The 67,776-nt window shown below is 41.8% G+C and overlaps 1 protein-coding gene across 1 annotated transcript; it reads right to left on the bottom strand.

The window, feature by feature from the left end:
* Positions 1 to 39,375: 39,375 nt before the first annotated feature.
* Positions 39,376 to 55,004, bottom strand: LOC126483848 (lysozyme c-1-like). Its single transcript, XM_050107063.1, has 4 exons — positions 54,799 to 55,004; positions 40,736 to 40,824; positions 39,898 to 39,958; positions 39,376 to 39,682 (listed from the first exon to the last, which is right to left on the bottom strand). The coding sequence occupies exons 1-4, from the start codon at positions 54,938 to 54,940 to the stop codon at positions 39,549 to 39,551; spliced, it is 426 nt and encodes a 141-aa protein (XP_049963020.1). The 5' UTR covers positions 54,941 to 55,004; the 3' UTR covers positions 39,376 to 39,548.
* Positions 55,005 to 67,776: the final 12,772 nt, after the last annotated feature.

Below are 67,776 nucleotides of genomic sequence, written 5' to 3'. Positions count from 1 at the left end.
TATAAAACGAAAACCATGGGAGCATACAATACGAGGGGCGTTTGAAAAGTCCGTGCAAAAATAAAAACTACTTAAATGTTTAGGGTAAACTTTTTTTATTTTTCAACATAGTCTCCTTTTAGATTTATACACTTCGTCCAACGCTGTTCTAATTTGTTGATCCCTTCCGAATAATAGGAATTGTCCAAGTCTGCAAAATAGCTATTCGTTGCTGCAATCACCTCCTCGTTTGAATAAAATCTTTGTCCCGCCAGCCATTTCTTCAAATTGGGGAACAAATAGTAGACAGAGGGAGCCAAATCTGGAGTATAGAGGGGATGTGAAACGAGTTGTAATCCTGTTTCCAATAATTTTGCGACCACAACTGCTGAGGTGTGTGCTGGTGCATTGTCGTGATGGAGAAGGACTTTTTAGTGGTCAAATCGCCGGCGTTTTTCTTGCAGCTCGGTTTTCAATCGGTCCAGAAAGGATGAATAATATGCACCTGCAATAGTTTTACCCATTTCCAGATAGTCGATGAATATTATCCATTGCGAATTCCAAAAGACAGTCGCCTTAATCTTTCCAGCCGAAGGAATGGTCTTCGCCTTTTTTGGTGCAGATTCTCCCTTGGTAACCCATTGTTTAGATTGTTGTTTGGTCTCAGGAGTATAGTAATGTCTCCATGTTTCATCCACAGTGACGAAACGACGTTTAAAGTCTTACGGATTCTTCCGGAACAGCTTCAAACCATCCTTGCAACACCTCACACGATTCCGTTTTTGGTCAAGTGCGAGCAATCGCGGAACCCATCTTGCGGATAGCTTTCTCATGTCCAAATGTTTGTGCAAAATGTCATGTACCCGTTCATTCGAGATGCCCACAGCACTAGCAATCTCAGGCACCTTAACTCTTCTATCATCCGTCACCATATCATGGATTTTATCAATGATTTCTGGAGTCGTAACCTACATAGGGCGTCAAGAACGTTCAGCATCACTTGTGCCCGTATGGCCACTCCGAAAATTTTGAAACCACTTTTAAACTGTTCTAATCTAAGGTGCAGAGTCACCGTAATGTTTATCAAGCTTCTCTTTAGTCTCCTGAGGCTTTTTTCCTTTCATAAAGTAATGTTTAATCACCACACGAAATTATTTTTCGTCCATTTTTTGACAGTCACTCGACTTCCTTGATTCACACGAATGCAAAACACAAAGAAATAGACCAATATGACAAACTTGGTGTGCGTTGTTTCCAAAGATGCTACTAACTAAACATGACCTCGATACCCGCCGATGGTGCCATCTCTCGGATTTTGCACGGACTTTTCATAAGCCCCTCGTAGATATTTGATCCATGAATAGTTCACGTAAGTTAGTAACAATTTCATTTCTCTGCAAATGATATCAAATGTTGTGTGATTTTTCTCGCCGACAATTACTCTCTACACTCTTTACTGTCATTTTCTGTTGCCCCCACGTTTTTCATTTTAAATTTTACGAGTATTGTCATAGTTATCAAAACTTAACATGCATCAATTTTCAGGACTATCTGTATGAGGTTAGGAACGTATACGGGGCTGGGAGAAATCGTTTTGTATTTTTAGTCCGTTTTAAGAACTTATTATATTAAAAAGGTTTTGTAGTTAAATTATTACTTTCTGCTTTTTGATCTTGTGCGTGTGAAATTTTTAAATCGATTTCAAACATATTGATGAGATTACAGCAGACATATTGTAAATTTCAGGTTTATTTCAGTTTCTGTTCACCTGAGTCAACAAATATATTCATTCCTCCTACGTCTATGTCCCGACGAGACGGTCAAGATAAAAATTAGAGACAACATACCTCACACAGAGGTTTGCCAGCAACTGTTCTTTCCACGAAGCTTTCGCGACTGGAACAGGTAGAGGGGAAAAAAAGCAGCGGTATACGGAAAACCCTCCGCCACACACCAGCCAAGAAAGCTGCTCAATATCGCAATGTCGTCCAGTTCTGAGCTCTGTTAAAAGTCTCAAGCCTTTAGCTTGTGGGAAAGTTAGCGTAAAATCAGTTGCAAAATTTGTATCGAATAGACAAGAAAGCGACCTAATAAAAACGTTTTAAAATACTCGTCACCGGAAAGACACATAAGTCTACTTTAGTTTGAAATGTTTACGTTGTGTCTGGAAGTCTAAGGCACTACATTAGGCTGCGGTGCGCATAGACCGTTACGTGAAAGCAACTGTGAGGTGTTTCCCCGGAGGCCGTGTCGCTCTACACGTCGTCTGCAGCGCAGCGGTGACGTCACCGCGGCTGGTTCTTCCCCGCGCGAACAGGTTCAGGTTGTGCACCAAAGATCGGTATTTCACCTCTGTGTCGACGGAGGCCGCTGTCTGCCGAGTCACTGTACCAACCGGTGTTTCACCTCAGTGTCGATTGTGGCCGCTGCCTGCTGCGCCAACAGGCCACTTCGTCGCGACTATGCGGTCCTTGAACTTGGGATAGAAGCGGCGTTTGTATGGGGTTCCCAAATCCGGTTTCAGGTAACAGCGACTTCCCAGTGTGACTAAACCGTTTGTCTGCTTTTGACTTACTGAATCTTCCTAAGACTGTCTACTAAAACTTCTCAAAAATGATTACATCAAACAAAAAGCTATTGCTGAAAACCCAAGGAAATTCTGGTCTTACGTAAAATCGGTAAGCGGGTCGAAGGCTTCCATCCAGTTACTCACTGATCAGTCTGGCCTGGCAACGGAAGACAGCAGAACGAAAGCTGAAATTTTAAAGATAGCATTTGAGAAATCTTTCACGCAGGTAGATCGTACAAACATACCGCCCATTTGAGTCTCGTACAGATTCCCGTATGGAGGAAATAGTGATAGACATCCCTGGGGTTGTGAATAAGCAGAATGGGTTGAAAATAAATAAATCGCCAGGTCCTGATGGGATTCCAATTCGGCTTTACAGAGAGCACTCTACTGCATTGGCTCCTTACTTACTCTTGCCCAACGTGAAGTCCCGAGCGACTGGAAAAAAGCGCAGGTGACGCCTGTATATAAGAAGGGTAGAAGGACGGATCCTCAAAATTACAGACCAATATCCTTAACATCGGTTTGTTGCAGGATTCTCGAACATATTCTCAGTTCGAATATAATGAATTTCCTTGAGACAGAAAAGTTGCTGTCCATGCATCAGCACCACGGCTTTAGAAAGCATCGCTCCTGCGAAACGCAACTCGCCCTTTTTTCGCATGATATCTTGCGAACCATGGATGAAGGGTATCAGGCGGATGCCATATCCCTTGACTTCCGGAAAGCGCTTGACTCGGTGCCCCACTGCAGACTCATAAGGTACGAGCATATGGGATTGGTTCCTAAGTATGTGAGTGGCTCGAAGACTTCTTAAGTAATAGAACCCAGTACGTTGTCCTCGATGGTGAGTGTTCATCGGAGGTGAGGGTATCATCTGGAGTGCCCCAGGAAAGTGTGGTAGGTCCGCTGTTGTTTTCTATATACATAAATGATCTTTTGTATAGGGTGGATAGCAATGTGCGGCTGTTTTCTGATGATGCTGTGGTGTACGGGAAGGTGTCGTCGTTGAGTGACTGTAGGAGGATACAAGATGACTTGGACAGGATTTGTGATTGGTGTAAAAAATGGCAGCTAACTCTAAATATAGGTAAATGTAAATTAATGCAGATAAATAGGAAAAAGAATCCCGTAATGTTTGAATACTCCATTAGTAGTGTAGCGCTTGACACAGTCACGTCGATTAAATATTTGGGCGTAACATTGCAGAGCGATATGAAGTGGGACAAGCATGTAATGGCAGTTGTGGGGAAGGCGGATAGTCGTCTTCGGTTCATTGGTAGAATTTTGGGAAGATGTGGTTCATCTGTAAAGGAGACCGCTTATAAAATGCTAGTACGACCTGTTCTTGAGTACTGCTCGAGCGTTTGGGATCCCCATCAGGTCGGATTGAGGGAGGACATAGAAGCAATTCAGAGGCGGGCTGCTAGATTTGTTACTGGTAGGTTTGATCATCACGCGAGTGTTACGGAAATACTTCAGGAACTCGGGTGGGAATCTGTGGAGAAAGGAGGCGTTTTTTCGTGAATCGCTACTGAGGAAATTCAGAGAACCAGCATTTGAGGTAGACTGCAGTACAATTTTACTGCCGCCAACTTATATTTCGCGGAAAGACCACAAAGATAAGATAAGAGAGATTAGGGCTTGTACAGAGGCATATAGGCAGCCATTTTTCCCTCGTTCTGTTTGGGAGTGGAACAGGGAGAGAAGATGCTAGTTGTGGTACGAGGTACCCTCCGCCACGCACAGTATGGTGTATTGCGGAGTATGTAAAAAAAAATAAAGAAAATAAAAAAATAATTCCTAAGGTAAACTCGTGTGCTGTGCAAAACTGTGAATATATTGAATTATACAAAGACTTACTATGATTTGCTCAACAATAACCACAAATTGAAGCTGTTTCCATGAAGATGTAATGCTATCTTGAACGTAACTTCTAAAATAAATGCGCAGATGAACATACAAAGAAATTCCTGGTCCTAAATTGCATTCTCATTTACCTCGTGTCTTGACAAACATTTCAGCAGATTTCTCTATAGCAGCGTACAGCATATAGCAGCAAAACAACATTAAAACCTACGACTAAAAATTCCGTACCACTAAGTGCAGCGTACATAATAAACTGTATGAGGGTGGGAATTTTAACTGGTAAGAAAGGACTTCTGACGAAATTCCAGTTCAACTTTTAATCAATAGGTCCAACCAAAACATTAGTTGCTAGCTAATGCTGTCAAAGGGTTGACAATGTGTCTTCACTCATTAGGAAAACATGAAAGCGAAAATCGATTTCGGATGTTAAATTTTCGTCTTCCACAAGTTATGTTGTATGTAAACGTATGGATGGTGAAATTTCACGTGTATTTTGTCCTCAGAACGAAAGGCTGTCGCAAAGAAAGCCATGTGCACTTTCGTTTCAGCATACACTCTCTTGCAGAAAAGAAGTTAAATTTCTATTCTGAACAGAAATCAAGTTTATTACGCTTCAATATCGTAGTTACACTTGTAGCAGGCGCCAAATTCTAGGACAGCTCGAACTTTACCAGAGCGTAAACCAAAACTGTGATATGCGAGCTTGTGTACCGTGTCAGTCAGTATTTCTAGTTTTTTATGAACACCATATTTGAACCGCTCCAGCGCGTTTACCAAGTCTGTGATATGCGAGCTTGTATGCACTAGTGAATTGAAATGTTTTTATTGTATTAGTCAAGGGTTGTAATCTGACATCGGCATTCTTAATACGAGAGCTTTGTGTGTGTGTGTGTGTGTGTGTGTGTGTGTGTGTGTGTAAGAGAGAGAGAGAATGTTTGTGTATATTACAGTTTGACGTGTTACATACCATTGATGCTCAGTGCATTTAGAGTAGGTGTTGCTGCGGTAATTGGGTCATCTTTATCTCTATCTCGTGTGAATATCTTCGGTAAATGCATTGACTATGATTGTGAAAAAATTGAAATTATCTACTCAAAATCAAGAATAACCTTCACTCCTACAACATTGGTTCACTGGTATCACGCCCTTTCATACCTGCGCATATAAATATTTGTATTTTCGTGTATATGCGCTTGGAACAGAATCGAAAAATAACAGTAAGATTATGAATGGAAGGAAAAAAATCTGACGTTTTAACATTAAATGAAACATTCCTCCGTATCCCAAAAATAAAAATGTCTGGAGGATTTGTTAAGTGAAAAAAATCGCCCAGTAGTTTAATGAACATCGTGAACAATTTCATTGATTCATTAAAATAATGATGTAATATAAGACTTCTTTCTCCATTTTTTGCCCTCAGAGGAAAAGTTAATAGGATTCCTTTAACAAGCACTAATTCGTACGATTTTTCGATATTCACTTCTCTTTTGGCCAGTACTAAAAAAAAAAAAAAAGTGAGTTTCCAGTTAGCATTTTCGAATCTTACTGGATGAAGACCGAAACTTGTAAACCGAGTGACAAAATTTTGTAATACCAGGAAATAAGAAATTAATGTGCTGTCATTAGAAGTGCACTATATAAATAATTTATTACTGATAAATATCGTTGCCGTTATAACATTATCCTGCTATTTATTTTTTTTATTTATTTATTTATTGTTCCGTGGGACCACATTAAGGAGAAGTCTCCATGGTCATGGAACGAGTCAATACATGAAATTATAACACGATTGTAGAAACAGATAAAATGAAATATAAGAAACATATTCAGTTGTAGATTGTAGAAACAGATAAAATGAAATATAAGGAACATATTCAGGCGACACGTCGTTAGTTTAAATAAAGAAAATCAAGAATGTAACACTGGAATTTGCTTAATTTTTTAGCTCTTCCAGGAGCTCCTCGACAGAATAGAAGGAGTGAGCCATGAGGAAACTCTTCAGTTTAGACTTAAAAGCGTTTGGGCTACTGCTAAGATTTTTGAGTTCTTGTGGTAGCTTATTGAAAATGGATGCAGCAGAATACTGCACTCCTTTCTGCACAAGAGTCAAGGAAGTGCATTCCACATGCAGATTTGATTTCTGCCTAGTATTAACTGAGTGAAAGCTGCTAACTCTTGGGAAAAGCTAATATTGCTAACAACAAACGACATTAAAGAAAATATATACTGTGAGGGCAATGTCAAAATTCCCAGACTATTGAATAGGGGTCGACAAGAGGTTTTCGAACTTACACCACACGTAGCTCGAACAGCCCGTTTTTGAGCCAAAAATACCCTTTTTGAATCAGAAGAATTACCCCAAAAAATAATACCATATGACATAAGCGTGTGAAAATACGCGAAGTAGACTACTTTCCGTGTTGAAATGTCACTTATTTCAGATACTGTTCTAATGGTAAATAAAGTGGCATTTAGTTTCTGAACAAGATCCTGAACATGGGCTTTCCACAACAGCTTACTATCTATCCGTACGCCTAGGAACTTGAATTGTTTCGTCTCGCTTATAACATGTCCATTCTGTCTGATTAAAATATCAGTTCTTGTTGAATTGTGAGTTAGAAACTGTAAAAACTGAGTCTTACTGTGATTTAGCATCAAATTATTTTCCACAAGCCACGAACTTATTTCATGAACTAAATTATTTGATACTGTTTCAATATTACACACAAGATCCTTCACTACCAAGCTGGTGTCGTCAGCAAACAAAAATATTTTTGAATCACCTGTAATACTAGAAGGCATATCATTTATATAAATAAGAAACAGCAGTGGCCCCAGCACCGATCCTTGGGGAACGCTCCATTTAACAGTGCCCCATTGGGACTGAACATCATTACCACTCTCAATATTGCGGAGAATTACCTTCTGCTTTCTGTTCTTAAAGTAAGAGGCGAACCAATTGTAAGCTACTCCCCTTACTCCATAATGTTCCAACTTCTGCAGTAATATTTTGTGGTCAACACAATCAAAAGCCTTCGTTAAATCAAAGAAAACACCTAACGTTCGCAACCTTTTGTTTAATCCGTCCAAAACCTCACAGAGAAAAGAGACTATAGCATTTTCAGTTGTTAAGCCATTTCTAAAACCAAACTGTACATTTGACAGCAAATTATGTGAATTTAAATGCTGCAGTAACCTTGTATATACAACCCTCTCGATAACTTTAGCAAACACCGATGGCATAGAAATAGGTCTATAATTATCAACATTATCCCTGTCTCTCTTTTTATAAAGTGGCTTCACTACCGAGTACTTTAATCGGTCAGGAAACAGACCACTCCTAAAGTAAAAGTTACAGATATGGCTAAGTACTGGGCTAACATACATGGAACAATACTTCAGTATTCTGCTAGATACCCCGTCATATCCATGAGAGTTCTTGGTCTTTAGTGATTTAATTATTAACTCAATCTCCCTCTTGTCAGTATCATGGAGGAGCATTTCAGGTAACAGTCTCGGAACACTTTTTTCTACGAGCGCTATATGATTTCCTGTTGAGACTAGCTTTCTATTTAGTTTACCTGCTATTCTTTCTCTTATTTATTTTGTAGCTGCACAACTGTCATATTAAATATCTATCTTTATGCTAGAGATGCAACCTGCGATTACATTTTGTTACCGAGCGAGGTGACGTAGTGGTTAGACACTGGACTCGCATTCGGGAGGACGACGGTTAAATCCCGCGTCCGGCCATCCTGATTTAGGTTTTCCGTGATTTCCCTAAATCACTCCAGGCAAATGCCGGGATGGTTCCTCTGAAAGGGCACGGCCGACTTCCTTCTCCATCCTTCCCTAATTCGATGAGACCGATGACCACGCTGTCTGGTCTCCTTCCCCAAAACAACCAACCAACCAACCAACCTACATTTTGTTATTTTTAATTAAAGACTCTGTTTATTGAATTTTAAATGTAGCCTTATCTTTTGTTCTGAATTATCTACACACTGAGAAGAATTTTTGTTGTGTTCTGAATTTATTTTTTATTTCGAAGTTCGTAGTGTTCGCTTAAAATGTTAATTGCGTGTTTTGTCAAATGTGTGGAGATATCTATTTCAATGATGCCACTGTATTGAAAACAATGTCTTTGTCAGTTGACTAGTGGCAGCATCCATTTGCTACCAACTAGTGGTAAAATCTTGTGCAATATCTGGTTGCATCGAAATATATGTGAAAAGAAGTAAGTTTTCGTTCCACAAGTAAAGTTGTTTTAAAAATACTAAACAGAAGTGGTAACGTTACCAACCAAATACGACTGTTCTTTTATTTGAGAGTATTTATTTATTTCTAAATATTACGGGTTGAATGATAAAGGACACTATACATCCTTCTCTTGAAAATACAGTCATTCTTTGATCCGAAACTCAGTGAATTACGAAGACTTTGATACGACTGAATGTTAATATCTGACTGATTAAAAGAGTATTCTCTGTACTCAATATGTTTGAATATGTTATGCTTCTTATCTTGACACTGTTTCCGTATCTGTAATGGATTAAGCAAAAACCAGTAATTCTTGTAAAAGTATAATAAAACTTTACAGTCGTATTGTTGAGGATTTGTCTTAAAGCTAAATGCTTCCTGGCAAACTGATTTACTCCTGTGTAAGCGGTGAACTAAAAGACACACTGTGGTACGAAAACAGGAATTAAATGAAGGACGGTAATTCTGTCGCTCGTTTAAAGAAAGAATCGCCATTGTAGTGCTCCAAACTGTTCGTTACTCTTTCATCTGGTCAAATGAAAAAACGATAACCTTCTCATTAATGTTGGGCATTTCGTTGAAATTAAGGTAACTATACTGGTATGTGTGTGATACTAATAAACAAGTCGTGCAGTTGTTAAAATCAGTGCTTTATTTCAGTTACAAATGAGAAGAATTGTAAATGTAGGGTAGGCTCCACTCCGCGTAGAGTGTTATTACAGGAAATCAGCTATTTACCCTCCGTCACTCGCTTAGGCGTTTGTTTCAAATTTCTACACAGCTCACACAGAGGCGTCCGCAGTCTCTTTACATCTGTGGTCTAACAATAATATGACAGATGTTTGTGTGTGTGTGTGTGTGTGTGTGTGTGTGTGTGTGGGTGTGTGTGTGTTTAACTCATAGTTGCTTGATTTTATGCAGAAACCGCTTGAAAATGTGCCATGGTCGAAAGAAATACCGGGAAAATGAAATAACATAAAAAGAATTAACTGCAACTGTGATGGCGCACTATTATAAAAATGGATTTCATACTATTTACTTAAAATGCGGAACATTATATACAAAAACTTTTCAGGAAAATGAAACAGAGTCGGTGGAGACAAGTAGCTATGACACTGGATTGCAGATGGAGCAAAGAACATTTTTGTTGGTTTCCAAAAGATAGAAAAAGACGAAGACAACGAACTAATAGAACATGGGTAGTTGCTATTTCAAAAATTTACCATCGAATGCTATTAATCGTAAAAAGGGTGACTCATACATAAAATATAAAGAGATACGTCCTTCTTCGTAAATCACTTGTGGAAGCGTGTCTCTGTGTATATCACGAGGAATTTACGTGGAACCCCCACCTTCGAAGCACTTATTGGTTGCGATGTTTATATGTGGACCAATAATTGTTTGAAATATTGGCTGGGCTCTGAGCACTATGGGACTTAACATCAGTGGTCATCAGTCCCCTAGAAATTAGAACTACTTAAACCTAACTAACCTAAGGACATCACACACATCCATGCCCGAGGCAGGATTCGAACCTGCGACCGTAGCGGTCACGCGGTTCCAGACTGAAGCGCCTAGAACCGCACGGCCACACATGGCCGGCGTTTGAAATATTGTAAAAAGTCAGTATGAATTTCAGTTTTAAGTCGTATTACTGAGAAACAAGTTTGTTCAGTCTCCGTTTCTAATAAACGCAAAAATTGTTAAAAACAAAATTTTCATTGATTTCTGTCTGTGGGGCTATGTATAGTAAGTTCTACAATTTTGTCCAGAATAAAACAAAAACAAAATGAGGAAACCAGTGCGTCTCAGAATTGACATTCATCTCTTCCAAAACAAAACAAATAAATATGATATGGGATATTATACTGAAATCTGCGGATTAATTCGCGGATTCAGTGTAAGAGCTAACCGCAAGAGATATTTTATTTCGGTACGAGTAGCGCATGGTGACAGGTTTACGTATCGAGTTGAAACACGTACTGTGCTATACGGTTTCGCTCAGGATAGAGACTAACAGAGATGCTGGAAACGTGATCTTACGCAACTATTTCCTAACTTGTAACGATTTTATTTACTTATTATCAATATAAGCAACAAATTACTGATTGTATTGCCTCATACAGGTCATGTTTTTGCTGAAATAAACTATAACGTTGCTTTTATTTCTGTATGCAGAAATACCATGGACAGCATATCGAACTAATGAATCTATCCTGAGGCAATTCGGCATCAGAACAAGACTGTCGACTTTTGTCAACGAAAATAAGTTACAATAGTTTTGTCTTGCAAGAAGGCAAGAGGTTATGGAAAGAACAGTGATAGAGGGAAAGGTGGACGGCCGAAGAAGTGAAGGACGCGCACTATTACGGTGGATAGACCAGATTAAGAGCTTGACCGGGATGGGCAAACAAGTCACCATGCGCCAGTCAGAGCTTCGTAGGGACATGTTGCCAACGGGCTTACCACATATGTTGGCGCTACACCCTTGCGTTTGGTTAGACCAAAGAGAAGAGATTGGAATTGAAATAAAAATACATAAAAGTAAGTAGAGCTTATCAGCGAAATTCGAACCAGTAACTTGACCGCTACTCTCAGTTCCTGGCGAGAACGGTGCTCGTCCGGAGTTTGTTTGCACATAACACTACTCGGAAATTTTCCAGTCGTCAGAGTCGATTTAGGATTATTACGCTACAGGTGTATCATTAACGTGTCATAACAGCCAAACAAGTAATGTCAAATTCCCTGTGTATGTGATTCGTAAAAACGATGAACAGCAGGGAAACTAACTGTACAATTTCAAATCCCATTTAGTACAGTTTGTCAGAACAATGAATCAATATATGGCAGAACTCCGTAATACTCTACTCCTTGGGTCAAGCGCGAAAGTGAAAGATACGAGCGACAATGAGCGGGAGAAAAACCTGTCGCAGACATAGCGTATTTCATTTGTGTGAAATATGTGCACTGTGAAAGCTGCATCAAACCAGTCTCAAGACTGAAGACCACAACAACAACAACAACAACAACATGTGCACTGTTTTGCAAAATCGTACCGTCGCGATTTCACCGTACAACCAAATACTGCAGAAACAGGAGACAATACTTACAGCCAGTTGTCAGGTAATCTCTCAACTCCTTCCATATCAGAATTTTAGGAATCCAGGTCACAATTGGAACTGCCGTCAGCTACACCGATGAGGAGACGATCAACAGCAGCATCACGAAGCGAACCAATTATCGGATGCGCCTTCGACCGGACAGCAGATTTTACAAAATCGTCAAATCACTCTAATACACACGACGGTCACCGGAGACGATGTACTTAATTCTATTTGTCTTTCCGAGAATCTGGTCGACTGAAATGTTATTTCTGATATGTGTGATATCGGTAGCCACTTAATTTTTTAAACCTTCTCAGACATAATAAGCACAATCCCCCTGCTTTTTAACGCTTTTCCGCCCGCCCCCTGGCAATACCTCTGTCAGCATTATTAATCGCAACAAATTTCGAGAACCTACAGCGCGGGAAAGCGTTGAAAAACAGCGTTACCGATCCAACAGGTTTCAGAAATAACATCTGAGTTTACTGAAGACTCATTGTTGATGTATTGGGTGCTCGGGAAGAAAAACAGAACAAAAATAAACTGCGTACTCCCCACATTTTTACGGCACCTGGAACGACATGAGCGCAAGAGCACGACTGTCCAATGATACTTGAAACAAGTTAACATGAGTTAAATATTTAAAACGGTAATTGACAAAAACATTGCTTTAGTATCCCTCATTATGCCATACACACTAGAATAACAACTAAATAACTGATACGTAGTAAGTAGTGTCTTCTCCTATTGACGCCGCAACAAGTGGTGTAGGCCCACTGCGATCCACAACCAATCACTGAGCGTGCCGATAGAGCATTAGTTACATTACGATTCAATTACGGTGTACAATCTATAGGAACTACGAGTAAATATCAAACATCTGAGAACAAAGTTTTGTACTCTCTATGTGTCTAGCATCGATTTTCTGCAGAGTGCATTCGCAAATGTCCACTCACTGTCAGTACTACAGCCGGCCCGTGTGGCCGAGCAGTTCTAAGCGCTTCAGTCCAAAACCGCGATGCTGCTACGGTCGCAGGTTCGAATCCTACCTCGGGCATGGATGTGTGTCATGTCCTTTGCTTAGTTAGGTTTAAGTAGTTCTAAGTCTAGGGGACTGATGACCTCAGATGTTTAAGTCCCATAGTGCTTAGAGCTATTTGAAAATTAGTCAATATTACAGTTTTCACGGCTGTTACTTAGCAACAGTATACTAGTTTCAACATAGTATTATACAGCCAACCGGTTGCAAAGAACTGTTAGATACGCTGACCTAGGTTTCAACACCTACTAAGAATCATCAGAATGAAATCTCAATAAATCGTAAAATTACGTTGCTAAAAGGCAATGGTCAGAATTTGGAGCAGCTATGCTCAAATCAAAAGTGAAGTAAAACGTCCCAGTCTTTGCCAAATGTAGGAACAACAACCTTTGACATGAGCATAGCTGCTCTAAATTCTGACCATTGCTTTTTAGCAATGTAATTTTATGATTTATCAAAATTTCATTCTATGAAGACATCCTTAGTAGGTGTCGAAACCTAGGTCATTGTATATAACAGTTATTTGCAATGTCAGTACAGTTTGTCTGTTTGGGCTGGTGGCGAGTTACTCGATGCGGACACGGCTAGTTGAAAGGCGCGACCATCGCAGAGCAGCTATTAGCTTTCAGATAGTGCCGAACAACTAACTCCCGGTCACAAACTCACTGTGAGAGTACGAAAATCTCACATATATCCGAGGCCAAATATGGTCCTACTGCCAGCCATAAAGAATGATCATCACTCCCTTCACCTATACAAAATCATTCAGTACTGTGATTTTAAAAACTCAGAAATTTTTCTTACGGGGTTTAAAATTAAATATCTACGGTAGACATAATGAATTGTGAATATATGGGATCGAATTTAAAACTGTTGATGCAGTCGTCTTGGGTTCAGAAAGTGGTTGATGCAGATCTGCATGGTAGCCTATTTTGAGTAAACGTCTTCTTCTCTGCATAACTACTGAAGCCTTAATCTCCATCCACAATCTCTCCCTGTTCCCCTCCCCTAATTAATAAATACATTATTAATTAAATATTACCACAGCCAAAGCAGCGTATGTGACAGATGTAATCATACACATAGAATGTATAAAGAGAAGAACGGTCACATCATATCTTAGTCAAATCGCCATCTCTTGTTTCTTCCATTAAATAAACTTTTATTTTAATTTAAAATAATCCACAATCTATTATGTATCTTATTTATTATCATTACCTAAGTTAGCTACAAGTTTAAACAACATTGTAGGTGTACATTCGTGCTTTATATATATTTTTATTTGTTACTTTTATTACAATACTTTTGTAAAATTCTCAAAAAAATATACTAGCACTAAAACTGAATTTGTGTGATCTAACAAGTAAAACCACAATGTACGACCTGCTATATAACAACAGGCAGCGGGTATTTAATCGATAATAAATAAATAAATAAATCCCCTTCACCTGCCTACTCTCCTCCTCTTCCAGGTTTAACATTCATTAACGACTCAGGATGCGTCATACTAAGCGATCCCTACTCTTAGTCAAGTTGTGTTATAAATTCCCTTTCTCCTTAATTTTACTCAGTACCTCCTCATTAGTTATCCCGTCCTCTCTACCTAATCTTCATCATTCTTCTCTAACACCACATCTGAAAAGCTACAACACTCTTGTTTTCTGAACTGTTTACCGACCACATTTCAACCGTGTGTAAATCAACCGTCCTGACAAATACCTCCAGAAGGAAATTTTACAGTAAATGTTAACAAATTTTTCTTTCCATTGCCACTCTGCCCCTGTTTCGGCCTTGGTTATTTTGCTGTCCAAACAGCAGAACTCATCCACTAATTTCAGTGTCTCATTACCTAACGTAATCCCCTCGCCATCGCCTGATTCAGTTCGATTACGGTCCATTACAATGTTTTATTTTTGTTGATATTCATGTTTTCTGAAGACATTTTATGCTCTTCAACTGCTCTTCCGAGTTCTTTACCGTCTCTGATAGAATTGAAATGCCATCGGAAAACCGCAGAGTTGTACTTTCTTGTCGCTGGACTTTGATACTTTTCACAAATTTCTCCTAGGTTTCCTTCATAGCTTTCTCAATGTGCACATTGACGTCCCTCCCTTTCGCATCCTTAATGGCAACTGGTTTCTGTACAAGCTGTGCGTAATCTTTCGCTGACAGCGCTGTCTGCTACTTACAGGATTTCATAACAGAATTTCATATAATGTATACCAGTGAACATTGCCAAAAACTTTCGTTAAATCAACATACGTAGAGTGTGTACTACCTAGTGTCTTCTTCCATTTTTCCAGAACCCAAACTGAATTTCCCCGTGGTTGTCTTAACACTTTTTTCATTCTTCTGTCTAGGAAAATTATAAAACGACAGGTACAAAAAAAAAATGGTTCAAATGGCTCTGAGCACTATGGGACTTAATATCTTAGGTCATCAGTCCCCTAGAACTTAGAACTACATAAACCTAACTAACCTAAGGACATCATACACATCCATGCCCGAGGCAGGATTCGAACCTGCGACCGTAGCGGTCGCGCGGTTCCTGACTGAAGCGCCTAGAACCGCTCGGCCACCGTGGCCGGCCGACAGGTACAGATAAATGGTGAAGAAGAGTTCAACAAATGATACATTGCATGAAAGACAAGCTCACTGTTTTTTCAAATGTTTAGAAATGTTCAGTGTGTCCACCCTTCATCAAACGGCGCACATCTAATCCATCGATAATCCAATTTTGCCTATACCTGACCCAGGATATCTGGGGTCACGGTAAGAGCAGCTGCTGTGATGCGGTGTCTTCGAGAGTCTGTAGTAAAGGTGGAACATAAACACTGTCCTTAACGTAACTGCACAAGAAAAAATGGCAGGGTGTCAAGTCGGGCGAACATGTTCGCCACTCGGGTTGCGCCACGGCAGCGGCCGCAACACGCCTCATTCAGCGACGTCACAGCGTCTCATTCGGGTAATCACGTACACAGTTGTGGAAATGTAGAAGTATAACGAAATGTCTGCTGTCAGTTTCAGGCTGTGGCATAAGGCACAACTGCAGCATGTCGAGATAGGTGGTACCTTCGTCAGTTCTCTTGGCGAAGATGAAGGGTCCATAGAGAACAGTTAGACACACGAACTAATTGCCAAATCCACGTTCAATAAAATCTTTGAAAGTTTATCTTTCGCATACTGTACCATTTGCTACATTATGTTTACATATCAGGTGACAATTATTCAACTACGTGAAATAAAGTTGTCATAACTCCTCAACAGTTTACGGAAGGACTTTCAAACTGCATAGTTGACCGCGGGCCTGATGAGAATTAGTATGCGGGCCTGATGAGAATTAGTATGCGCATGCGCACGCGTCTTGTTGTCCCGGCGGATGTTCGAGTTCTCCCTCGGGCATGGGTGTGTGTGTTTGTCCTTAGGATAGTTTGGTTAAGTAGTGTGTAAGCTTAGGGACTGATGACCTTAGCAGTTAAGTCCCATAAGATTTCACACACATTTGAACATTTGTTGTTGTTGTTGTTGTTGTTGTTGGCCATTTGCACGTGAAAATGTCGCGGTACAGCGTGCCTGATCTATACGTATAGCGCTTGTAATGGCCTACTATGCGAGCAGTAACAGCCCTACTGCGGCTCAGAGGAAGTTTGCGACCGAGTTTGATTAGATTAGATTAGTTTTTCGTTCCATAGATTCGTGTTGAGGAGATCCTCGTGGATGTGGAACATGTCACTTTTTTTTTAATCTGAAATAACAATACTGATAGTATGAATATATACAATACATCATTTGTTTCTATTAAAAAATTCGTCAATGGAGTAGAAGGAGTTGGCCACTAGTAAGTCTTTCAGGCTCCTTTTAAACTGATCTTTATTTGTAACTAAATATTTTATGTGTGCTGGCAAATTATTGAAGATGAGTGTTCCTGAGTAGTGGACCCCTTTTTGAACTAAAGTAAGTGCTTTTTAAGTCCTTGTGCAGATCATTTTTGTTCCTGGTATTGTATGTATGAACTGAGCTGTTTGTTGGAAAAAGAGATATATTATTTAGGACAAATTTCATTAAGGAGTAAATAAGTTCAAGCTGCAGATAACCGGTCCAAGTGTGGTAACAATTAAGAAATTGATTCCGAAGTTTGAGAAAACGGGTAGCATTCGTGATGACAGTATTGGCAATGTCGGTCGTCCAAAAATGGTGAAAACGCCTGAAAACATCGAGAAGACACGCGGTGTGTTTCAAACCAGCCACAGGAAATCGATCAGACGAGCTTCACAACAGGTGGGAATCGACCGGGAGGCACTGCACCAAATTTGTGTTGAAGGCCTGCATCTCTCCCGATACAAAATTCAAACCCATCAGCCATTAAGCCACAGGGTCATGGAACACCAGTTGTGTACGCCCACACTATTGTCCACAGAACTGACGAACAGGATTTTGATGTGAATATTGTTTGGTTTAGCGACGATGTTCACTTTCATTTGAATGAGTTCGTTAGTAAGCAAAACTGGTGCATTTGGGGGACTGAGAATACTCATTTCGCGATCCAGAAGTCTCTTCACCCTCAAAGGGTGACTGTATGGTATGTGACGTCCAGTCACGAAATAATCAGTGCGATGTTCCTTGATGACACGGTGACTACCGAACGGTACGTGAAGGTTTTGGAAGATGAATTCATCCCCATTATCCAAAGTGACCCTTATTTCGACAAGAAACCATGCAAGACGGGACTCGACCCCAGCGAAGCAGGAGAGTGATGTTCTGCAGGAGCACTTTGGGGACCGCACTCTAGCTCTGGGGTACCCAGAGGGCACTGGCATGGGCCTCGATTGGCCGCCATATGCTCCGGATCTAAACACATGCGACTCCTTTGTGTGGGGCCACGTAAAAGCAAGGTGTACAGCAATAATCCAAAAACCATTGGTTAGCTGAAAATAGCCATTCAGAAAGTCATCGACAGCATCGGTGTTCCTACACTTTAGCGGGTCATGCAGAATTTTGCTATTCGTTTGCGCCACATCGTCGCCAATGATAGCGGGCATATCGGACACGTCAAAACCTAAATCTGAATGTCTATGGTGATGTTTACATGTTGAATAAAGTGTATGTACGCCGTACTTTGTAACTAATTTACGTTATTTTCATATAATTCAATAATTTTAACCCTGTATATCATGGACTACACAACTGCCCTGTGTTTTGCAGTCACTCCTTATTATACTGGTAAGGATGCCATGTCATCAATCAGACAGTGGCATCATATGGGTTTGTATGAAGTGGTGAGGCCAGCACACCGCACCCCGGCTGTTGTCGGGTTGGGAAATCTGGTGCCGCTGGTTGGCATGAAGAGGCCGAGGTTATCCCGTTGCAGTCCTCCCACCAACAGAAAATCCATGGCAGTAACGGAAATCGAACCCGGGTCCGTCGCATGACAGTAAGCTAAGCTGACCGCTCAGATATGGAGGCGAACATTAAAGTGACGGCTCGGTAATATTCACAATTATCATAAAAAATGGTCAAATGGCTCTAAGCACTATGGGACTTAACATCTGAGGCCATCAGTCTCAGTAAGAGTATTAACTACTTACAATCACTGGTACTAATATGTGTTTCGTTTCTCGGTGTGATTAATTATCCCAATCTAATGGTTCTTTACATTCTGATTTAATGATAGGAGCTGAGGAAATGAATTAAAATTTGTGCCACAACCAGGATTTAAGTCCAGGCCTTCAGCTGAGTAGGCAGATCTATTAGCCATCACACCTCCGGAGCAGTGGAGGTAAAATGGTTCAAAAGGCTCTAAGCTCTATGGGACTTAACATCCGAGGTCATCAGTCCCCTAGACTTACAACTACCTAAACCTAACTAACCTAAGGACATCACACACATCCATGTTCGAGGCGGGATTCGAACCTGCGACAGTAACAGCAGCGTGGTTCCGGACTGAAGCGCCTAGAACCGCTCGGCCAAAGCGGCCAGCACAATTATCAGAAGCTGCCTTTTTGGAAATAGAATTACTATATTCGTCGTGAAGTCTGAGGGCATGTCTTGCATACCCAGTGGAGTAGCTTTTTCGTGGCTGAGTCTACTAATGATCACAGTAATTTAAAGCTATCTGTTGTTGTTGTGGTCTTCAGCCCTGAGACTGGTTTGATGCAGCTCTCCATGCTACTCTATCCTGTGCAAGCGTCTTCATCTCCGAGTAACTACTGCGAAATACATCCTTGTGAGCCTGTTTAGTGTATTCGTCCCTTGATGTCCCTTTACGATTTTTAGGCTTCACGCTTCCCTCCAGTACTAAATTGGTGATCCCTTGATGCCTACGCCCGGGTTCCCGGGTTCGATTCCCGGCGGGGTCAGGGATTTTCTCTGCCTCGTGATGGCTGGGTGTTGTGTGCTGTCCTTAGGTTAGTTAGGTTTAAGTAGTTCTAAGTTCTAGGGGCCTGATGTCCATAGATGTTAAGTCCCATAGTGCTCAGAGCCATTTCAACCTTGATGCCTCAGAACGTGTCGTGCCAAGCGATCTCTTCGTCTAGGCAAGTTGTACCACAGATTCTATTCAATACCTCCTTTACCCATCTAATCTTCAGCATTCTTCTGTAGCGCCACATTTCAAAAGCTTCTATTCTCTTCTTGTCTAAACTTTTAATCATCCATATTTCGCTTCCATACGTGGCTACATACCATACAAATACATTCAGAAAAGATTTATGACACTTAAATCTATATTCAATGTTTACAGATTTCTACTTGTTTTGCAAATCAAACTGCCTTTTCCTGCTGCTAGTTACTTTATTTATCCCATACGCGTTTCGCCTTCTCCTGTTCTAAGGCATGATCAGTGGGATCTATAACGATACATTTTTGTTAGTTATAGATTATCAAACAGTTCACTTCGCTATTTTTTGTAAAAAAAAGTAATTACTTACGATTTGCTGATCTGCGTTTCCTCACATCTGGTCTGGAGGTCGCACTACCACTTTTATCACTGCCACATATTCCCATCTTTGTGTTCTCGCCATCCACACACTGTTCACCATGTTTCTCACTTCTTTTTGTGGTAGGCTATTGTTCTTTTTTGTCACTCGATACAACTATTTCGTCGTACGCTTCTCTTCACAGCGTAAATATTGCGACACCATTACGAGGAGATGAAACACAAAGATGGGAGGAATACATGGCAGTGATAAAAGTGCTAGAGCAACCTCCAGACCAGAACTGTATCGTTATAGATCCCACTGATGATGCCTTAGAACAGGAGAAGGCGAAACGCGTATGGGATAAATAAAGTAACTAGCAGCAGGGAAAGGCAGTTTGATTTGCAAAACAAGTATTTATATGCTTGCTGCGAAGGATGGCCACACAAACAAACTTGTTACAAATTTCTTTTCATCAGAAACGCTTTCCTTGCCATTGCCAGTTTACGGTTCAAATGGCTCTGAGCACTATGGGACTTAACATCTGTGGTCATTAGTCCCCTAGAACTTAGAACTACTTAAACCTAACTAACCTAAGAACATCACAGACATCCATGCCCGAGGCAGGATTCGAACCTGCGACCGTAGCAGCCAGTTTACGTTTTGTATCCTCTCTACTTCGACCATCATCAGTTATGTAAAAAAAAAAAAAAATTATCGTGTGTGCGTCACGTGAAGCAATTTGCGAAGTAGAGACTTGGCGTACAAACCGATCTAATTAAACTGACCCTATTTCTACAGAGAACTAAGCAATGTGCACTTCACGTGCGCGCTACAGTCTCGAAAGGCGGCGTCAGCAGTTGGGAAGATAGCGAGCGGAGCAAAAAGAAAGCTCACGGTAGTTGTGTGTAAGAGCAGACGCTAATGAGTTTTGAGACAACAGCGCCGTTACGGGCACAATGTGTAGCTAATCAGCAGCGGCGGCGTCGAGTGGTGCGCGCAGGTGGGGCAGGGGACCCGCCGCGACCCGGCGGAAAGCTCTCGAGCAGGAGAGCCGCCAATATTTGCCGCAAGTGGCTGTCTGGCCCGCTGGCGCCGAGGAGCGCGCGCGGTCTAATGGGGCCCGTGACCCCAGCGCTCTGCTCCTCGGTGGCCGGGGGGCGAGGGAGGGACAGCACAAAGAGGCGGGCGGTCCTCCGTTCGAGCACCGGCCGGGCATTTCCCGGCCGACAAAGCGGCCCCGGCCCCTCCCAGCGGCCCGGCGAGAGGTCGCGGGTTCTGTTCTGGGCGCGCATTGTGCCCCGCGACCCTCCAATTAGCGTCGTCCCGTTGCTCAACATGGCCGTCTTTTGTTCGCGCCAAGATGGCGGCCGGCTTCATTGTGCGCCCCGCAATGGCCGATGCCAGGCAGCCAGCGGGTCTTTGTACCCACCCTACCTCCCCGGCCCGAGCAGCGCTTTGTTACGCATTCCGCCGCTGCGTGTACGCGCTGCGCCGGCTCTGTTTGCGCTCTTGACTTATCCCCGTAATGACCTATTGTTTACGTCGGGAACTCTATTGTCCGAGACTTTTCCAACATGTGGTTTCCATTGTAGCCCGACGGGGCTCTCTCTCTCTCTCTCTCTCTCTCTCTCTCTCTCTCTCTCTTTCCCCTGTAGCAGCTTCCGCTGCTTTGTCTGCCCGTCCCTCTCCAAAAGCAATTTTACCTGATACACCATTTACGATGAAGCGCTTAACGGGCTCCTGACATGTAGCCACTCATAAAATTCGCGGAGCTTCTCGAGAATGCTACTAGCAACGGGCCCACTGCCGGCAGTTGCTGCTCCTTCCCTTTTAACCCCTGACAGGGCTCTGCAGCATCCCTCTACCCATTGTTTTGTACTCGCCCCTCTCCCCCCCCCCCTTCCACCCATCTTTTTAGATACCCTTTAATATTTATCTGTACTCGAAACAAAATGGGCATCTAAAGTTTGAAGCGTGCGAAATTACAAAGTCCTTATAATTAGAATCTTGCTTCCCTGCACTATTGAAGCTGAGTGGATGGTGAACCCAGAACTTACTTCCTTCCTTCACTCGTTTAGAAGAATATGCGAAGGGTAACCAGATCGAAAAAAAAGTTACGTAATTATTGCTTTGTTTATTTCCCGGTACGTGCCTGCCGTGGTTAGGGTGACCAACTATTCCGTATTTCCCGGGGCCTTATAATCACTCATTCCGTTTAGTGCTCTAGTAATATTCCTTGTAGTGGATAGAAAACTCAAAAGAGAGAAAGGATGATTATGATGATCAGTTGAAGTACGAATATCGGCGTGCATGAGAATTAACTTATCAGTAAAATGGCATTCATAAAACGGCATCCAACTTCATTATCATTTAATTAAAATGAATATAGTTCGTTTTCTGGAACGTGCTATGAGCACTTCAGGTTGCGACGACGGCTGCCGTTCCATTCCATCATTGTGTGAAGTCGACCAACAAGGAATATTTGCTGGGATGCTGAAAAATTATTAGAAGAGGACAACGCGTAAATTAACTAATACGAGTTAATAAAGTAAATCTCCAGATTTATATAATTAAAGTACTTTAAACACTCATAATAAGGCCACCTTCTATTACATCCGTTGACGAAGACGGCTGCGACAGAAGAGAAACAGTGCAAGACAGTTTTGAGACACAAGCATTTGTTATAAAACGCGATCTCATAGTAAATAAGTCATGGAATATATTTATCGTGAGATCTGGAAGCTGTGATAATACTAATTGCAGGAGTGCGTTCTCCCATGTTATAGCTTTTTTTTTTTTATTTTCGCGGCTTCGTTGTTGACCGCCTGTTTCTCCTGTATATGTTGTCACTGATCACTGTGATAATTATTAATGCCGCGAAATACTATCAATAGTCTAAATTCCCTGAATGACGGATCTCGAAAAGTTTTCGTATAATAATCGGCACTGTTGTTGATACATAGTCTCCTTTCTGTTCGCGCTTCCACGGAAAGAAGACGGTTTCTTCATTTACATGTACATCTACATCGATACTCCGCAATATTCCTTACGGCCCATGGAGGAGACTACCCCGTACACTATTAACAGCTTCCTTTCCTGTTCCACTCGCAAACAGAACGGGGAAAAACGACTGCGTATAAGTCTCCCTATTTTATCCTCGTTGTCCTTACATGCAATATACGTAGGTTGGAACTTAAATAGTAGCAACTATTTATTCACAACCGATACAAAAGAGTTACATGTTTGCACCTGTTAGTGTCCTTCAAAGTAGTCACCAGCGTTGTGTAGAACCCGTTGCCAGCGATGTGGCAGGCGTAGTATACCGTTAGCAAAGCCTATTCAGTTGATGGTGCGAATGGAGCGGTCTACTGCCTGTCGAATCCCTGGGACAGTTCTGAAGCGATTGCCACGAACTGGTTCCTTCATCTTCGGAATCAAATCAAAGTTACAAGGACTTATGTCCGGGGAGTATGGTGGATGGTACAGTACTTCCCAGCCCCGTCGACCGAACAGAGCAGCCACAGCTTGCGCCGTATATGCCCGGGCATTGTCGTGCAAAATGATGGGTGGGTTGGGCAGAAAGTGTCGCCCTTTCTGTCGCAAAGCTGGTCGTTTTTGGAGCATCACCTGCGACCAGCTTTGCGAAAGAACCGGCGACTCTTTCTGCGCAATCCACCCATCATTTTGCACGACAATGCTCGGGAACATACAGCGCAAGCTGTGGCTGCTCTGTTCGGTCGATGGGACTGGGAAGTACTGTACCACCCACCATACTCCCCGGACTTAGGTCCTTGTGACTTAGATTTGATTCCGAAGATGAAGGAACCAGTTCGTGGCTTGGGTGTGATGTCAGTTTTCGCTCTTCTCAGTGTTAACAGCAATGTGTGTACTCGGTGACTGCTACTTACAAGGCAGTATGAAGAGCGATCTGTGATCGTGGGACGTGGGATCGACATGTCATCAGTTCCTCCAGCCGTTATTGTCAATAAATGTATCCTAAAGGTACAGCTTTTCTTTATTCAGGCAGTTCCTCATTTGGCGTCACGAGGCTGAGTGGACCCCGTTCTATACTTCCCACCTAACAAAAAAATCTGAGATACCGAGAATCGAACCCGGGTCGTTCCACACTGAAGCTAACTATATTTTCTTGTTTCTTTCTATCTGTGTCTTCATCGTTTTTCTTTAGCAATTCTTTGTGGATGTCACGTGATATCTTTCAAATTCCCTTGATGAAAATGTCACTTAGTGTATATCAAAATTACGGGCGGTGGCCAGTCCCCGGAATGAACACGCTGGGCTACCATACCAGCACCATTCGGCTACGGAGGCGATGACTCATTGTCATTAATTCTTCGAACGAACCCATCCATCGTATTCGGTTAATAGGAAGTGTAGAAACTGGAACAAAAACATACTATTCCGCTGTTTGCTATCATTATCTCTGGAACTGTGTGAGTGCAACGACTTCCGTTTGCGGTTAAGTTTATCAGTTGCTGCACCGGAAGAAGTATTTTTCCAGCGGACGAGAGGAGAGAGTTACATCAGCCGCACTGATTTGGAACTGATGCGAAGACGGAGTTATCAACATCCTATGCTTGCAATACCACTGCCATCACAGAAGGATCTGGAGTTTTCACTGTTTTTTATCTAAATATGTTTCATTATATAGTGCCTCTCATTTTAAGAGGAAAATCAGATTAGGTTTCAACGTACCATCGGCGATGAGGTCTTCAGAGGCTGATCACAAGGCCTGAATGGACTATGGTGGAGGCAGAAACCGTCCTGATTTTCAGCTTAAGCGAGGCAGGCAATCGATGGGAAACCTAGATCTGTGGATATGAAGTGAGCTCAACTTGTAAATTGTTCTTCATCAAGATTTCGTTTACTCACGGATAGTGTGCATGGAGGATGATCTTGCATCCCATCCTGAAAGGAGGTGTTCATGAGGAGCCTTTCTTCCAGATGTCTGATTTCAGACTCTGCGGTACTTCTCATACTCCTGAAGAGAAAATTCACGTTTGGGTCTTGGCCCCATTGGAGTACGCGATGTACCCAGGGCCGGTTCGATACCATTTTCCACACAAACGACACATTATTTGGCGCTCTCCCTCTTTCCATTTTTCTGCACAAGCAATGTATTATTTGACACCCCACCATCCCACGTATACTTTCACCTGTAGCTGTTTTCGCTACTAATTACTATAATACACCCTTTACACAGATATTGACTGCACTTGGGCGCCCCTAGTCGTGCCAAATGACCGCTTATGTCCCTTGGGCTTTAAACCGGCTCTGGGTGTACCACAAAAGGCATTCTCAGAGTTTTCTTTTTGCTTTTCTTTACGCCCATGTTACTTTCGTTCTCTCGGAATTGGTGCTTTTCCGGTCGTCACACGAATCTGTTCCAGTCTTTCTGGGTTTTTCTCCCAACTGCCAACAAATTTTTCTATCTGATATGTCAAATTATGCTATTTTGCTTCCTTCCTTCATCTCTTCTTTCATTACAACGATCCATTTTATCGCAAAGATTTTATATATACTGTGAATTTTTTATGATTCCAAAAACTGTCTAGTTAATCTAGTTGCTTCCAGTTTTTCAGTACCCTCACAGAATTTTGACCTGCGTTTTGCTGTATCAGAATAAAATGTGTGTCTTTGCTGTTTTCGTGGACTTACTACGAGAACCCCTTAAGTGCAGATTTGGTCATTTTTGGGTTATTTTTGCATTCTGTATCGCCGGCCGGGGTGGCCGAGCGGTTCTAGGCGCTACAGTCTGGAACTGCGCGGCCGCGACGATCGCAGGTTCGAATCCTGCCTCAGGCATGGATGTGTGTGATGCCCTTAGGTTAGTTAGGTTTAAGTAGTTCTAAGTTCTGGGGGACTGATGACATCAGAAGTTAAGTCCTATAGCGCTCAGAGCCATTTTTTGCATTCTGTATCGGAATATGAATATCTTTCGTTTGAAGAAACCAGATAAGTGCAATTGAAGTTGAATAGATGTGGCAGATGTCTTTTAAGTGCATAGTTGAATAATTAGTTGTACTTAAATAATTCTTGCTGCACTTTGTCAACAGGCTTGATGTAATTACTCGAGCAACAATAATCCATCAAGTGCACCTAATGGTTTACAGCAGAAAAACATAACACGATGTATCGGAGATAAGTTTTATAAGTAGGTTGTAGTAAGCTTGTGTTTCTTAGCCTCACATATCAGAAAATTGATCTAAAATTACAATGCAATAATATTAATATTTAAACAGTGTGCCAAATATTATTGTCCGTTATTTGAAAGTTATCGGAGGTAAAATTTATTAGCAGTCTGTGGTAAACACGCCTTTTGTATTCCGAACAGCCGGTAGCAATGCGGGTGTTTCAAACTTGGCTTGTACTTGTAATAATATCACTTTACATGAAGAAGGTGGCATCAGTATTATTGTAGATTATTTTAATTTTCGTGCAAGAATAGCTAAATGTCCAGTGTAGCAGAAGCTGCTGTGCAGTAGTATTGCGCCAGTTATTTACAACGAGTAATTCTAAAAAGTATTTCCAAGAGGTGCCCTGCAAGTGTCAATGGCCATGAAAATGATACACACAGATGATAAAATTGAAGGTAAGCAGTAAAATGATATTGTCAGATTTACTGATATTTGAAAAATACATAACTGAATTTTATTTCATACCTTTTCTTTTAAGGATACGTCAACTGGAAGCAGAGCAGATGATGCTAGCACGGTATACGCTTAAGTCCTCACTCTGAAATTACGGTCACCAGTCCCCTAGAACTTAGAACAACTTAAACCTAACTAACCTAAGGACATCACACACATCCATGCCCGAGGCAGGATTCGAACCTGCGACCGTAGCAGTCGCGCCCCAGCGATACAGAGTGTGCAGATCTCTTGTGTCAAGAAATCGATACTGTAACAGAGAATGACAGACGTAAACGACCGAGATGGAAGAAAAGTGTTGCCAGAAGATGGAAGAAGAATACAATTAAAAAGTATAAAATTGAAACTGAAAAACAAAAACCATTTAATTGTTAAAGATGTAGATACAACCGCAACAAAATGTTCTAATATGAAATGAGGTACTGCTTTCGTAGAAGCTTCTGGGACCGCGTTTATACAAGGCAGGAGGATTTTATTCTTTGTAAGACAGTGAGTGTAAATCCAGCACGAAGACGAAATACGGTTCCGCCACTGAAACAACGCAAGAATCCTAAGGTTTACTACGTGACTAAAGATCATAAAAAGTGAGTCTACAAGACCTTCTGCAATAAAACTATGTATTTCGGGTGGTGTCATTGACACTGCATATAAAGGGAAAGGCGAGGGTGGGCTTTTCATAATTTGAGAGGCAAAAGAATTCTACATAAAAATTAAACTAGATGATGTGCATAGAGTTGAGAAACACACAGAGAAAAGTTTACTACAGTGGAATTACTCAAGGAAATCCACAAAAATATAACTAAGTTGTACGGTCTCTACAAGGAGGAATGTAAGAATTTTAAACCAATCAGTAAAATAACTTAGAGAAGATTATTTTGTCAGAACGACAATCTTGCCTTCTACAAATCTAAAAGTGTCAATGTCAAAAACATGTGAGCTATGAGAAAGCAGAGAGTAATTAAGAAAATAAAGCACCTGGTTGGTAACAGAGTATAATGAGCATATTGCAAGGAAAAATGAATGCGACCAACAAAAAGCTGCTGATAAAAGAAAATGTAAATACGGTAAGACATTCATGTGTTCCACATTTCATTTACAATCTGTCTTGCAGATACCTTCGAGTGAAGTCAGTCAGATGTACTATGGGCTGGAAATTTGTACATACAATTTCGCTCATGAAAATAGTAAAAAATGTGATTAAATGGTATACGAAATGTACATATTAAAAATACATATCGATCATCTCTTCTTACAAAGAAGTGATAGCTAAAAAACTATTACTTATTGTTTTGTTATATCTTTGTTATTTCGTAGAAAAGAACCTAATCGATACAAATGGAAATGATGAAGGAGGATTTCCCGAAATCATTATTGTTGGACGTGGCTAGTTATTTACATTTTGCTGCATTACACATGTCTTTTCTTCAAGAATAGTCACCTTACGTATCAGCAAAAAGCGCCTTCAAATATTAAACTTCAAGGTAAAAAAAATAGGAATTAATAATATTATGTATAGTCATAGCAGCTGTGTTACACATTACCACTGAGTTACAGTGACTATATAATTCATTATTAACATTAAAATGCTAACCGCTGCTAGCCACATGTTTTGGCGTGACACCTCTCTAGTTGGCAACGGCCTTGCCGCAGTGGGATACACAGGTTCCCGTGAGATCACCGAAGTTAAGCGCTGTCGGGCGTGGTCGGCACTTGGATGGGTGACCATCCAGGCCGCCATGCGCTGTTGCCATTTTTCGGGGTGCACTCAGCCTCGTGATGCCAATTGAGGAGCTACTCGACCGAACAGTAGCGGCTTCGGTCAAGAATACCATCATAACGGCCGGGAGAGCGGTGTGCTGACCCCATGCCCCTCCTATCCGCATCCTCCACTGAGGCTGACACGGCGGTCGGATGGTCCCGGTAGGCCACTCGTGGCCTGAAGACGGAGTGCTAGCTTTTGTGCACCTCTCTAGTTGCTCTTCTATGTGGACCACCAGTTGTGGCGCCAGCACTGCTGTGGAAGAACTGGTTGCGTGGGGTGTTGGCTGCAGCCCCACCTCTGCAGGTCTTCTCTTGAGGTGGGCTGAGGGGTGGTCTTGTGGTTGGCTGCCTCAGCGATTAGGTGGAGTTTGCCAGGACACTGCCTAACCAACAAGTGCACGGCTTCCCCACAGAGACGTCCCGCGCCCTGACAATGACGACAATGCTGAAGACTTTCGAGTGCATTTGAATGGTGAGGACTGGGATGCGGTGGGACAGAAAGAACGATTTATTTTCTATTCTCTTTATTTACATATGTACATTTTACACTCACTGTGTTGAGCAACGTTCTCCAAAGAAGTCGCTTTATATGAGCCTTAAATTCAGCTTGTATATTATTCAGTCCTGCAAGTGCCTCAACATGTAGATGAGTAGATATACCATCACCGAATTCTGCTTCAGTGGACTTGATACTAATAGGCTCTCATGGCACAGGGAGAATACATGTATTTATTCACTGCTGCACTTACATTCAAATACCAGCACGTTAGTCTGTCTGTGCAGTCGCTAACTCATAGTGCAAATCATCCAAATTCCCCACACTCGAATGTTTTATTTAAATGCGTTTATCCTCTGAAGTTAATTCAATGATAGCTTCCCTAAGCATATCCACTGTTGAAACCCTCCTCTCATACATTTTAATGTCAGTTGGTGATTGTAATGCACCACTCTCTCTTGTCATCTACTTCTTTCTATACTCCCACATTGTACACAGATAGTCCTGTGATGCCAAAAACACGTCGAAAGTTCTCTACTTCTACCCCCATCCCAACGTCACTGTCGGGTTCTAGACCTAAATTCACACTTTTAGATAGACTAACAGTCAAATTATATGAGTTGGTGAAAAGCAGAACACTTCTGCAACTTAACTGAGACATGGCGAGTTGACGAAGCTCTGATGTCTGTGTATAATAGTAGCATGAGTGCAGGTCTGATAAATCTGGCAGGTAGTCTGTGGCTTACTGCTACATTTCAGCTGGCGTTTGTTGCTCTGCTGAAAAAAAATACAAAGGTATAATCGAATATATATGGTTTTTGCCCCATCCATGCTGACAGCACTTCGTACTGTATACAGACCTGAAATGGTCCTTATTGGGCGAGAGCAGTGTGGGGGAAGAGAATAGAGTGGGGAGGGAAGGATGAGCGGACGGGAGGGCGATATACGCAGTTGTGTCTGCTGTAATATGACACCGGAACAAAAGTACTGACTGATCCTGAGTCAGCGATTTGATCGCAACCCACAGTTGTCCCATGCTACGGTGCCTCACTGCAGTCTGTTAATGAATGAACGAGCATACAGAATAGGTTACTAGATATGTGAGTGGTTCGAAAATGTCTTATTAACAGAATGCCTTACGTTGTACTCGACAGCGAGAGACAAAGGTATCGCCAGGAGTGCCCTAGAACATAATCTGAGAGACAGGATGAGCTGATGAAGCTGTGGTGTACGGGGAGGTGTAATTGCTGAGTGACTGTCGAGGGTACAAGATGACTTAAAATTTCTAGGTGGTAAGATGAGTGGTAGTTACATCTAAATGTACAAATATTCGAATACAACATTAGCAGTGTGTTGCTTGACAGAGTCAAGTCAATGAAATATCTAGGTGTAACGTTGCAAAGCGATATTAAATGGAATGAGCATGTACGGATGCAACCTAGACGGTGAATTCTCGACGTCGATTGGGAGAATTTTAGGAAGACAGAATACAGGACACATATAAAACATTTCGCTCTTCTATCACCTGCTGAGTGAGGTCAGAGCAGGAATAAAAACATAGTTGCATTGTTCCTGTACTTGTCTTGAGCAACAAATTTAGACATCATTGAAGGCAAAGTTATCGAATGTAGTCACACCTTCATGGAAGTAAACAGCATGCATAGTGGAAATGAATTATGTTATTCAGGATTGGCTAAACAAACTCAGACTTGCAAGATGGAAAAGGGTTCGAAACAAGAAAAGTTCACCTTATGCAGTACATGGATTAAAACAAACAAAATTCAAAGATTTACCTAAACTTTCTGTATCTCTCATTAAAAACAAAAATACTGACTGTCAGGACGTAAAGTTAAATGACTAATAGTGAAATGTTTTCGCTACCAAAAATGTAGGCCAGGAATGAATGATCTGGTGCAACTACTGTCAGTCTTCAGATTGTAAAGAAATACATGCATTTGGTAAAAGACATCCTTCAAATATGACAAATATTAACTCACAATATCTTCATGTTAAGATTCTGTCAATAAGTGGGAAGAGAAGGAAGTGTGATCAGTTATGCAACAAAGGAGCATTCCTGAGGAATTTCACTCTTGGAATAAGTCTTTTCCTACTTTTTATCTGGAGGCACCGACACAGTTCCTGAACCTGGTATAGAAGACAGCGGCAGCCGCGACGCATATTTATGAAATACAGAGAAAAAAAAACTCCTCAGCGCTTTATTAATATTTAGTGATCTAATAAAATGATAGATTATACTGATTCCAATTATTCACTGATCCGGTTTATAAAATTGTAACCTCTCCCCCCCCCCCCCCCCCCCCCCCATGAACCATAGACCTTGCCGTTGGTGGGGAGGCTTGCGTGCCTCAGCGACACAGATAGCTGTACCGTAGGTGCAACCACAACGGAGGGGTATCTGTTGAGAGGCCAGACAAACGTATGGTTCCTGAAGAGGGGCAGCAGCCTTTTCAGTAGTTGCAGGGGCAACAGTCTGGATGATTGACTGATCTGGCCTTGTAACACTAACCAAAACGGCCTTGCTCTGCTGGTACTGCGAACGGCTGAAAGCAAGGGGAAACTACGGCCGTAATTTTTCTCGAGGGCATGCAGCTTTACTGTATGGGAAGCTTGCACAGGATAGAGTAGCATGGAGAGCTGCATCAAACCAGTCTCAGGATTGAAGACCACAACAACAACAACAACCTCCCCACAAAAAAATCCATATAATTATATCTCATTCACATTCAGTGTAACTACCCAACAGATAATAATAAATATATAGCCTTTCAAATTTAGCGTAACCTCCCAATAAATAAATTCCGTCACCTGCCAATAATACAATGTGACTAACCTCCTAATAAAAAATCTGACTCATATAGAACCTTTCAATAATTGACTGACTGTGAATGTAAACTGGTAAAATTGCACGTCAGTAGTGCTGCGTCATGGCCCTGAAAGATCATACTGAATAAATTGAAAATTCTTACCTCAATTAAGTCGCCGGATAAAGCGTATATATCTGCTCCTATAAGAATGTGCAATGCTGGCCGATAGATTTGTCATGTATAAAAGAAACAACTGATTTTTCTTTGCAATAATCGGGATGACCATGCATTGGAGAAATTAGTAAATTCTTTAAATTGAGATGAATAATTGTCAAAAGTTAATTTTTATAAGAAAGATTATTATTAAGATATTTTTTAAAAACATTTACATGGGACTTGATATAACACTACTACATATGCGCGAGGCTGTTTTTACCTTATACTACAGTGCTCAGGCACCGCCACCGCTCCACACGACCGGCCCAGCCAACTCCATACACCAGACTGCTAGCTACTACTGCCACACAGATCCTACTGCTGACAACACTGCTCTCTGGACTGAGATTCTATTATAGCTTACATATCGTAGGCAGCGCGTGAGCAATCAATCGAAATTTCATCTGCTCGAGTGCGCTAGCAACAAATTCCTTAATCATGGACCTCTTACAAAATATGACTTCGTTCAAGCTGGCAAAAATATCAGTGATGTCTGCCAGAACCATACAACTGGCGCAATATTTGCATTTTCTGTTAATTACTAAAGAATAATAATACACTAGGTAGCCAGTAATGCATTAAGATTTTCTACACACCATCATTAGTTGATTACTGCAGTGTAACAATTCCTATTATGACATTTGTGGGTTAATGAAGAAACTACAAATCCAGTTTTTTCAGAACTTGCTGAAACGGAGTTAACTGGTATTTGCAGTAAACCCACGATGTGTTCCTTCTTCAGTATAATCGAACCTAAAATTTTCCTTATTACTTTCCATGGTATGTTGAATTTCTTCACTGTTTCTGTTTATAATGAGTATTTCAGCTCCATGAGTACACCCTGGTTTGATGATTATTTTAGTGTCTTCGTTTTGTGTACTGTGAAATGATTTTTTATAGGATGGCTTTTTACATTTTGGGGACAATATAACTAATCCTGTTGTAAGGGTATATTGGGTAGTCTAGTCTGAATGTATTCTAATTGGCCCTGTTATCAGACATGATTTAGACACTGTTCAAAGTAATGAATTAGAAATTCAGTGACTACTAAGTGAAACAAGAATCGCAATTGATTCGGATTATTACGTCAAAGTGACTCATGAAACATCTGACAAGCAATGGTAATTCAAAAGCAAACCTTGGCACATCTGACAAAATGGTCTGGGATAAGATTCTAATCATTGCGTACAAAAATTAGAAAATGACAGTCGCGAAGTTTTACTGTTATTGTCGAGATGTTAGTATACCATAAGAGAGACATATACGGTCCAGTCACATTAATGTAAGCGCCTATCAGAAGCCTGATTAACTGCCTTCTACAGCACGGACGTGAATGGAGAAAGTCAGTGAGGTTCTGAAATGTATTGAAAGGCATGTGGAGCCATACCGACTTGTGTGCCATGACCAGTGCCCCAGGTTTCTCGGTTGGTGTGAACAGCCCGATCAAGGCGGCTCGACAGATTCTCGATTGAGTTTAAACCCGTGGAGTTTGGTGGCCAGGGAGTACGACAAATTCATCCTTTTGCTCTTCGAACTACGCACGTATACTGCAAACTGTGTGAGACGTTGCGTTGTCCTGCTGGTAGACGCCGTCGTTCAAAGAAATAAGAATTGCATGTAGGGGTGTACACGGTCTCCAAGGATATACGGGGTGTTCAAAAAGTCTCGCCGCAGTGCCGTATGATTGTTAGCCGCGCGTGCCGTATGATTGTTCGCCTGCCTGGGTTACTTCCCTTCAAGTGGACTCTCCCAACATTCCACTGTTTCGTTTATCTCAGCCAGCGTCAGTAGTATCGTTGATGTGTGTCGTTACGTTTTGACTTGAACGATTAAGTTTAGTTCTTTTGTTCGTTTGTTTCGTCTTTGTCACTGTTAAAATGCTAACCAGTGAAGAACGTGTGTTCTTAGTCGGACAAGTGTTCAAAGCTGACGATAAATACACAGTTTTAGTTTGTAAAACATTTAATTCAGTTTTCCCGGAGACAACACTCCCACATCGCGATACTGTGCGAGATTTGATGAACAAATTTCGAAGTACGAGTTCAGTGACAGATGCACCGAGAAGTGGTCGTCCTAGCGTTTTGTCTGAGGATAAATTACTCGATATTTCCGATAAAATGTTCATGAGTGCGAACAAGTCAAGTAAGAAAAGTCGCCCAGGAAATCGATGTTAGCCGGCCGGGGTGGGCGAGCTACAGTCTGGAACCGCGCGACCGCTCCGGTCGCAGGTTCGAATGCTGCCTCGGGCATGGATGTGTGTGATGTCCTTAGGTTAGTTAGGTTTAAGTAGTTCTAAGTTCTAGAGGACTGATGACCTCAGAAGTTAAGCCCCATAGTGCTCAGAGCCATTTGAAATCGATGGTAGTGTTGGAACGGCCCACACAGCTATAAGGAAAAAATTAGAACTTTTCCCATACAGTGATAGTCGTGCAAGAACTGAAAATTACTGATCATGGCAGGAGACTGCATTATTTTCAATGGTTCAAAAATTTCTTCCAACAAAATGGAAGGGATATTCTTAATGAAACTTTTTTTACTGATGAGGTGTGGTTTCATTTAGCCGGGTACATGAACTCTGAAAATTCTCGTATGTGAAGTACTGCAAAACCATTGTGTATTCATGAGGAACCACTTCATTCTGTGAAAATAGGAGTTTGGATTGCAATTTCTAGACGTCGTATTATGGGTCCCATATTTTTCAACCAAACAATAAACGCACAAAGATACTGCAGTGATACTCTGTACCCATTCATAGGAGAACTTGTGTTAAGTGAAATACTGAACGGTTATTTTCAACAAGATGGTGCAACCGCGCATACAGTTCGCGTTTCAATGTCACTGCTTGCTCATGTTTTTTGTGATCGCATAATTTCTCAGGGACTTTGGCCTCGACGATCGCCTGACCTAACACTACCTGACCTTTTCTTTTGGGGTGCAGCGAAAGCAACTGTCTATAAGAACCGTCGAAAATCCATCGATGAATTGAGAATTGAAATATCCACTTTCATTGCTTCTGTTACAGAAGAAAGGTTAGAGGTTATGTTTGGAAACATGATTACACGAATTAAATTGTGAATTCAACAAGGGGGGGACACACTTTCAACATTTAATGTTAGTATTTGTAAGTAAAAATTAATATTGAATAAATTAATAACTTTTATTTCACTGAGTTTCATTTGGTGTATATTAACTGCGGCATACGGGGCACTCGCGGCTAACAATCATGCGGCACTGCGGAGAGACTTTTTAACAGCCCGTATGTATACTTGTGTTGAACCGATGTGTCTTTCAGAATGACAAGATCACCCAACCAATGCCTCGAAAATACTCCCCAGACCTTACCGATCCTTCTCCGGCCTTGACCCTTCTGACAATTGTTGCAGGGCCGTACACGCCAACGACCTCATGTTCGATGGAGCACAAACCGTGATGAAAAGACCACCTTTAGCCACTCACTGGACGTCCAGCTGTTGTATTGGCGTGCAAATTCCAGCCTTCGTCGCCGATGAACAGTAGTCAGTGTGAGTGCATGGCCCAGGCACCTGCTGTGGAGGCCCATAGACAGCACCGGTCGCTGAACTGTCGTTGAGGAGAGGCTGCTGGTAGCCCGTTTATTCATCTGGTGGTCAGTTGCGCAACAGTTACACGTCTATTCGCGCATTCACATCTTTGAAGCTGTCTTTCACACCGTCATCTATGGCCTATGGTGCACCAAAGTTGCCTTGGCGCCGGTTTTGGGTGGAGCCATTTTGCCATGCACAGTATACTTCAATCGTGGTGGCACGTGAACAGTTTACTGCTCAGTGACTATATTATTGCACTTGGCCGTTATTGGAAGCACACAGTGACGTCACATTAAACAAGTACAGTGATGACTAAGGAAAACGCTGACGCATGACAAGCCTTCCGAACAGCCCTCATTCCCAGATACATTATTGCGGTCTACTATAGTCTGATTTAAACTAGTTGCATTTGACACGGCTCCCGCCACCAATGCACTACTTAAGTGTGAGCCTAGCACTGTCGGTTCCCACTTCGTTGACACTTCCTCTGCACTGCGCTGCCCAGAGCATTGTGCCAGCCAGTCCTCAGCGAATCGTTGTAGTGAGAGATTTGGGTGACTTTCGGCTTCACCTGCCTTACGATGTGTGGCGAAAGTAGTCGAAGCGGGGCAGACCGTGGCTGCACACTGCTGGGAAACTTTCAAAAAGAGTCGGACATGGCGTGATTATACACAGTCAGTCGCAGGAATTCGTGTGTTCCACGAGGGAGTATTTTGAGAGAAAAGGGATGCAGGAACGCCTCTATTTCCTCTGGATAAAGTGGTGGAACGAACTGCAACTGCTCTACAAATCAGCGAACGATCAGTGATAAGAACTTTTAAGAAGAAATTTGCGAAAGAAGAATCGGACGAGTCATCTATGTTGGAGAAACATGGGAAGAAGGGGCGCCTCTTGAAGAGGATCACAAATATCGATTCTTTCTCAGGAAGATGCGATTCGTCATCAGAGATATGCATATTATTCAAGGAAGGAGTATTCCACGCTTAAAAATTACGTACTACCCTTGTAGCAGCGGACCTATTTCAGGATCTTTGTTATGAATCGTGAAAAAGTTAGGATTACGCTATAAATCCATTTCTGGCCTCAAGTTATTAACGGAAACCCAAGATATTGCAGCCTGGCGATGTCGCTTTCTTAGAGAGTATCTCAGCGTGTTCGGTCAGAGGGTTAGCTGCCCTCTGTAATAAAAAAACTGAGTTAATCGATCAACAACGAACTTAAACGTATGTCTTACGACGTCCACCGCGAGCAGATGCAACGAACAAAAGCGAACAAAATGAGATCAGCGCGACAGATGTCAATCCTAAGGGCCCGGGTTCTTTTCGTGACTGGGTCGGAGATTTTCTCCGCTTAGGGAGTGGGTGTTGTGTTGTAATCATCATCATTTCATCCCCATCGACGCGCATGTCGCCGAAGTGGCGTCAAATCGAAAATCTTGCATCCGGCGAACGGTGTACCCGACGGGAGGCCCTTGTCACACATTAACGTTAGCTCTTTCCTACTCACGTCAGACGAATGATAGAACTTCGGTTGTTTTTTTTTTTTTTTTTTTTTTTTTTTTTTTTTTTTTTTTTAAATTCCTGGCTAGCAGATTGCATGTGTACTGTTCACTTTGAACATAAATCCTCGTCTTCGTTTTGTATCTCAGCCTATTGGCCCATTTGGCAAGAATCCAAGTCTGTTGTGCTCAGCTCGCCACCGTGTCGTGACTTCGATAGTGTACTTTCTGTTTAGGGGCCCCTCACATAGATGCTTTTCAGCGGGAGATTTAGGTCGAGTAATCAGCTCCGCGCGCACGAATGTACATGTGAGCGCAGTCTCAGCAAGCAGGCATGTATACCGATAGACCACCACTTGCAGTGCGCAGTATTATCTCTGCAAGAGTCGCATTTGTCTTATTACTGTCAAGTAGGTGTGGACGATCTTTCCTATTGCCTTCGATATTAACTGCGGAGTTATAAAAAAAATGGTCGAAATGGCTCTGAGCACTATGGGACTTAACTTCTGAGGTCATCAGTCCCCTAGAACTTAGAACTACTTAAACCTAACTAACCTAAGGACATCACACACATCCATGCCCGAGGCAGCATTCGAACCTGCGACCGTAGCGGTCGCGCGGTTCCAGACTGTAGAGCCTAGAACCGCTCGGCCACCCAGGCTGGCGCGGAGTTATATGTCATTAATCAAGATATACTTTACATAATCCGCTTACAAGTCGACAAGGTCGCAGTACGTACTGTCCTACAGGGCAGCTGAAGGAAAAATTTTTAATCCTTTGGCACATGATATGCTGAGAAATCTCAATCAATCAAAGGAGCTGCGTCAACGGATTCACCTTCAATGGATAACTGGACATTTTGGAATTAGAGGCAACGAACGTGCAGATCAACTGGCGAAAATGGTGCAGCATCTACTTCCCATCGACGTACCCATACCATACAACGATTTTCATCGTAGGCTCGCCAGACGAGCAAAAGCGGAGTAGACAAAGATAGTGGACGTGGACTGTAACATTAAAGGTACTTGGTATTAGGCGATTCCACGCCACCCATAGATTTTCAACTTGGCGCTCACAAGAAGAGAAATTGTTACTGGCTCAAATGGCCCTGAGCACTATGGGACTTAACATCTGGACTCATCAGTCCCCTAGAACTTAGAACTACTTAAACCTAACTAACCTAAGGACACCACACACATCCATGCCCGAGGCAGGATTCGAACCTGCGACCGTAGCGGTCGCGCGGTTCCAGATTGAAGCACCTAGAACCGCTCGGTCACAACGGCCGGAGAAATTGTTACTCTTAACAGACTAAGAGCAGGTCATATGAATACCGATAAAACGAGACATCAGTTAAAATTAATTCCTTCTCCAAGCTGCGATTCCTGCCTCATTGGCCGCGACCTTTTACTTATATTCATAGAATGTGATGATAGCCTCATCCGGGAACAATTACACTGTACAATGTTTTAAAACAGAATCGTTTCTTTCTTTGAGCAGCTCTTAGTCCCATGAATAAGACCATTACCAAATGTGTAGGTACTTCATTCGTCTTTCTGAAAGGGAGCTTCAGAATTTGAGGTTCAACGTTTCATTATGTAGGTATTAGATGTTAAAATTTCGCCACTTTTATTGTAATGGTGCAGTCAGACTAATGTACTTTGTTGACTTCTTATTATCTCGTTTAATGAGATTTTCTAATGAAAGAAGAGCAATAACCCTTTGTATCAGTATGTGCACTAATTTTATCTGGTAAAATGGGATCTCACTATAAATCCACAAAAATTTTCTTCTTGGTTACCATGGGATGATACGCTGTCAAAAAGGGCACAAAAACCCATAAGTAATAGCGCAGATTCAGTAGTAGTGTAATTTTCGGGTGAGCAATCGAAACAAATCAAACCAAATGCACATGCTATAATTTTTAGGCCTACAATAGAAAAATGATTATAAACTTTGTATTACAATTTATAGAAATGAAAATTTGAAACGCAAAACGTAACACATAGATGTCGAAGCATGTCTGGGTGAATAAGAAGAAAGAAATAGTGACTGCATAAGGCAGTTTTTCAAAAGGACCCAAGTTTTATATCGCAAACACGGTAAAATGTCAAGATGAGCTTCAAACCTGAGTACGATAATTTCTTTTCGTTTTGTGGCGGTGTCAGCGAGAAAATTTTTCGAAAACATTTGACATTATTTGTAAAATTTGTTGAAGCCGCTAAGTGCTGTCATTCTCAAAATCAAGACATCGGCGTACATGGTTTCTGTCTTTAACACCTGACTTATTGTGTTAGATCTTTAACGTAAGATTATATCTCGAGTAGATTATGACAATAGTTGCAATTTTTGATGTCGTTCGGTAGTTATATGAAATACTGAAAATCAGATTTTTGCTTCAACTGGAAGCCATGAGATAGACAATCCAAGTGGAACCGTGCGCCCGCTACATCCGTTTAGTAATATAGTTTCAGGAGAGAATGGAGTGAACTAAGTATAGTAACTACTGTATTTATCTACGTACGGTGATGTGTTTGCAATGTATCTTTCTCGTCAAAGTCAAGGCGATATGGTATTCCACTACGATATTGATATAGTATGTTACATAACATTCATTTAATTATGTTTATTTTGTGAGTATTGTTATTTCAAGGACAGTTTCGTTAATGCATAAACTTGGCTGCAGAAGCTTATTGTAGGCCACAACCAAACATCCCCCGCTGCACGGCGGGTCTGAAGTGCGCCTATCCGCCCTTGGCAATTATAGATCACCGCACGCCCTGTCTAGCAGGTGGACACATTCTCCAGGTGGACACCCTTGCAGCCTTTCCGCCACCCGTCCCAGGCTGAGAAGCGCCGCTTGCGGTAGATCTTCAGAGCGCACTCGAAGTCGTCGTACAGGTCTTCGTTGAGCAGATCTGCAAAAGGAGAGCGCACTCTGTACACCCATCCCGATACGCTAAACATTTCACTTATCCCATGGGTCTTTACTTTTTAACAGCGTGTTTAATTTTCAACTCTACTCTTAAGTAATTACTAAAAATCGCAGAACTGTATATTCTGATGTTTAAAGAGAAGTGGAGTGACCCCTGCTGAGCAGCAAACACTCAGCGGTCACGAACAGGTCGCTTACCTTCGCATTTCACGTCACACTTATCAGGGTTGAGAGAATCACCACACCAGTACTGGTTTATCTGCAACAAAAATTTTTGTCATCCAACACTGACTCGCTCTTCTGCATGCCATATTAGTAATACCTTGCTTTCATCCGTCATTCTCAAACTGATCGAAGTTCTAGCAAGATAGTCTGGCATATTGGGGAGCCAGTTCTTCTGTACATGTAGAGAGGAACTCAGTACTAATTCCACCCTTCTACACATGTGACATCAGAAAATGGTTCATATGGCTCTGAGCACGTGGGACTTAACATCTGAGGTCATCAGTCTCCTAGAACTTAGAACTACTTGAACCTAACTTACCTAAGAACATCACACACATCCATGCCCGAGGCAGGATTCGAACCTGCGACCGTAGCAGTCGCGCGGTTCCCGACTGGAGGGCCTAGAACCGCTCGGCCACCGCGACCGGCCATGTGACATTAGAGGACGGGAAATATGGAAACGGGAAATCTTACAATCGATATCATTAGTGATTACCGATTTTAGGCAGGTCACAAAAAAAGTCTGGAGAATTAAGCAGGAAAGTCAGCGTAAAAGATGAATATGACATAGAAGATGATGATCAAGCGCGTAAATGAGTTAAGGATGAACAGGTGAGACGGCCTTAGAAACTACTGAGTTATTTAACGATAACTACTGAGGTATTAGTATTTAACATTCATTCCTTAAAGTCCGCCGCCTGGCCAGTTTAATTTCAGCTGTTAGCAGACAACAGTAAAATATCATGCATACAAGCAACCATTTAAATGTTATAATTTTCCCATGGTCGCATTCTTTTCACCTAATATTTACCTGAAATATGCCGTAATTTGAAGACAGATCTGCATTTTCACCAACGCGATCTGTAGTTAGGTAGCTCTCGCTCTCTGCCAGACAGACCCCTGTTGGAGATAAAAACGATTCGTGTTAAACGAAGGGACACACTACAACATATCTCGAGTGCGTAGGTACACACACACACACACACATACACACACACACACAGTACTTGCTCATCTGAAACATCGGAAAATTGTAAAATGAACGAACCATCAACTTGCAGTTTACGTCATCGCACAGCAATCGTTTCACTTAACTAGATATCAGTCTGACACTTAAACATCTACGTGCGCGCACACGTATTTATGTAATTAACAGAAAACAAGCCAACGGTATTTCATCATACTGTGTTATGGGTTACGAACACCATTTGCCCACCTTTTGCGTCTTGCCGTCACGATATTGGTTGTGATGAGAAGCTCCGAATGTTAGATTCTTGTCGCTAGCTGCTGATGGACTACAGAAACAGACTGTGCTAGGAAACTGAGCGAGTAATTACATCAGTTACATCCCTTTGCCTCTAGTGTTCTATTTGCCAACCGTTTTCAATTTCGAGCACTGAGGATTTGGAAAGTAGGAGAGAGGTAGTGTCTGAAGTAATCTTGTGAGGGCATCTCATTAGTTACCTGCACAGCTCAATCGATAAGAGCACTGCCCTCAAAAGGCAAGGTTCCCAGTTCGATTCCTGGTCAGGCACGCAGTTTTAATCTTAAAGGAAGTTTAAAAACAGGACACACACTGCTGCAGACTGAAAGATTCAATTTTCGTCCAGAATTTGATTCTGCTGAAAATGTCTTCCTACAATTCGTGTGTGATGTCTTCACGTTGGACACTGTTTTGCTCCATAATGATGCAGACTGAAACCTTATTCAGAATGCTTTTTTTTTTTTTTTTTTTTTTTCATAATGACGCTGGAAACTGATCCACTGCAGTATGAATCGAACCTTTTTCAAAAACATTTATCTTTGCGGCCGACATAGAGTCAAAACCATAAAATTTCAAGCTCCTGTGAAGTGACTCATCACGGTTGCGTAGACAGCATATGTACCTGAGCGAAACACTAATGTCCAGAATTGTAAGAGTGTTCATGGCTTGTAAAGGAGCTTCGTTACGGTCATTCCAATTAAGAAGGAAACTAGCTGATCGACGTATGTTTCGATAGGGACATTTCAGCCAGTCCGTGTAGATAATAGTAACGAAGGTACAGAATTAGGACACCAAAGGATGACGAAGACATGAAGTTGCAGCAAATGCTTTTGGAGAAAGGAAACTGTATCCTTTCCAAAGCAGTGAGAAAGATCAATTTGAGGTGGTCCTCAGGAAAATAATACAAGGACGACCTGAAGCTGATGGTTGATGGATCCCGTAAGGTAGCTAAAAAAAAATGGCTCTAAGCACTATGGGACTTAACATCTGAGGTCATCACTCCCCCAAACTTAGAACGACTTAAACCTTACTAACCTAAGGACATCACACACATCCATGCCTGAGGCAGGATTCGAACCTGTGACCGTAGTAGCAGCAGGGTTCTGAACAGAAGCCCCTAGAACCGCTCCGCCACAGCGGCCGGTAAGGTAACTCATTTTTCATTGTCTCTTGAGTAGTGGTTTGTAAAATTCTAATGCATTCTGCACATCTTTTAATTCAAGATTTGAAGACTATTCTCACAACACGATAAATTATAAGTCAGATGGAAAAACAATTATTTATTCTTTAGAATAGTTACAAGCTGAAGAGGAAACTGACTCTTACGCGTGTATTTATTTTTCATTTCAATTCATTCACCACTGGACACCGTCGGAAAAGAAAATGGCACCTAGTCATGAGTGGGAAACTCATCGATAGGCAGAGATAACGTAAGTAGTGGATGAGATGAAGTGTATGGATCCGCCAGCCAGACGCGCAATTATCAGCACCAGTTTAATTTTGCGGCTTCTGAGTAACGACAAATTAAGTGACATTTTCTCTCTGACAAGTCTACATAAAAATGCAGGAATACGAGGGTCGTTCAATAATTAATGCAACACTTTTCCTCTAAAAGCCAGATGGTTTTATCCAGGACTCCAGTACAGCACATTATTCCCCACTCTTTTGGCCTCAGACCCCCATTTTTCAACAATCCCCATTCAATGCGACAGCCTTTCACCATCTTACTTGCAGCTCCTATGTGCCAACATGGCACCACTCTACTGGTCGACGTGGGGGCCAACGTCATGCTGCATCAGTAACCTCCCCAGCACCCACGTAGTGGTTTCCGTGGAGTGTATCTTTTATTGGGCCAAATAGATGGAAGTCTGAAGGTGCAAGGCCCAGGCTGTAGGGTGGATGAGGAAGAACAATCCAATGAAGTTTTGTGAGCTCCTCTCGGGTGCTCAGACTTGGATGAGGCCATGCGTTGTCATGGAGAAGGAGAAATTCATTTGCGCTTTTGTGGCAACGAACGAGCCGAAGTCGTTTCTTCAGTTTCCTGAAGGCAGCACAAGACACTTGAATTGGACGTCGCATCATAAGAGAGGACATCAAACAGAGTAACCCATTCAGGGTCCGCGAAGACCGTCGCCGTGACTTTACCAGCTGAGGGTGCGGCTTTGAACTTTCTCTTCGGAGAAGAGGTGGTGTGGCGTCACACCTCGGATCGGCATTTTGTTTCGGGTTCGAAGTGGCGGACCCATGTTTCATCACCTGTGACGATGTTCAACAAAAAATTGTGACGATTAAACTCGTAACGTGCAAACAATTCCGCACAGATGTTCGTTCGTTATTATTCATGGTTTTCAGTTGGTCAGCGAGGAACCCAGCGGACACATACTAGAGTACCCCAACCGGTTGACAAGTGTGTCAGCACTAGCACCGTAGACGTCCAGGTGGGCAGCGAGATGTTTGATTCTGATCCGTCTATCAACTCGAGTGAGAGTGTCCGCACGTTCCAACACTGCAGAAGTCAAAATTGTGTGCGGCCGTCCACCATGCGGGAATCAGACAGATTTGAACGACCTTGTTGCGATGATGACACACGCCTTGCACAACGACTCACCGCGCTTTTGTTCATTGGCAGGTCTCCGGAGACATTCTGCAATCGCCTATGAATATCTGCGATACTGTGGGTTTCCGCCAGAAGAAACTGAATGACAGATCTCTGCTTGGAACGCACCTCTGTTGTACTCGCCATTTTGAAGGCTACGTGTAGCCCCGCCGCATATCGGAGCTTCATGAAACTGAAGAGTCTGAAGCGGAAATATTCTACGATGTCCCATGACAAATTCTGCATTTTTCAACCGAAACTGGCCCAGAATAAGATGTGTTGCATTATTTATTGAACGTCCCTCGTAAAACTCTTCGTATCTTTGGTCAGAGCTTGAATAGGTAACATCTGTAACTGAATTAGTTTCTGTGTTAAGTCATATTTTCATGCATAATGAAATATTAAGAAATGGGGAAGTGATTATTCTTTTGAATAAATGACTTCATCGGGTCTTTACTTTCGTAGTAAGATGAGGTAGGCGATTAGATCAAATTGTTACGGCAGTGTTGAATTATCTAACAGGCTTGTTTCTGTCGACGCATTTGCATACAGTAAAAAGTATATGAAAGAGTTGTGGGTCAAACTTTGTTATAATATAGAAAAGAATTTTGGATATATTCCTGTTCCACAAAGCACTATAATTTTACTGTCGGCGAATCGCCTTGCTTGTGTCCTCCCAATTACAAACTGACTTTTCACTATTTTCTGGGATTATGGGTAGAATTTTGTTCGAGGTGGCTGAAAATTGTGGTGATGAAGATTCAAACGACTTTTTCCTTCACTGAAAAGTGCTGAGGCAACGAAATAGTTTTTAGATGTGATGACAGCTTTGAGTATACTTGTAGCCTGGTGGCTCAGTGGTATAGTGCTAAACTACAAGCCGGCCGATGTGGCCGAGCGGTTCTTATACTGGAAGCTTCACATAGAAATTGTTGTGGAAAGGCGAACCAGAGAGAACATTTTAATCGCAGAACGCCTAGAGGATGCAACAAATCTAAAGACATTACGTAAGCCGGCGGTGGTGACAGAGCGGTTCTAGACGCTTCAGTCCGGAACCGCGTAGCTGCTACGGTCGCAGATTCGAATTCTGCCTCGGGCACGGATGTGTGTGGTGTCCTTAGGTTAGTTAGGTTTAAGTAGTTCTAAGTCTAGGGGACTGATGACCTCAGATGTTAAGTCCCATAGTGCTTAGACCCATTCGAACGATTTGTAAATCACAATCTGAAGATCCAAAGGAAACAACAATTTGACCTCATATTTTAAGGAGAAAAAAAGCACACTTGAAAGACTTCCGCCTTAGCAACCGATATCGTGAGAAAATTTGGGCCGTAATTCTGATCGTACGCAGTTACGACGTACTGAACATACAGCTTTTAAATTGGTCGCTAGCCCTCGCCCAACCCCGTTGCACCCGCTTAATACCCGAGCGCGAACTACTGTGCAACGTAGTGACAAATACAGCCCTCGTATTCGCAGGATGTTGTTGCGAGGAAAGACGAGGGCGAGGGATCGTGGCTAACGTATTTTGGAAACTTTCTCGATTTTCAATTCAATCATGCAAACCGCATTGAAGAACTACGGAACTCCTGCAGATGTACTTTACTTTAACAGTGTCAGCTTTACAACAGCGCTACGCTACTTCTTTAATGACACATTCATTTACACTGCATGTGTGAATCTCTACGCAAAATGCAACAGTTTAGACAATGATCAAAGCTCGTTACCAATAACAAAATAGTAAAAACAGTATTTCACATGTTGAAAGGCATCTGCTCCGTCACGGGTGTAGCCACTTCGGTACCAAGCCCACTGGTAGACGACCAAAATATTGGTCCTCATAACTGCCTGTAAGGAAGAGCGCATTTGGAGGCTGTTGGTACCCTTAGCTGAAGTTCACATCGACGCCCAGAAGTGTCGCGGAGTTGGTAAACCTGCGGACAAAACCCTCGATTACGCGGAAGTATCCTCTTGCGCCTGATGGTGTCTTAATCAGTACAGAAACCGCAGTGATTTTCACTCCGTGCTCTTGATGCTCTGACAAGCTTTTCTGAGCGGAAAACGAGTCTACAATCAAAATTATCGTGCTGTCTTCTCAAACGATTTTCGAGAACACCTTTTGTCATGACATTCGTAAATGTTCCTTGTTCATTCATCCAGAAGATGAGGCAACTGCTGAACTATTACGTGCATGAAACAAACTTTGCCTGACTCACAATCGAAACGTCCCGGTCGAATTTTTGAAAACTACAGAGATGGCAGAAAGTGCCCATCTGCAGATACCGATACCACTATTGTATAGATGTGCATCGTGTTATTGACGGACTGCAGGACTTTGCCGGCCTGTTTCGTTCCTTTTTTGACGACAGAGCGGTCGAACGTCTTCTCCAAATTAAAGCCGCTCTGATTCATATTGAATATATTATGTGTGCCGACCGTGTCCATAATAGCTGTGGTGTCAGAAATAAACTCTTCAAATGCTATAAGTATGGCTGTCTCGTTATCTACCGTAGATTTTTAGTTGTAGTAACACGAGATATTTTTTGCGATACAGTACCATGTTTCTTCTTGAAAGCATACATACATCCGGCAGATGCTTTAAAAATTTTTGATTCTACCTCCATTGCTGCTTCAACGCTCCACTTTCGTATATTAACGTCGTGGATCGTTACCTATTTTCTGTAAGACTATGCATTATTAAATTTGTCTTGACAGGTTGTTTTGACCTTCGAAAACTCTCATTGACCTGTACCCCAGTTCTTCACTCCAAATGTACAGATTCCTTTCATGTTTAAATAATTTAAAGTTCCCCTTCGCCGTCCTGAAAGACAGATTACCCTGTATTGCACTTTTCCAAAAGTTGACACCGTTTCGTGCAATCCTGTGCCACGAGCAGGGGCAACGTGGTATCCGAAGATACTACATCATTGACTGCCACGTTTTCACATCGCTGCTCCGTTGTACCAGTGAAGCTTTCGACGAATGTGACTGATGAAAGGGCTGCCTAATCGTCGTCGTCATCATCGTCTTCTATACGTTTTTCTCTGTATCTAGCACGCCTTCATTCGTGATGGTCTATGATTTCTTCAACGAAATTGAAAGGTATAAGTAGTAACACATAGAAAGTCCTATACGCTTTCGTTTGCTTTGTATAAAGGGTAGTCAGATAGCCGCATGTTAATGATGTTTACCAATCGCTACTTTCACTTTCATCGATAAAGTCATCGCCTTGACCAAACCTCCAACGCACCAACTGTCCAGCTTCCAGTTGTACGAGGTGTGGCTAGAAAAAAACCGGACTAGTACTGGTGAAACAATAAAACGAATGCAATAAGGCTGAAAGTCGCGTGGCCTGTCACGTGACTCTCGCTCCGCCTACTGCTCGAGTTTCATCTGCCTCCTGCACTCAGTCTGCCCGTGGCGTCTGTTTTAGGTAGTTGACGTTTTGTCTGTGCGTCGGAAAATGTTGAGTGTACAGAAAGAACAGCGTGTTAACATCAAATTTTGTTTCAAACTAGGAAAATCTGCAAGTGAAACGTTTGTAATGTTACAACAAGTGTACAGCGATGATTGTTTATCGCGAACACAAGTGTTTGAGTGGTTTAAACGATTTAAAGATGACCGCGAAGACACCAGTGATGACACTCGCACTGGCAGACCACTGTCAGCAAAAACTGATGCAAACATTGAAAAAATCGGTAAACTTGTTCGACAAGATCGCCGTTTAACAATCAGAGCAGTGTCTGAGTTAACAGGAGTTGACAATGAAAGTGTTAGGCAGATTCTTCATGAAAGTTTCAACATGAACAAAGTGTGTTCAAAAATGGTTCCAAAGTGTCTCACAATTGAACAGAAGGAACGCCGAAGAATGATTTGTTCTGACATCCTGGAAAACATTGAAAGTGATCCCACCTTCTTACAAAATGTTATTACTTGCTATGAATCGTGGTTTTTTACTTACGATCCCGAAACTAAACGCCAATCGATGCATTGGAAAACTCCTGGTTCTCCACGACAAAAAAAAGCACGAATGTCAAAATCGAAATTCAAGGCAATGATGATTGTTTTTTTTGACATCAAAGGGATTGTGCACATTGATTGAGTACCAGAGGGACAAACAGTGAATCAGCATTACTACATTAGCGTCCTGGCTACCCTACGTGAGCGAGTACGGAGAAAACGGAACGATTTGTGGAGAAAAAAGTCATGGATCCTTCACCAAGACAATGCCCCAGCTCACAGTGCGTTGTCAGTGAAGACGTTTTTGGCAAAACACAACATTCCCATCTTAGATCATCCACCCTACTCACCTGATTTGGCCCCCTGTGACTTTCTTCTTTTCCCTAAAGTCAAGTCAGCTTTGAAAGGATTTGAGACTGTTGAAGCAGTAAAAGAAAAAGCGACGGAAGTAATGTATGGAGTTACCGAAAATGATCTGCAGCATTGCTATGAACAGTGGAAAATTCGTATGGAGCGGTGTAGAGACCGAGGAGGAGAGTACATTGAAGGAGATAACTTGAAATTGTAAATAAATGTTTTTTCCAGCATCAGTCCGGTTTTTTTCTAGCCGCACCTCGTACTCCAATACAGCCAAATCTACAACAGGTGGCCTAGAATTAAGTCGGACAAATTTCAGTTGCTCTGTAGTTTTTAACACGACTGAAAGCCTTACGACGTATTTACTTATTTGCTTTATTTCGAGAATGAGTACGATTTATTGCACCACATTCGAGTAGTTAGATGTTTGTAATTGTATTTGTCTGTTTTCTATGTGTGGCAAAAGCAAGTACAGCTCAATGCAGAGTTTTATGCAATCGCTGTAGCTAACCACGCTTTTACACTTTGTTGAAAGAGAGGCGATATCCCATTCTCCTCGCCTACATCTGGCTGTTTCCACGAACACATCTCACATGCCGCCAAGCGTACCGCGAATATGCTTCCTTCACGGGAATAAGAAATGACATCACACAGAGGCACTGTAATCATTAATTGTGGTCGATGTTGGCATCTTGCTTAACACTTCATCCGCCAGTGCCGTAAATATTGTATCGATTTGGTGTTCCCCTTCTAAGTATAATGTTGTGCATTGGACGTCAGCAACTAACTCTTGCCTAAGTAGCTATGGTCCCTCGCGGAAGATATGCTGCGGATGATATATTCACTCTCCTGGAGGGTATTTAAATAGATAGAGGACAGAAGTTATCGTTAGGAAGATAGTGTTTGACGTCCGTTTGTGAGGGTACTGGTGTGTAGTATCTGTAAGTGGTTATCTTTGGAGGGCGACAATGCCCAGTGGCGCAGAGTCGCAAGCAGAGGCAGTTGTTGATTTATCTCTATGTTTAATAGTAGCGGCACATAGTTTGAATAATAGTGTGTTTATGTTTGTGCAGTGTGATGAAGGAAATAAATTAAATTTTACCAGTTCTTAATGCGTCTCCATCAGTTAGTACCACACCATTGCATTTAACAATGAACGAAGTCTCGATATACACGGTCAACTACACCAAGAGGATTGTAACATAATAATCATTAATTAACCCATATAATCTCCAAGGAGACGGGAGCTTATACCTTCAACCATGAGATCATCAGATGTCGAACACAAGTCCTTATTGAGGAAGAAAATAGGTCGTGTCCTTTCCAAAGGAATTGCCCCTCCGTTTGCCTTAAGCAGTTTAGGGAAACCACGGAAAGCGTAATTAGGATTTGAATCTCAGTCCTTCGAAATTCGACTCCAGTGTCTGACCACTGCGATACCTCGCTCGATAAATTATTGTTAAGTCCGGAACAGATTTAAAAGCGTAGGCAATTATTATATAGACGATACTAAACTGTTGATAAGAAGTGTACATACTCTTATTCCAAACCGTATTTGCCATTCTGGTAAACTAAACATGATTTAAGAAAGATGTGTAAAATGCAGGAGAGGCAGCTGGCAACGAGTTAAGCAGTGTGCATACGTCAAATGGCTGAACCAGTGACATTTTATAACCATTGTCCAGACTATCTCCCAGTTTAATGCATCACTCATTAACGCGTTCTGGCGAGACCATCACCGTCTGTGATAAAAAGCAAATTACGATGAGACGTGTATTCTGAATCACAATATAATGACGGCAAATACCAAAGATTTATAATACATACAATAGATGCAGATGCACTGTACCACAGCAGGATTAGTACTTCGACGAACTATCGATAATTGCATATCTCAACCACATTTGATGTTCAATATGAAGAAAACAGAACGGTGACTCGTCACACGGTGCTAAAAGACGTACGAATGCACTAAAACAAACTAAACAATAAGACGCAAAGAAGCACTAATCTTAATTTCTGTATATGTAAATGGTAATTTTCTCACTATTCAAATTCTTCTGACTTTAAATATAATAAATGTTTATTGTGCTTGCAAAGGAAGTTACGTGTGGTGAAATACAAAGACATCATAGATAAGTATGTGAGAAAGAAAAATTCCAGAGATATTCGTTATCAGCATGAACGCTGTTTTTCTCCTTCATTAGGAACGGAAAACTGCATCCAGTATGCGTCACCACGACTTCTTATGATACGAAGCTATTGCGGAGTCGAAATAGCTCAAAAGCAGAAGGTACCATTCAAAGCAAAGTGAAACCTACGAACTTTTTATGATAGGCTATATCAGTCGTTACCTACACTATCCATGTTAGTTCTCGTAACATCACACTAAGAGACTTTGCTTACTGACTAGCAAACTATCGGACTTTGCGCAATGACAACCAAACTATCGACTTTCAGGCTTAGGCCCCGAGCTATGCCGTAGATCAGTGTGTCACCAAAGCCCTTTATCTTCCCGATTCTGTTAGATTTCGATTGCTCGCTCGCAACGAGACAATAGCGTATCTCAAGCAGATTGCTAGTTCGTACATTTTCTAGGTGGATCCTTTCGTCTCGTATGCCGCAAAGTGTCACATTCTTACAGGAGGCCGCAACTAAAACACATGTACCTTGTGAGATATGGGTTATTGCAGTTGTATAGAGAATTATCAGTACTTAGTGGTGTAGGCTAACTTTCTGCTGAAGTTTATTGCTGATCTGTTTTGCTCTCTTCTTTCTGCAGAGCCTGTGATCCTGTTATCTATTATGCCAGTTCCTGTTTACCACATCATCCGTTCCGTGCTTACAGTACTGAGCGCTGAAGAGCTACAGTTCATGGTTTTCATTTTATTTGCGACTGAGACAGGATTCGTGTGTGTTCCTTTTATTAATCTCTTCCGCACTTTTTCATTTGTCTGAGTTCAAAAGTTATTAATAACTTATCCTCAAAGGCGGAATATAGTTTGTGGTAATATAGTAATCTGTAGTCTAACCCGAAGTCTAGGTTAGGTTCCAAGCTGAAAGTTTCATTTTCCTTTATATTCTGTTCAGTGGCGTCCCTTTTTCCATAATTTCCTATGAACGCTTGCGACAGGCATTTCCAACGTACCGGTACACTATAACACTTTAAGGTTAGAGCGGGGGCAGCTTCTCGTGAAGTTTTACCCTGTAAGCAAATCGTAACTTTTTTAAAGACATCTTTCGTACTTTCAGGTTTGTCGATATTTTGCAGCTATGGCTTTGATTGTATTCAACACACAGGGTGTACGAATAACGACTTCAGTCACAAATTTTTGTGCTTTATTAAATCGCACGATGTATTTCGGATCGTCATGATGGACCCACAGGGTCCGAAATGTACAGTGTGACATAACAGAACACGAAAATTTGTGATTGTAGGCGTTGCTTCTCATATTTGTTTATTTTTGTCTTTCTCTGACTAGCACAATGCAACCATCCCGCCGGATACTGGACTCGCATTCGGGAGGACGACGGTTCAATCCCGCGTCCGGCCATCCCGATTTAGGTTTTCCGTGATTTCCCTAAATCTCTCCAGGCAAATGCCGGGATGGTTCCTTTGAAAAGGGCACGGCCGACTTCCTTCCCCATCCTTCCCCAATCCGATGAGACCGATGACCTCGCTGTCTGGTCTCCTTCCCCAAAACAACCCAACCCATACGTAGTATCAATTTCAGCACGTTTTGCTATAAATTCCATCCATTACACCAACGCATTTCTGGAACTGAAAGGTAAATTCGCCGTTACCAGCACAAAGAAATCGTGATTTAGTGGAGCCACGGAAATGTAATTTTGAAACACCAGCATGGGGATTAGCACCCCACTCCCCATATGGAATTCAGCTCTATAGTCTTTGGTATTTATGGGTCCACAACCGCTGTCAATTTCTTGAGGGAAGTGATTTTCTCGCGTAGACTGTTTTATTTTTGAAATAAACACTTTATTTCATGATTTAGATATCTGGCAATTTCGCCCTCTTCGGCGTTCCTACTTGCATCACAGCAAAAATGTTTTGAGATTAGCATTATATATTGTACACATGCGAAGGTGTCTTTAATAATGATTTCGTTCTATCACAATAATTTCGGACACAAATATCTCAAAAGTGAAATCGATTTGCAATAATGGGCAAAAATGCGACCCTTATTCGCGTTTGCCACTGTGACTGCGAGTAACAGATTAAAAATACGTTAGTGTAACATTTAAAATAAAACTACACATGATGTGATCAGCGTATTGAAATCAATTGTTGCTTCCTCCACACAGAAGTGCGGAATATAAGAAGCTGTACGCCAGGCGGGGGCAAAGCTGCGCACGGGCCAAAGACCAGAATCTAGAGTTTTCCTACTTGTGAGTGTAGTGTGGCAGCCCTGCGTCTTCAGCTGCGAGCTTCTATGGTGGAAGAGTCTATGTATATACCATGTAATTGATGGCTGTTTGTGTGCTCTAGCAAAATCTCAAAGAATATGTAAGTAGATAACCTAACTCATTCTTTAAGCATATGTGTTAGTTTAATAGGTTACCGTATATCGCAGGTGATTTGGAAGTTCGGATATCAGCGGCAGGGGGCAAAGACACTACGAACTAGCTGAGGTAAATGTCCAGATGCGTACCTTCGCCCCAAGACGTTTGTCTTCTCTTTCTTTGGTTTTACTACTGAACGTGTATATTTAACATATTTAATGGACCTTAATTTATAGTTCACTATTTCACATCGGCTTGTTCAGTATTAAGAAGACTACTTCATGTTACAGAAACTACGAGAGAAAATGTTCTCCACGCCGTTGGCTTCTAAAACATTAGAGGAGGCTAAGAAGCTAATAGAAAATGGATTTTCCATTATAGATGCAGCTAAAAGGCATGGATGTAACTAATCCACACTACGTAAAAGACTTAAGGTAGGCTGTGGGGTAGCATCGTTCGGACGTTTCAATTGAGTATTTCCTGAGCCAGAGGAAACTTAAGTTGTCGGACGATCTGGATACTATGTCCTATGGCTTTACGTTTAGACACTTCCGACATCTGGCAAGTCAGTTTCCCAAAGTAATGGCGCAACTCACCAGTTTAGTGCAGAAACCCACGTGGCAGAAAAAGACTGGACTGGCTCATTCATCGCTCGTCATAATTTTAAGTTTGAGGCAACCGGAAAAAATCAAGATCGGAAGGATAATGGGGTTCAGTAAAGCACAAACGGAATTTTTTTCAGCTACTTGGAAACTTTGTAATCAAAGTATAATTTAAGTGAAAATGAAAAGAGAGTTCGCAATAACATTTCTTTATTAACGGTTTCGTCTTATCTACAAGTTATTTTCAGAATTTTTGCCCCCTAAGGCTTGTGCTGGCTCTTCGGATATTTCGTGATACCACGAAGCTGGTGATGACGTAAGCCATAGTCGGCCAGCGAATGGCACACTATTTAACCTGTGGCTCCACAGCCACCACTCAGTGTACAATCGTGGTATCACGAACAATCCGAGGAGCCGCTAGCACCAGCCATAGGGGGAGCCATCTTTGGCTTGTAGATGAGCCGAAACCGGTTAATAAAGAAATGTTATTGCGAACTCGACTGTTCATTTTCGCTTAAATATAGTATCAGGTCGCTGCTCTCCGTAGACCAGGTGGCCAAAATTTATAATTTTGCGCCCCGTCGAGTCTACTATGAAGACGAAACATGAGTACGACTGTACTGGGACAACTGCGGAAAAGTGTGACAAGAAAAGGCCAGATAACGATAATACAGTGTGTTTCACTGTTGTAAAACGTTGATGATGGAGACAATGATGATGATTTTTTATCCGTATGGCTTGGGCCCCCAGTTCGGACAGACCGTTCGCCGGTTGCCCGTCTTTCATTTTGACGCCACTTCGGCGATCTGCAGTCAATGAGGACGATAGGATGATGATTAGGACAGCACAACACCCAGTCCCTGGGCGGAGAAAATTCCGCGACCCAGCCAGGAATCGAACCTGGGCCCAGAGGATTGACACTCCGTCACGCTGACCATTCAGCTACCGGGGGCGGACATGGTGGTTTTGATTTGTGATGATGGTAAAGATTTTGACATAGTAAAGCATACAATTTAATTTTCGTTTAGCCTGTTCTAATAATTTCTTTGTGTGTCGAATTTTGCCCAATATCTATAGAAGTTTACCCCAAACCTGGAGCAAAAATACATTTTCATCATTTGTAAAATTTTGTTAAATACAACATTAATATATCATACAAACAATCTGCAACTTATGGTATCGTGTAACGTACGGGTATGATCCCAGGTGTATTGTCTACAATTTTCATTGTCATGTTATCGGGAATGTAGAAGGGAAAAACAGAAAAGTGGTAAGTGCACACTTCTGGCACCGCACACTTACAACTTTTACATACACTTCCAACTTTTTACTGTGATGCAAGTAACTGAAGTAGATTCATACCGCTCAAGGGGGCGAGACTAGCTGGCTAAAGCACGAAATTAAGTGGTTATTTCAAAACTAAAGCAGCCTGCGCGGGAAAACGACTTCTGCAAGAGTTCAGCTCAGGTGGTAGCCGCCCCCCCCCCCCCCCCCCCCCGGCCACACACACACACACACACACACACACACACACAGGCAACTGCAAGATCGAGACGTGTAGGTGTCTGGATACTCACAGTGTTTGACGAGGCCCACGGAGACGTTGTGGCGGAGTATCTCGTTGGCAAGCTCGCACCTGGAGATGACGCGGCCTCGTGCCACGGCGCTCAAGGCCACCAACAGTCCCGCCACCAACACCAGAACCTTCCCGTTCCGCATCCCGACAGGTACTGACTCCTTACTACTAGCCGAGCGCCGTCTGTCGCCAGCCGGCGAGCCGATCCGTAATCAGGTACAGCGCCACATGCGGACTCGGCTCTCAACTGACACCCGTGCCAGGTTTCTACGCACAGCTGCAATGACGTCACTCCAGGGGCATCACTAAAGCTGCGTCTGGGTACACCCATACACTGTCACTGCACGCCGCCATTTACCATGTCACAAAAAGTTAAAGGGTTTTAATTTTGCAAACCGCTGTGGCCGAGCGATTCTAGGTGCTTCAGCCCGGAACTGCGCTGTTGCTAAGGTCGCAGGTTCGAATCCTGCCTCGGGCATGAATGTGTGTGATGTCCTTAGGTTAGTTTGGTTTAAGTAGTTCTAAGTCTAGGGGACTGATGACCTCAGATGTCAAGTCCCATACTGCTTAGAGCCATTTTTTGTTTTAATTTTGAAATTACAAACGTGTGGTTCCTGAAGAGGGGCAGCAGCCTTTCCAATAGTTGCAGGGGTAACAGTCCGCACGCTTGACTGATCTGGCCTTGTAACATTAACCAAAACGGCCTTGTTGTGCTGGTGCTGCGAATGGCTGAAAGCAAGGGGAAACTACAGCCGTAGTTCTTCCTTAGGGCATGGAGCGTTGCTGTATGATTAAATGACAATGGCATCATCTTGGGTAAAATATTCCGGAGGTAAAATAGTCCCCCATTCGGATCTTTGGGCGGGGACTACTCAGGAGGAGGTCGTTTTCAAAAGAAAGAAAGAATTTTGAACCATTGTCTTCGTTTGGACTGGGATCCCAACCCCTTTTTCGAAAACAGATTTCGCAATGTCACTTGTGGTTGGTCATGTTAACACTCCAATACAGCTTCAGGTTTCCTCTTCCACGCTCTATTTTCACTCGCGTGTACACGCACGACAGTCTTCGGAACGTTCATCCATTGTCTGTTGTTTTTAAAAACTTTCGGCTTATCTGGACCGTGTGATTTTTTTGTGCAATGGAGAAGTGAAAATACTAAACTCAGTATGAAATTTCCGACTCCGATATTTAGCTGAAAGGAAACAGCCGTTGTATTGGATAAATCAGAAACCAGGACAGCTGATTCCCAAAGTTTGTGTATGGAAAACAACTGACGAACGGAACGCCGATGTTAGACCGGTCTAGCAAAGCCTCTTCAGGCCTTAACATGTAAACTGGTCAGCGGAAAACGATTTTCGAAGTACAATCAATTTTCGTCTCACGTAAACGCAGCAAGTGATAAAGACCGTTCGATTATCGCCTACCGGCTGCATTTCGAAATGCCGTCAGTTTGTTTAGGTTCTCATCGGGTACCACAACAGTTACACGAAAACAAATAATCTGTTGATAATAGCACGAGACTCAGTTTGAGCCGCGCTGGATTAGCCGAGCGGTCTGCGGCGCTGCAGTCATGGACTGTGCGGCTGGTCCCGGCGGAGGTTCGAATCCTCCCTCGGGCATGGATGTGTGTGTTTGTCCTTAACGATAATTTAGGTTAAGTAGTGTGTAAGCTTAGGGACTAATGACCTTAGCACTTAAGGTCCATAAGATTTCACACACTTTTTTTTTAACTCAGTTTGAAGTGGTGTGTTTTGTACAGTTATATGTGCAGAGTGCATTATATTTTCGGAAATGCATGTGTCACTTTTCTTCTTTTATGTCTATTAGGAATTTATTACATCACAGGGGATGTACGGCATAATGTCTTTGAGCTGGATTAACACTTAATTTGTTATTACTACACATCATATGTTGTATGATGACAACTAATTACTAATAAAAGAAGGCTGTTTGTGGTTTCCCAGCGGTTTATTTCGTTCCCTAAGTGGGAAAATTTAAAGAGCTACAGTTAATGAGAATCCTTCATTCACTATTCTTAGTTCATCCCTATTCTCTTAACGAAAGCTTGATCTGACTATAAATGAACTTACAGGGGCAAAATGATTTCGTGTAAGACTTATATTCCTACTATTGATACTTACAGCGTAAGTCGTACTCCAGTAATATCTGAGCCCAGGATTACAAATGGTTCAAATGGCTCTGAGCACTATGGGACTTAACATCTTAGGTCATCAGTCCCCTAGAACTTAGAACTACTTAAACCTAACTAACCTAAGGACATCACACACATTCATGCCCGAGGCAGGATTCGAACCTGCGACCGTAGCAGTCCCGCGGTTCCGGACTGCAGCGCTAGAACCGCACGACCACCGCGGCCGGCTCCGAGGATTACAAAGTGCGACATTAAGTAGCGTGAAACTGAACTAAATAGTAGTGCGAGTGGGCACAAACAAGTGAGAGGACCACTGGCTGTCATTAAAGAAAAATAATTAAAAAGTAAGTTCGTTTGGCTTTTTTATTACAGTCTCTTGATTGGTTGTAAGCAGTTTCGGAGAAGAATATCATGATAACGTAATTGTTTTGTACCATGTCTGTTTTTGTGGTACTCAACCATTCATTTAAGCGTAAGCAAATTCTAGAAATTATGCCAGTAGTTTTGATTTCAAATGGTAGAGATATCTCTGTTTAAGTCATATCTGTGGAGAATTCGTCAATCGTTCCGGTGCGATTTAAGCGTTGATGGAAAGTACATATCAACTAGAAATCGTTTGTCTTAGCTGACGAATATGAAGAAAAGAGCTTACAATAAGTGGAAGCAGGAGGATGTTGACAAAGCTTTACTGAAACATTAGAATGGTGAAAATGGATTAATTGAAGCATGTAGAAGACGTAATGTACCAAAGTCTACACTGCGTATTCATTTGAAGGGTTTAGATAAGACATGAAAATTTGAAAGACCTAATGATATAACAGCGGATATGGAAATTGAATTATTACTGCACATCATTAATATAGGGTCTCGCTTCTTCGGAGTGACTATTAGCGAATTAAGGAAACTTACCTACTAAATCTATCATCTACCACATCGATTCAATAAAGAAAAAAAAGAATAGTCGGTAAAAAATGGTATTAAAGGTTTATGAAAAATCATCCCACTATGTCCTTGCAATTTGCCTAAGCTACATCGATGGCATGAAGGAAGAGGTTTAACAAAGAGCGTACAAATGAGTTTTGTGATATGTTTACTGCTGACCGAATTATAAAGTGGATGAAACTGCGTTAACCACAGTTCACAAATCATCTAAAGTAATTGCCCCTAAAGGCAAACATCAAATCGGCGCAATCACGAGCGGAAAAAGGGGTCTTACAACGAACTGTGTATTTGCAATGAGTGCAGTAGGGGAATCCATACCTTCAGTGTTAGTATTTAAGCGCAGCAGAATAAATGATGTTTCAAAAATTATAGTTGCACCAAACACAGAATTTGGGTGCTCGACAAATGGATGGGTAACATCAAAACTGTTTCGTCTATGGGTCGAAAATTCCATAAAAGTAGAAGAAAAGGGATCAGAACCAAATTTTGCTTTTACTAGATGGACATCGCACATACCAATAATTTAGCTGGTTCGTGATTATTGTATGAATACCATCATTTCCTGCTCACAAAACATAGCACTAGACGGTTTTAAGGCAACAGGCTTGTGTCCAAATGATAGAAAAGTCGTCAAAGAAGAGGACTTTGTAACTCTTACTGTACATATTGTTGATCAATCAGACCAAGAATCGGCTGATCGAACTGAAGCAACAACGAGAAAATTTGGAAGGCCGCCCAACGTTGCAACCCCACGCAATGATCAGTTTAGATCTTCTACAACGACTCAAAATTGTGGACCCAAAAACAATATTGCAGCCGTTGCCGAAATTAACAGTCAGCAAATAACGTTTTACTTGAACTCTTTATTTCCTATCCCGTGTGTAACAACAGTATGAAGAGAAGTACGAACCGACCTAAACCAACTACGGAATTAACATCAAGTCCTTACAGAAAGGAAAGAAAAGTCAAAGAAAAGGGAAATAAGAGGAAAAGACCTGTGCACGAACCTATAAAAAGAGACGGATAGATGAAAAATTTAACAAGAACGATGAAATAATATGTCAACTGTGTAAAGAAGATCGAGAAGAAGACATAATTAAGAGTATGAAAAATAAAAGTTGGGTACATGACCTATGCGCTGGCGTGGAAATTAAACTAAAGAACAATTCCTGTGATATCTGTGTTCAAACCAACTGATTTTCCCAATGCCAGTTATCCAATTTAATTTGTTAAGAATTTATATTATCTTACTCATGTATAATTTCACTACGTGTAACTATGGGAACCACGTTAGGTTTATAGTTTGTAATTTGCTATTTTGACTTTTGTTACATTATGGCATATGTTTTTTTTGTCGTCGTTGATTTCTTATCCTAAGTACGGTTTAGACTATCGGCGGTACGCATTAGGAAACCAGGCGCCTTAATCGTACTGAAGGTACAGTTTTGGAAAAGGTTGAAAACGCATTTTGTGACAAGATCTTTGTAGTTGTGCGGATGTTGATTGCTAGCTTACAAAATAGAGATTCAGTGTACGCAAAAAGTATTGTGTTATTTAAATTGCCCTGCCAAATACAGTAATTTTCCATCAAGGGGCACGACATGAGCAACCTTATCCTTTTTGAATTATCATGCTTCATGCAAATTAGCAAAAATAGATAGTCTGCCATTAAATACTCATGTATTTGGATATTTGTTTATAAACCGTAACTTGCATACAGCATGATAGCTCAAAATTTGCTAAAAATAAGGAATGAATCGTACAGTACTTGATACCCACATGTCATAACTGCACGTCATTCATTTCTGGACCCAACATTACTTACGAATACTAGGAGCTGTTGCTTAGAGCTGATTCACAGAGAATTTACATTGCATAATAATTTTTTGCACATTACTGTCATTTTGTTAGTGTGCATAGCCTAAAAGCATAAACATGCCTGACAGTATGTAAAGCTATATTCTTGTTTTCTTTACTAAAAAGTTACTGGTATTTCTAAGATAATAAATAGTTTCTTGTAGATTTCAAGAGTACTTTGCAAATTATACGTACTTACTTATATGCTTTTAAATAAACCTGTGCGCATGTAACACGACTTGTAAAAACTGTCCCATACGAGCACTGGGGAAAAATCGATGTAAACTTCTGATAATGAACACCACATGTTGAGGATGAACACCTCGTGTAGAGGATGCGTTGTGAATAATGTCACATTTTCTAACTGATTGCAGACTTTCATTTCACAATTTGATCAACTATAATTCGCAGCTGTGAAAGCAATTAGGATGGGTAATGTATATAAAAATAATTTATGACTATGTTATTCGATCGTGAATGTTTGTTGAAATTTATCAACTGGTTATTTTAGAGACTGCTATCAATCTAAATGATTTGTTAACTTGCTTAAATTATTTTAGTATTGTAATAAGTTTCGGTCAAAAATTTCAGTACAAAAAGGTTTGACATGGTGTTTCCTGTATATTCATATTTAATGTTTCTGTATTGAAATTTTTGGCTGACGATGATGTCGTACCTTGAAATTCGTTACAATACTAAAATAATTTAAGTAATTCATTGGTATTTACACCCACCAATTACGCAACAAACCGTCTGTTTATTGCTGAATCATGTTTCTACATATTTTTGCCTTCATCATTGGATACTTTATTTAAGTCTGCATCATACGAACATGTTTAATAGTAATTATTGGAACGAACATTAAATCTAAAATACCTTTTCTTTCCTGTGATATTGTAACCTCTTACAATATTCCTTAATTTCTAGACTGTTAGATTCCGTGGAGCCTTTCGTACGTTTTTACGTAGCTTACCAGTTTCACGGGAATTATGTCTTGAGCGGCGAATTAGCAAATAGCTTTTTCTTTTAACAAAATTTTCGTACGCGAAAATATTATGCGTCAATATTTTGTGATAACTCACACGCAGTTCTTCTCTTGGTTCCTGTCTTCATCAGCGTCTTCATCTGTTGTAGAAATGCATACGGAAGCATGTAACATGCTTTTAAAGAACGTCAATCGTAAGATGAATTATTGAACTTTAAAAAACACAGTGCTTGGTCGCTTTTGATGTTCAACTGTTTCCATGATAATTCTGGCACTTCATTTGAAATTTATTTACCTGACTCTCTCTCTCTCTCTCGCTCACACTTTCATAGTGTGCGCGCGCGCGCGCGCCTGTGTGTGTGTGTGTGTGTGTGTGTGTGTGTGTGTGTGTGTGTGTGTGTGTGTGTTCACATTTATTTTCATCTATTTGTGTTGTCATTTTTGTATTGCTCCTTTAGAACGTCAAACAATCTAGAAAATAATGAGAAATATAGAGTAAAAATATCCATTGATGATCTCACAAAGGTGATGAAACGTGTTAGTGCGAGAAAACGGTTAGTTGTTTGCGTGATTGGCGGATCTGATTCTCGTCATGTAATACGCAGGCTTAGCTTCTGTTTGAGCTTTAAAAAGTAGAGGATGAGAATCTAAGCTCGTTAACAAAGAACTGTAACTGACAACGGTCTTTAAAAAAAATTGTTTGTGAATGTGCTACAGTGTCTTCCTAATGGCTTCCCGGTATATCGACCATCAGAACACGATAACATGTGTCTCGATGCACGAACAGGCCGCACCAGTCTCCCCTGCTTGATAACGTTGCCAATGTAAGACAATATTGTTAAGCCACGTTGTGTGTGTGTGTGTGTGTGTGTGTGTGTGTGTGTGTGTGTGTCTTTTTTATGTATAAATAATTAATAAATGAAATAAATATGCAACCAAAAATGTTAGAGAATTGAAGAAATCTAATATCGAAGTAGCTACAATATAACATTAAATGAGATAAAACATAATCTAATTTTATAGTAGGTATAATATAACATATTCCGGAAGTTGTAGAATTTCCCTGTGTTTCCGTTCTTGTAGTCTTTCTTGTGACAGGTTGGTTTTGTGATCTTTAAGAAAAAGATTAATCCACTGTTCACCAGCAGTTTCGTCTTTGAGGGGTGTTCTAGTTATACACCTCTGCCAGTTATACGACCATTCTACGCAATTCATTGCAAGTAAGTCTAAAGAAAAGCTTCGTAAGACGATATTAAACCAGCTCTTCTTCAAGATCTTTACCCAAAGAATTTACACAAAATTGTAGATCTGCCAGTGTTGTTTTCGCTGCTTGCTCCGGTGTAGCATACTCTATGTTGGACAACCTCATAAGTGTTGATTTTGGGACGTAAAATTGTTTACTCGCCTTCTTCCACCCCATCTTTCTCTGCACTGCGTCAATAGGTTTATTCGATTTAGAGGGACTCGACTTTCTTTCATCAACTTCCCTATCATCCTCTTCGAATCTGCAGTAGAATTTCAAGAGTGTAAGAATGTGCACTAATACAGGCAGTCTTTAAACGTGAAAAAGTGAGGGGTTCATTTTAACAAGTTGAAGGTGCTCCAGTTTACGCAATTACAGCCTACATTTTGTTAACCAAAGAAATTTTTCACCAAACATCTAAATGAAACGATTTCATCATAAACGATAACCTTAAACCTTGCTATAGAAGAAGACATATATATTGAAAGGCTTACCTGCCAATATCTAGGAGAAATAACAAAAATGTAGACAATGTAAAAACTTTTTTTGATTGTCAGCACATGTAAGGCTAACTGATAAGTAACCAGTGAAGTGAACGACTTGTGCACTTTGCTACTCTGCAGTAGAAGCCTAAGCTATTATTTACTGTTGGTTCCACTAGGCGTAAGGGGAATACAGAGCTAAGAACTAGGCGCACCGCTTTAGGGGGAGGGGGGGGGGGGGGGGGGGAGGGAATTCAGTTCAAAGCACTTTTCTCTATTTACAACCCAGCTGTTGGCTGATTTGCAATAGCAGACAACAATTTTGCCTTCAAGTATTATTATATTTATTTGTGTAAATTTCCTTTACTTTACGTCTATGGTCACAAATTTTTTGTCATCAGACTACCGCTTTCAGTCTGTGATGACCATCTTCAGATCTGCTTTATAAAAACATATCCTAATGTACTGCAGCCATAGTAGTACTGCTGACAAGATGACTCTTGCATCTGCTGTTTTATATATATATATATATATATTTGACTATCCTGGTGCTAATTTTGTGTTGAACATTTGACGATGCCACTATGGCTGCAGTACATTAGGACATGTTTTTGTAAAACAGATCTGAAGGTGGTCATTATAGACCGAAACCGGTAGCCTGACGACAAAAAAATTTGTAACCATAGGCATAAAATACATTTATTCTATATTCGGCTCACTGTTTTATTCGCTGCCATGTCGCAGCTTGTGAAATTTATTTGCGTGTTTGTTGCCCCCTTTTCATTCCTAAACCAAATCAGCTTTCGGATTCATCTTTTACGTTTTCTTTTTCTTGTACTTAACTCTTAACTCAGCTCTAATGCCACAAGCTGCTACATAGGGTGAATCATCGAAAACTTGCACCGCAAATATTTCGGAAATGAAAAGTGCTATTGATGTGTGGTTTTCACAAAATGGATTGGTAGTCAGAGGCTCGTATTGTTAGCTAATAGCCGGCCGTGGTGGCCGTGCGGTTCTAGGCGCTCCAGTCCGGAGCCGCACTGTTGCTACGGTCGCAGGTTCGAATCCTGCCTCGGGCATGGGTGTATGTGATGTCCTTAGGTTAGTTAGGTTGAAGTAGTTCTAAGTTCTAGGGGACTGATGACCACAGCAGTTGAGTCCCATAGTGCTCAGAGCCATTTGAACCTTTTTTTTTTTTGTTAGCTAATAAGCAGATTATAATAATACTCAGAAAGTGCATTTCTTGTGGAAACATACACTTTTAAAGTGACATCAACAAATTGAAAGTAGGGTGAATTAGAATGTCAGTGGTGCTCGTTGCAGGATCCTAGAGCGAGTAATTTGCGAGATAACGTATTTTGAAAAGTTCCCATACCGACAATTGGTTATAGCATTCAACCTGTGTAGTTCTGGTTACGATGTTATGTTTGCTTGCAGTGTGCTTGTGTGTTCGCTTAATGCATTGCAGCAAGCTTGTCAGTTATTGTGTGACAGTCTAAGTAGTAGGTCGTGAGTGGGCGATGGAATTCACCAATGCAGAAAAAGGCGACACCCTCATGGTTTATGGAGAGTGTAGGAAGAATGCACCTCGCTCTTGTACCGTGCATGCGGCAAAATACGCCAACAGACGTCAACTATCTCGGCACTTGTTTATTAACCCCTTCAGAAATGTTCAAATGTGTGTGAATTCCTAAGGGACCAAATTGCTGGAGTCATCAGTCCCTAGACTTACCCACTACTTAAGCTAACTTAAACTAATTTACTAAGAACAATACATACACCCATGTCCTAGGGAAGACTCGAACCTCCGGCAGGAGGAGCCGCGCAGTCCGTGAGACGACGCCTCAAACCGCGCGTCCATCGCTTCAACCAGTTACGTGGAAGTGGTCGTGTAACACACAGATAACGTAACAGAAGGAAACAAGTGACGACCGAAGAGGGGCCACACGTTAGCTCCTTCGCAATTGCTCGAGTAAATGGCATGGGTCTGGCCAGTGTCTCAAGCATTCTCCATCGACATAGGTTCTAACGTTTTGACGACACGAGAAGCGGTGCGAAACTGGATTGCATTCAAAATTCACACCTCCCTCTCATCGGTTGACTTACTTGATGCGTCCAGCCTATCCCCTTCTCTGGATAAACAGCTAGCTCGATCTTCCAAAACTTCTCCGAACACTCTCAGTGGTTATAGGAATTTAAAAGACTCTACTTTCGAAATAATTGGTTACTCGCCGAATACTTTCAGTTCAATAGCAATATATTTTCAACTATCACAAAAAAAACAACTTTGCCGTTTCTCGTATAAACATTTAAACTTGTGCAAGTCAACTTAGTCGTGAAACATTAGAATTAATTAAACACAGTTTAGTGCCCAAATCATTTTTGAACATGACATATGTCTTGCCATGAAGTAAAAGTCTGTGGTCAATTGTTCGTTTGTCTTTTTTGCAGTAATCACAGTACCAAAAACCACGGAATGTTACACAGACACTCCTTGTCCTTTTAATACAGCTTCCAAGGCGCGACGGGCAAACACTTGTCGGTGCCGCTCGTCTGTCGCAACTGCTGTCTTCCCACGATAAACGTCAATCCTGCACACACAGACATGTGTCGCGCAGTAAATTGGGATCTCTCTAACACTAATCTTTAAAATATCGCGTGTTCGAGGCGGCAGAAAGTCGAGTGGTTACAAAATTTACGTGTAAATCCTCGAAGCACGACAAGGTTCCATCTCTATCACATCTCTCTCCATCAAGAGCTGCATGGAAACGATTATGAGACTCGTGTTAACCTCCGTACATGGGCGTTACGACAGGATACTCCAGACGTATCACATACCTTGTTTGGTGATGAAGACACGTATACCAGTCATGGCCAGGTAAACCTCCGGAACATACAGTTGGTCTGTTGACGATCCCCGTTGGTTTCGTCAGATGGAACGTCAGCGCCCATGGAGTGCAAACGTGTGGTATGGGGTAAGGAACCATCAGCCCATAGGCCTATGTTTCATAGATGGAACACTGAATGCGCACAAATGTCGCAGCCTCCAAACAGACCGTCTTCCACGGATGACAGAAGACATTCCTCTCCAGACTAGAAGGAACCTGTGGTACCAAAATGATGGCTGTCCAGCGCATAGCGCACAAAGTGCTACAGCATGTCTTCACGAGTTTCCAAATCGTTGGACTGGACGAAGAGGACCTGTACCTTGGCCGGCCCGTCCCTCGGGTCTGACACTTGTAGACTTTTTTTCTATGGGGAAAGTTGAAAGACGCTGATTATAACGACATACCAACTACACCCGATGATATGCAACGATGTATTACTACAACCTCTTGGGCCATCTCCGCTGAAATACTAGCACGTGTGCAGCAGTCGTTCCATACCAAGCTGGAAGCTTGTATTGCTGCTGGTGGTGGTCATTTTGAACAGAGCCTATGATAGTCAATTGTCTCGTAACTGGTCAGAATTCGTATAACTTGTACTGTCTGCCATCGGGTTCCCCTAAATGGCAGGCAGCACCGCATAACAGCCACGCTATGAGGGAAACAAACCAACAGCCAAACAGGCGAAGACATCAGGTAAACACGCCGAAGATTCCAGTCGATTAATAGGAACCTTTCCTTGCAGAGGTCGCCGCGACATATCCGGCCACGGATTCCTACGCCGGGTTTCTATTGGCTCCAGCTCACTATATAGGCCCGGCCGGTCGAAGGCAGTCTAGTCTTCGTCCGCTGCTAATGGCAACCGCTATAGCAGAGTCTCCGAGGAGATATCACCGAAGCCGCTGTACTGCACTGCCGATCGAAGTACCAGCCGACCGGCTAGATCGACGGACGTCTACATCTATTGTACAGCCAGCTATTGTATCGTAGAAGAAATTACTTCTGTAAACTGTTGGAGAATACAACATAACTAATGTATGTATTCGTGTTGTTCTTTAGTGTGTGCTGTCACAGGTATTGTGGGTGTGGGAGCTTTTCAAAATACGATACCTCGTAAACGACTCTCAGTAGACTCCTGCAACGAACACCACTGACATTATAATTTACCCTACTTTGTTTGTTAATGTCTGTAGGCATTCTTCCATTTAAAAAAGTGTATGTTTCCACAAAATGTGCGCTTTCTATGTGTTATTCCAACCTTTTAATCGGCTAAAAATACGAGCCCTTGACTACCAGTCCATTCTGTAAAAATTGCACATCACTAGCAGTTTCTGCGGTGCAATGTTTAGGTCATTCTACATCTACATCTACATACATACTCCGCAATCCACCATACGGTGCGTGGTGGAGAGTACCTCGTACCACAACAAGCATCTTCTCTCCCTGTTCCACTCCCAAACGGAACGAGAGAATGACTGCCTATATGCCTCCGTACTAGCCCTAATCTCTCTTGTCTAATCTTTGTGGTCTTTCCGCGAAATGTAAGTTGGCGGCAGTAAAATTATACTGCAGTCAGCCTCAAATGCTGGTTCTCTAAATTTCCTCAGTAGCGATTCCCGAAAAGAACGCCTCCTTTCCTCTAGAGACTCCCACCCGAGTTCCTGAAGCATTTCCGTAACACTCGCGTGATGATCAAACCTACCAGTAACAAAACTAGCAGCCCGCCTCTGTATTGCTTCTATGTCCTCCCTCAATCCGACCTGATAGGGATCCCAAACGCTCGGGCAGTGCTCAAGAATAGGTCGTATTAGTGTTTTATAAGCGGTCTCCTTTACAGATGAACCACATCTTCCCAAAATTGTACCAATGAACCGAAGACGACTATCCGCCTTCCCCACAACTGCCATTACATGCTTGTCCTACTTCATATCGCTCTGCAATGTTACGCCCAAATATTTAACCGACGTGACTGTTTCAAGCGCTACACTACTAATGGAGCATTCAAACATTACAGGATTCTTTTTCCTATTCATCTGCATTAATTTACATTTATCTATATTTAAAGTTAGCTGTCATTCTTTACATCAATCACTAATCCTGTCCAAGTCATCTTGTATCCTCCTACGGTCACTCAACGGCGACACCTTCTCGTACACCACAGCATCATCAGCAAACAGCCGCACATTGCAATCCACTCTATACAAAAGATCATTTATGTAGATAGAAAACAACAGCGTACCTACCACACTTCCCTGGGGCACTCCAGATGATACCCTCACCTCCGATGAACACTCACCATCGAGGGCAGCGTACTGGGTTCTATTACTTAAGAAGTCTTCGAGCCACCCACATGCTTGGGAACCAACCCCCATTGCTCGTACCTTAGTTAGGAGTCTGCAGTGGGGCACCGAGTCAAACGCTTTCCGGAAGTCG

Source organism: Schistocerca serialis, chromosome 6 (assembly GCF_023864345.2).
Source record: "Schistocerca serialis cubense isolate TAMUIC-IGC-003099 chromosome 6, iqSchSeri2.2, whole genome shotgun sequence".
Classification (NCBI taxonomy): Eukaryota; Metazoa; Arthropoda; class Insecta; order Orthoptera; family Acrididae; genus Schistocerca; species Schistocerca serialis.
Note: the sequence above shows the minus strand (reverse complement) of the source record. Positions and strands in the feature narration are given on the sequence as shown.

Coding starts and splice junctions, on each gene's coding strand:
- LOC126483848 (XM_050107063.1), bottom strand. CDS start 54,940: ATGCGGAACGGGAAGGTTCTGGTGTTGGTGGCGGGACTGTTGGTGGCC. Junction 40,825..54,798: donor CGTGGGCCTCGTCAAACACT/GTGAGTATCCAG, acceptor TATCTCCAACAG/GGGTCTGTCTGGCAGAGAGC. Junction 39,959..40,735: donor CAAATTACGGCATATTTCAG/GTAAATATTAGG, acceptor TTTTTGTTGCAG/ATAAACCAGTACTGGTGTGG.